Consider the following 72,089-nt stretch of genomic DNA (forward strand, 5'->3'; position numbering starts at 1 on the left):
TTGGTCGATCATTAGGATCCGACCAAACACATTAGGTGACCATAGTTGTATAGGGAATAACCTTCCGAGGTTATACCTTATGGTCACGACTTTAGGCGTTCCAAACGCGTTTCACGCGAACGACGCGTTAAAGTAGCATAAGCTACCTAAACGAGTCGTAATGGATCGTACGCACTTAGGTTAAGTTTCATTTTAGTATGAAGGCTTTGTTAAACCATATTACATGAGTCTCCATACTCGTTTGGTTTACAAACCCTCATTCTATCCAAATCCTCCGATTTTGGTCCGGTATATTAATATAACTACCTATTAGGTGCCGTTTGATATTCCGTGATCTCTAGCATTGTGTGATTATTACACAAGGACTTCTAAGCAATCTCAGGTGAGTACATAGACCCCTCTTTTACTGTTTTCCAAACTGTTTTGGGGTGAAACACATGTGCCTACTTGCTACTTTCATGCTTTCATATCATATGCTTGTTATGTTCAATAGTACATTTATAGTACATGATTTCATTACTTTCTATGCTATGTATGCCTATTGTGTGCGTACTTAGTACGTTGTTTTACATTACATTTTATGCTATGTATGCCCATTGTGTGCGTACTAAGTACATTGTTTTACATTACATACTATGCTATGTATGCCCGTTGTGTGCGTACTTAGTACATTATTTTACACTACATTTTATGCTATGTATGCCCATTGTGTGCGTACTTAGTACATTTATTCATCACATGCTCACATTTTGTTATGACATTTGGTTTGTTTAAATTATACAATGTACATTCATTAACACCGATCATGTCGCTCGTTAGTCGGTAATGGTACCATTGGACTTGACAACTCCCATTCCTGAAATCCCGGGTTTTGTTTGGATTGGAAGGAATGACCGAATTCGATAAACAATAACATATATAGACCTTTAATTTGTTTAAAGGTCTATCACCACAAGTCACAAAGGCTTGAATGTATGCATTTTCACAATACCGCATAAATGTTTGTATCAGTGTAGCATGCATTTGTTCCACAAAACATATCTTTGACCTAAACTATGTTTAACTCAATACCCTGTTTTTGTGCATTTTTACCTATGGCCTAGTTGATATATTTCACATGCCATACATAATATTTTGGATACACATTATATGATTTATAGTAAACATAAACAAATTGACATTGATATACACATTTCGTGGTTTACATTAGACATGAACATTTTGATATGGTTTACACAATAACACTTGACAATTGATTTATACATGAACAATTTACATGGTGGTTGGTTTGGGTAAATGGTTTGAGTAACGTGGCGTATGTAATACGATACAAACATGGTGGATACGCCGCTGGTACTTCCTATATATAAATGTTTGTATAATATTACCAAGCGTAGCATTATTTAAATCATTTCAGTTTAGACATATTACGTTTTACACAAATAACATATTCTTTGCCAGACATTATTTTTACAAACAACTTATCTTATACAAACTCATTTTACTAGGTTATTCATTTAACCTTACATTTTATTTATACATATCATCTGATCTTATCGTTTTTCACATGATTTACAAAACAAAACAATTTACAAGGTTCATGACTGACTGTTATTAAACGTTTTCTTTAAACTCAAGTCATGAATCCCATTTTCACCAAACCTATGTATCTCACATGCATTTTTATGCTGACGTACCTACTTTCACATGTGTTTTCAGGAGCTATCGCTTAGGATGACGATTGTGACACTAGGGCGGACCTGTGCCTTAGAGACATAAAACGAAGATAGACTTAGTTTGAATATGTTCTAAACATTTTATTTCCTGTTTTGAAACAATGTAACACTCGTGTTTAATAAATAAAATATAACTTTATATGCCATAGTTGTGAAACAATTAATTCTGTCTCAACACTCCCCGACGTTTCCGCCGCGGTTGCATGTTATACGCGGTCAGGGTGTGACAAGGGGAAGTCCAAAAGAAGGGGTCATTGAAGACCTTTGTTTATTTATTTTATTTAGTTGTAATCAAGTCCCTGTGATGTGTGTAAAATGCAACATATAAAACACATCAATTAAGGCATAAAACTAACCCTTTTTAAGTACTAATGTTGGAAAAATAGTGTTTTTGTCTTCCTTTTGTATTTTCAGGATGAAATGAGCTCAAAATCACAAAAGAAGCAAAAAGACTACTAATTCTACCATAAATACAAGAAAAGGAACAAAAGTGGATTGCCCGGACCCTCAACGGACCTCCCAAGGCAAAGGAGAAGAAACAGAGTCTGAACACGCCCCGTGTCCAGCGAACACGGGGGCGTGCCCAGGAAGCAGCAGAAAAGACAAACCAGTAGAAGCTTCCATTGCCCACCACGGGGCCGTGTCCAGCGAGCACGGGGGCGTGGTGAAAGTACAGCAGGCGCATTAATTGTAATTCGCAATTACAATTAATGAGGAGAGAGAGTGTCAGGCGGGCACGGGGCCGTGTCCAGCGGACACGGGGCCGTGTCCAGCCTTCTGTTCAGCCTATAAATAGAGGAGCTTGGCTTTATTCTCTCTCATCCCTTGGCACACCACCTCTCTCACACCTCATCCACCACCCACCACCACCATAACACCATCATCCACCACCATCATCCATTGTCCATCGTAGAGTGTGTGAGTCGTCTCGGGATCCAAGATTGATCGTAAGAGTTCTTGACAATCAAGGCCATGTTTGCCTAAGTCTCTTACATCACTTGGTGAAGACAAGTGTTTAGTATAATACTTTTTATTTTTAATCTTTTGCACTTTTTATTTGGTTTTGTATTAATGACTTTAATAACTAGTTACTTATGTTGAAGGTGATCTTTCCTTATCGTTTGTCCGTGGTGTCTTGGCATTATTTTACTGTCTATATAAAATAAAAGATTTTCACCATTCATATCTCCACGGTCTATATGGAGGTATGTTGGCTACCTGGTCGGGGGTTAAGGGAACGGTTTGGTAAGGGTCTTGCCCTTGTTCAGCGTTTAGAGGTCCTGCTTGGGACCTGGGTCAAATTTAGTAGGATCTCCTTCAATGCCCATAGGTATTGGATGGCGGGGATCCAAACTCTTTGACCCCCTCATAAGTTAACTACTATTAATACTATAACCCGGCTATTTAGGACTGTATCCTGCTGACTCAGACTACTTAGCCGAGGGTAACGTCACCGCCAAAAGCGGGGCCTACCATAATTTGCATTAATAACTTAATTCATTATCTTTCAATAATCCGACCCTTTAGGATTGTATCCTTGCTGACTCAAACTACTGGGTTGAGGGTAACGTCGCCTTCAAAAGAGGGGCCTACTACAATAACTAAGATAATCTCTTAAATAAGTGCAAAAGTGCGAAAATAATCAAAGGTTATACTAATACACGTGTCGGATCCAAGTGATTCATCTTGTCTATCTGTTTTTATTTTTATTTTTATTTTCAGCATTTAGTTAGTTTTTATTTTTCTTAGTTTAAAACATTTTCTAACTTTTTGATTTGATTAGACGTTGAGGATAAACCGGTATTAAAAGCTCTTGTGTCCTTGGACGACCTCGGTATCTTACCAACACTATACTACGTCCACGATGGGTGCACTTGCCCATATGTGTGTTTAGTGTTAGTGAATATCGTGTTTTATAAATTTAAAACTTGGCTAAAAGTGTAAAAAGGGCTTAAATATATATCTAAAAACATATATACACTGACACGCATCAAGTTTTTGGCGCCGCTGCCGGGGACACAAGGATTTTAAGAAAGCTTAAAATCGACGGCCTAATCAGTTTTTCAAAACCTTTTTTAAAACGCGCGCATTTTTCTGCATTTTAGTTTAGTTTTGCATTTACAGTAGCCTGAACACGGGGCCGTGCTCGCTGAACACGCCCCCGTGCTGCATATTTTTTAGTTAGATACCCAGATACAGAGTCTAAACACGGGGCCGTGTTCACTGAACACGCCCCCGTGCTCAACGTGACCAGTAACTTTAATTAAAATGCCCAGATACAGACCCTGAACACGGGGCCGTGTTCACTTAACACGGGGCCGTGTCCAGCTTCTGTTTCCGTCTTATTTGTGTTTTCTGGTCCCGAGACTCAGTTGTGGTCTGTTGAGTGATTCTTATGGATCAATACTCAAGAGGTTACAACTACACTTATGATGAGGATGATTATAGGGTAATTATTGCACTAGTTTTCGTAACGCACGCTCGGTTCAATATAATAACTCATATCAACCATCCAATTCATACAACCATTATGAGGAGCCCAGGTACGAGCCATCAACTTCATACACATCTTATGAAGACCAAAGGTATGAACCTCCTCCCTCATACTCATATTTTGAGGAACCAAGGTATGAGCCTTCATACTCATACTTTGAAGACTCAAGATATGAGCACCACCTTCATACTCTTATTATGAGGAACCATGGCGTGAACAACCCACCTCATATGAGTACTATGAAGAACAAAGTTTCGACCCTTATCCATCATATACTTACAATGAAGAACAATGGTGTGAACCATCTACTTCTTATGAGAATTATGAGGAGCCAAGGATCGAACAACCGGATTCAAGCTTTGAGGATCCAAATTCTTTCAATCTCACCGAAGTGACTAATAGGATATTAGAACACATTAAAACTATCGAACGTTGCATAAAAGAATCTCGCGCAAGGGAAGAGGAATCCCGCGCAAGAGAAGAGCTAAAAAATGATAATAACGTAGAGATAGTTGAAAGTGTAAAAATGGAAGAACAAGAAAGTGAAAAACCGACACATGAGTTAAACAATGAAAATGGTGAGTCCGATAATGTTAAAATTCAAGAAGAGTCTAATTTTGAAGAAATTAACCTCTTGTCACCTACTTTCGAAAATCATTGTTTAATAACCCCTCATGCCTAGTTTTTAAAAGAGTTAAACACTAATGCTAAAATCAAAGACTTAGTAAGTGTTAAGTTAACTAATGATCAAACCTCGCTAATAAAAGAAGATCCTTTTGAAATTAACATTACACCGGTTCCATGTTTCTTTCAAAATTCATTTATTAGCAATATCACCATCGATAAAGATCTTTGTGTTAACATAATGCCTAACTACATTTTTGAAAAATTAAGTGTTAGTGATTTTACTCCACTTCAAATTCCCATTTTTCTATCCGATCGAAAAGTAATGAAATCAATCGGTGTAGTTGAAGATGTTTTGGTTCAAACAAATCAATTGGTAATCCCAACAGACTTTGTCATCCATGATGACGCTCCTCTAATGTTGGGACGACCTTTTGTAAAAACACACGAAGCTTTGAAAAACCGGAGGTACAATAATCTATCTATTCAATTAGGGGCATTTAAAAAGAGTATCGATCTTGAGCGATCAATGAAATATCCAATCGGCAATGACGACCCCCTAATTGAAGATGAGCCAGAACCACCTGATAAGGTGGGTCTAGCCAAGGACCCTTATAAACGTGGCGCACCACGGAGGCATTCCGCGGATCTATCCTTAGTTTAGTTTAGTTTAATCTTTTAGTTTTTGCAGAATAAAACACACTCATGGTGGTAATGGATGAAAAAGGGAACGAGAAAAATGGAACCATGCACGAAGAACAGAGCAACCCGACAAAAATCTCCATCACAGAAGGCTTAACACGGGCCGTGCCCAACCAACACGGCCCCGTGCTGAGCCCCTGCAGAAAATCACCCAGTTCAGGTAACTGGACACGGGCCGTGTTCAGCGGACACGCCCCCGTGTCCAGGCTTCTGTTTCAATTCTATAATTTTTGTTACTGGCACTTGACCACGGGGCCGTGCCCGGTCAACACGGGGCCGTGTCCAGGATGCCAGTAACATAAATCTTTGCTTTTTAACACACTTTTATACATTCTAATCAACCAAAAACATTATTTTTGGACACATTGAGGACAATGTGTAATTTAAGTGTGGGGGGATGCTTAAACCCTTGAAATTTTGCAAAATCCTAAACACAAGCTTTACACAAAACTCTATTGGAACCGCTAATCACCCCAAATTTTTTCAAAAACTTTTCATTTTTTTTTACTTGTCTTGGTTTAATTTGGGAATAACAAGTTCTAAAAAGGTTATATTTTTATAAATTTACAACCGATAGCGTCGTGATAAAAAGAACCAAATAAGAAGATTATGAAACGGCATGACAATCTTAGTTAAAATTTGATTATATATACTTGATCACATAAAAACCCATTCCCACAAAAGTGAGTTTTGAGCCTTTATTGAGCATACAAATATACATCTTTAAACTAAATGCTCATTTTTCGTTTCTTGTGTGAATAGCCGCTTGGTTCTTACGACTCTAGAACTTGCCACGACGATACATTCCTGGTCCTTACCAACTTAAACCCGAGTAAGTAAATGATGGAGGCATTAGGACTAACCATTTTTTCTTTCAAAACCATTATTTTTCATTTTCTTTTACCTACCCAAAATCCCCCTAGATAGCCCCTTTGAGCCTAAACCTTTCATTTCATTACCCCAAAACCCTTTTTACCCACCAAAAACCTTTTTATTTATTTTTTAGTAACAAGTTCGCTTTCTCGTAAACTCACCTTTTTATGTGACGATCAAAAAAAAATGATGAAGTCAAAAACAAACAAAAGCTATAAAAGCTTGTTTGGAGAAATACTTCAAAATAAAAAGTCACTAAAAACAAGGTACTTCACGAAAACCGACGCTTGTTACGATTTTCGCCCTTTTTACTAACCACTAACCAACCACCCACCTTTAAACCCAAGCCTTCACCCAAAAAGTCCTCTTGATATTTACAAAGGTAAAAAGTTAAAAAGGAGGAGGATTGATTGCTTGGCAAGCCTATGGAAGACGTAAGTTCCGTGCCGCTCTCGAGTGATTCACTAAAATATACACCTTCGGCCGAGTGTTGAGTGATCTCCCGTGAGGTATGTGAACTTGTATATAAATGGAATTTTACAAACAACTTATCTTATACAAACTCATTTTACTAGGTTATTCATTTAACCTTACATTTTATTTATACATATCATCTGATCTTATCGTTTTTCACATGATTTACAAAACAAAACAATTTACAAGGTTCATGACTGACTGTTATTAAACGTTTTCTTTAAACTCAAGTCATGAATCCCATTTTCACCAAACCTATGTATCTCACATGCATTTTTATGCTGACGTACCTACTTTCACATGTGTTTTCAGGAGCTATCGCTTAGGATGACGATTGTGACACTAGGGCGGACCTGTGCCTTAGAGACATAAAACGAAGATAGACTTAGTTTGAATATGTTCTAAACATTTTATTTCCTGTTTTGAAACAATGTAACACTCGTGTTTAATAAATAAAATATAACTTTATATGCCATAGTTGTGAAACAATTAATTCTGTCTCAACACTCCCCGACGTTTCCGCCGCGATTGCATGTTATACGCGGTCAGGGTGTGACAAGGGGAAGTCCAAAAGAAGGGGTCATTGAAGACCTTTGTTTATTTATTTTATTTAGTTGTAATCAAGTCCCTGTGATGTGTGTAAAATGCAACATATAAAACACATCAATTAAGGCATAAAACTAACCCTTTTTAAGTACTAATGTTGGAAAAATAGTGTTTTTGTCTTCCTTTTGTATTTTCAGGATGAAATGAGCTCAAAATCACAAAAGAAGCAAAAAGACTACTAATTCTACCATAAATACAAGAAAAGGAACAAAAGTGGATTGCCCGGACCCTCAACGGCACCTCCCAAGGCAAAGGAGAAGAAACAGAGTCTGAACACGCCCCGTGTCCAGCGAACACGGGGGCGTGCCCAGGAAGCAGCAGAAAAGACAAACCAGTAGAAGCTTCCATTGCCCACCACGGGGCCGTGTCCAGCGAGCACGGGGGCATGGTGAAAGTACAGCAGGCGCATTAATTGTAATTCGCAATTACAATTAATGAGGAGAGAGAGTGTCAGGCGGGCACGGGGCCGTGTCCAGCGGACACGGGGCCGTGTCCAGCCTTCTGTTCAGCCTATAAATAGAGGAGCTTGGCTTCATTCTCTCTCATCCCTTGGCACACCACCTCTCTCACACCTCATCCACCACCCACCACCACCATAACACCATCATCCATTGTCCATCGTAGAGTGTGTGAGTCGTCTCGGGATCCAAGATTGATCGTAAGAGTTCTTGACAATCAAGGCCATGTTTGCCTAAGTCTCTTACATCACTTGGTGAAGACAAGTGTTTAGTATAATACTTTTTATTTTTAATCTTTTGCACTTTTTATTTGGTTTTGTATTAATGACTTTAATAACTAGTTACTTATGTTGAAGGTGATCTTTCCTTATCGTTTGTCCGTGGTGTCTTGGCATTATTTTACTGTCTATATAAAATAAAAGATTTTCACCATTCGTATCTCCACGGTCTATATGGAGGTATGTTGGCTACCTGGTCGGGGGTTAAGGGAACGGTTTGGTAAGGGTCTTGCCCTTGTTCAGCGTTTAGAGGTCCTGCTTGGGACCTGGGTCAAATTTAGTAGGATCTCCTTCAATGCCCATAGGTATTGGATGGCGGGGATCCAAACTCTTTGACCCCCTCATAAGTTAACTACTATTAATACTATAACCCGGCTATTTAGGACTGTATCCCTGCTGACTCAGACTACTTAGCCGAGGGTAACGTCACCGCCAAAAGCGGGGCCTACCATAATTTGCATTAATAACTTAATTCATTATCTTTCAATAATCCGACCCTTTAGGATTGTATCCTTGCTGACTCAAACTACTGGGTTGAGGGTAACGTCGCCTTCAAAAGAGGGGCCTACTACAATAACTAAGATAATCTCTTAAATAAGTGCAAAAGTGCGGAAATAATCAAAGGTTGTACTAATACACGTGTCGGATCCAAGTGATTCATCTTGTCTATCTGTTTTTATTTTTATTTTTATTTTCAGCATTTAGTTAGTTTTTATTTTTCTTAGTTTAAAACATTTTTCTAGCTTTTTGATTTGATTAGACGTTGAGGATAAACCGGTATTAAAAGCTCTTGTGTCCTTGGACGACCTCGGTATCTTACCAACACTATACTACGTCCACGATGGGTGCACTTGCCCATATGTGTGTTTAGTGTTAGTGAATATCGTGTTTTATAAATTTAAAACTTGGCTAAAAGTGTAAAAAGGGCTTAAATATATATCTAAAAACATATATACACTGACACGCATCACCCTGCGTGGACTTTTGTTTCTGTACTCAGCCCCTGCGTGGGCTTGTCTTTTTGTACTTTGCCCCTGCGTGGGCATGTCTTTTGTTAACCCCTGCGTGGGTTTGTTGTTTGTTTCGCCCCTGCGTGGGCATGTTATTTTGTAGAAGTCCCGTTCAGGGCAAAGGTTGTACTTGTTTAATTTATTAATGAGATGTTTAATTTAAATTTTCATTTTGTTTGTTATTAATTATGTGCATGAAACATAAAATAAATGAAAATAAATTTTCTCTATTAAAAGATCTACTATTATATTAAAATGGCAAATTCTAAAAAGGACAAGACCTAGCCATGTGTCACCATAAGACAAGGCCAAGATAGTAGTTCCATAATTAGATTCAGATCCATATTAACATCTCAATTTAGGACTGTTCTGCGTTAATTATTAAAAGAATCTTAAAGGTAAAACCTATTTTATATGCCGTTGCAGACATGGCCAAGATGGTAGAACCTATGCAAAAGATTCCAATTCTTGTTAACATCTGAAAGCATGTTAACATTCATGACAAACTGTGATGCGATAAAATCACATAGGTCATCTTTAAATTGGGTTATTTAAATTCCCTTAATTATATAACCATCCCTTAAGAATGAAGTACCTACGGGCTATAACTAATGTCCTTTTGGACTGAAGACAGTAGTATCTTATAACTCCCTGTCTAGAATAAGGTAATGGACTTTGATTCAAGCTTAATTACCTTGATTCCGTAAAGGTCTTGGTTTATATATATTAAATTCGTCTCTATGACTATGCCCTTTTGTGCTATTATTAAATTAAAATATAGGATTATAATAAAGGTCCTGAACATAAAAATAATTAACGAATTAACCTAAAATGGCTATTAAAACCATGGTTAATAAATCATAAAATACTGTAAAAGCTTCTAAATAAAAACCTTGCCCATTAATTTTTATATGTAGCAATTGAAGCTACATGGCTGGGTCGGATGAGGCAAACAGTCATCCGGTGGTTAACCACGAGAATGCTAGGATACAGCTGACTGGTGCAGAACTGCAAGCACTAGTTGATAATGCTGTTACAAGGGCTTTGGATAGGCAGAATAGTGAGTCTAGTGGGACTCAAGGTAGGACCCTATCTACACCGCATTCCAAGCCTAAGACCCATTCTGAAGCTCACAACAAGCCACCCTCTATCCAACCTAAACCTAAGAAAGAGGAATCAAAGAAAGATGATGATCGACATTCCTCAAACCAAAACAGTATTCCATCCAAAAAGATTGTATTTGATGACAAGCCCCGTGCTAAAGGTTGCACCTACAAGTACTTTGTTTCATGCAAGCCCCGGGATTTCACTGGGGAGAAAGGGGCTGTGGATTGCATGACTTGGTTGGATGAGATGGACACTGTGGTAGATATTAGTAGGTGTGCTGAAAGAGACATTGTGAAGTTTGTATCTCAATCTTTTAAAGGTGAGGCATTAGCTTGGTGGAGGTCCTTGATCCAAGCTACAGAGAAAATCCCATTGTACAATATGTCTTGGGAACAGTTTGTGTCACTGATCAAGGAAAACTACTGCCCTCAGCATGAGGTTGAAAAGATTGAGTCTGATTTTCTGTCATTGGTGATGAAAAACCTGGATTGCCAAGCTTACCTTACGAGATTTAATACTATGACAAGGTTGGTTCCTTATCTTGTGACCCCGGAACCCAAAAGAATAGCTCGTTTTATTGGGGGTTTAGCCCCTGAAATCAAGGCAAGTGTGAAGGCCTCTCGGCCAACGACATTCAGGTCTGTAGCTGATATATCCTTGTCCCTCACATTGGACGCGGTCCGGCAGAGATCGCTGAGGAACACGGATGCAGAGAAGAGAAAGCGTAACGATGACAATTCACGATGGTCAAACAAGAAGCACAAGGGAAACAATGACCACAAGAAGGGGTCTGAATCTAAGAAGGATGGGCATCAATTTGGAGATAAGCCCAAGTGTAAGGTTTGCAAGAAGCACCACTTTGGGAAGTGCAGATATGACTCAAAATCCCAGTCTCAGCCGAGGCCATGTGGGATTTGCAAATCAACTGAGCATAAGACCCTAGAATGCAAGAAACTGAAGGATGCAACTTGCTACAGTTGCAATGAAAAGGGCATATTAAGACAAATTGCCCAAAAGCTGCGAAGAAAGTTGAAGAAGGAAAGAAGACCAATGCCAGGGTCTTTCAGATGAACGCACAGGAGGTGATCCAGAATGATAATGTCATAACAGGTACTTTTCTTAGTAATGATATCTACGCAAGAGTATTGTTTGATTCTAGAGCAGATAAATCGTTTGTAGATAATAAGTTTTGTGAATTATTGAAAATGCCTGTTAAAACCTTAAGTGTGAAGTATGAAGTGGAATTAGCTGATGGAACCATAGAAACCGCTTCGACTGTATTAGATGGATGTGTCATATCCATTAGGAACCACTCCTTTCCTTTGTCCTTGCTTCCATTTAAGCTAGCCGGTTTCAATATAGTGATAGGCATGGATTGGTTATCGCATAACCAAGCCCAGATTGTATGCAACAGGAAACAAGTGGTGATCAAGACTCCGTCTGGTGAGCCACTTACCATTCAAGGAGATACCCAGCATGGACTGCCTGAGCATGTGTCTATGCTCAAGGCATCCAAATGCTTGAAGAAGCGTTGTGTCATTTATATGGAACAGGTGACTGTTGATGAGCAGAAACCAAAGGTTGAAGATATTCCAGTCATCTCTGAATACCCCGAAGTTTTCCCGGAAGAACTACTTGGTTTGCCACCAGATAGACAAGTAGAGTTCAGAATCGACATCATCCCAGGAGCAGCGCTGATTGCAAGAGCACCTTATAGGTTGGCACCAACGGAGATGAAGGAATTGAGGACGTAGTTAGATGATCTGCTAGCCAAAGGTTTCATTAGACCTAGCTCGTCTCCATGGGGAGCGCCAATCTTGTTTGTCAAGAAGAAAGATGGGTCGATGCGTTTATATATCGATTACCGTGAGCTTAATAAGGTCACTATCAAGAATAGGTATCCTTTGCCCAGGATCGACGATCTATTCAATCAGTTACAAGGAGCAAGCTACTTTTCCAAGATTGATCTGAGGTCAGGCTATCATCAGTTAAAGGTTAAAGATGAAGATGTGCACAAGACTGCATTTAGGACTCGTTATGGTCATTACGAGTTTCTAGTGATGCCTTTTGGGCTCACTAATGCACCTGCCGCATTCATGGATCTCATGAATTGCGTCTGCAAGCCTTATTTGGATAAATTCGTCATTGTCTTCATCGATGACATCCTCATTTACTCGAAGAACCAAGCTGACCATGAGAAGCATCTCCGTTGCATTCTGAAACTGCTTCATCAAGAAAAGCTCTATGCCAAATTTTCTAAGTGTGAATTCTGGCTTCGTGAAGTCTAATTCCTTGGACATGTTGTTAGTGAGCATGGTATCCAAGTAGATCCCGCTAAGACTGAAGCTATCATGAACTGGCAAGAGCCGAAGACGCCTACGGAGATTCGCAGTTTCCTAGGATTGGCAGGATACTACATACGCTTTATTGAAAACTTCTCAAGAATTGTAGCACCCCTGACTCTTCTCACGCGCAAGAATAGCAAGTTTAATTGGGGGCCTAAGCAGCAAGAATCCTTCGATATTTTGAAGCAGAAGTTGAGCAACGCTCTAGTGCTGACATTACCTGAAGGAATTGAAGAGTTTGTAGTATATTGTGATGCATCACACACCGGGATGGGGTGTGTGCTTATGCAAAAAGGAAAGGTCATTGCCTATGCTTCACGCCAATTAAAGGTGCATGAGAAGAATTACACCACCCATGACTTGGAGCTGGGTGTCGTTGTATTTGCACTAAAACTATGGAGGCATTATCTGTATGGAACTAAGTGTGTGATCTATTCTGATCACAAAAGCCTTCAACACTTGTTCAAACAGAAGGATTTAAATATGAGGCAGCGACGTTGGATGGAAACTTTGAATGATTACGACTACGAAATAAGATATCATCCAGGCAAGGCCAATGTAGTCGCAGATGCCTTGAGTAGAAAAGAAAGAGTGAAGCCGATAAGAATCAATGCCAAAAGCATTGAAATCAAGAACAGTTTGAATGAAAGGTTGTTAGTTGCACAGAAGGAAGCTGTGTTGGAAGCTAAATATCCTGATGAAAAGCTAGGAGTGACTGAAGAACAATTATCCTATGGCAAGGATGGAATCCTGAGATTATATGGAAGAATATGGGTTCCTGTCTATGGAGGACTACGGGATGTCATCCTTCAGGAAGCCCACAGTTCCAAATGTTCCGTTCATCCTGGAGCTGATAAGATGTACCAGGATTTGAAGGCAAACTGTTGGTGGATAGGCTTGAAAAAGTCTATAGCTGCCTATGTAGCTAAATGTTTGACGTGTGCGCAAGTCAAAGCTGAACATCAGAAGCCGTCAGGTTTGCTGCAACAGCCTGAAATTCCCACTTGGAAATGGGAAATGATGACGATGGATTTCATCACCAAGCTACCAAAGACAAAGAACGGAAATGATACTATATGGGTGATAGTAGATAGACTAACTAAGTCAGCACATTTCCTACCCATTATGGAAACTTACAGTTCTGACATGTTAGCCCAATTGTACGTTGATAAGATTGTGTCTTTGTATGGAGTACCAGTGGCTATTATCTCTGACAGAGATACCAGATACACGTCACACTTTTGGAAAACTTTCCAACAGTCTTTGGGCACGCGCTTAAACTTCAGTGCGGCTTACCATCCTCAGATGGATGGGCAGAGTGAGTGTACCATTTAAACTTTGGAAGACATGCTACTTGCATGTGTGATTGATTTAGGTGGTAGTTGGGATAAGCATCTACCTTTGGTTGAGTTCTCCTATAATAATAACTATCATACCAGCATTCAGGCTGCGCCTTTTAAGGCATTATATGGTAGAAAATGCAGAACGCTTATTTATTGGGCAGAAGTAGGAGAAGCTCAGTTATCAGGTCCTGACCTAGTCTTCGAAACGACAGACAAGATTGTCCAGATTCGTGACCACCTGAAAGCTGCCAGGGATAGGCAGAAAAGCTATGCGGATAAAAGGCGAAAACCTCTGAAGTTTGATGTTGGTGATAAAGTTCTGCTTAAGGTATCACCCTGGAAAGGGGTGATGCGATTTGGTAAGAAAGGTAAGTTAAGCCCGGGATATATAGGACCATTTGAGATCGTCAAATGTGTAGGAACAGTGGCTTATAAGTTAAACTTACCTGAAGAGCTCAGTGGTATTCACAATGTGTTCCACGTCTGCAATCTGAAGAAATGTCTAGCTGATGAATCGCTAGTCATACCACACACGGATGTGCACATAGATGAGAGCTTGAAATTTGTGGAAAAACCTTTGTCGATTGAGGATCGACAGGTTAAGAAGCTTCGGAGGAAGCATGTACCTATTGTAAAGGTCAAATGGGATGCCCGTAGAGGTCCCGAATATACGTGGGAGTTAGAGTCCACAATGAAAGAAAAATACCCTCAATTGTTTCCGTAAATCTCGAGGTCGAGATTTCTTTTAAGGGGGTGAGGATGTAACACCTCGTAAAATCATACCCAATAAAATGAAGACACGTGTCATGTAAGACAAACGTGTCAGGGACCCAGATCGAATAAAAGATGTATGGTAGGATTTAAAAAGGGTGACATGTTATTAAAATACCTCTGAACGACCCAAGTTATAAATCCCAAGATCCTTAAATCATTATGATAAACATCTGATACATTTAGCCGGTTATTCCTAAATAAATAAAATTCCATTTTTATATAGGAATTAAGTTTCAAAAATGTTACTACAACATTCAGGAATTAAATTCTTGATTAAGAAGGGTTGAACTTGAATTAGAATGCATGTCCAAGTTATTGTTGGTGCAGTTGTCTGTCGACTACATCTTAGTTCGAGTCTTAGGCTAGGGCTGATTGTATAGTGAACGAAAGTCAGAAAAACACATAAGCTAGTTAGGTTCGCTTATCTGATCATATGAGGTTCGATTATATGGACATGTCCATATAAGCGAACCCATGACTCCTATATATAGGTGTGTCATTCAAGCGGATCAGTAACAAGTTGTATGTGTGTACGGCGAAGCCCTGCCTGAAAAGGATGCAAGTGCATGCAAAGCATGCAAAGGCTGAGCAAGAGGGACCCTCAACTGAAAAGGATTGCATGAGATTCGGAGTTTACAAAGTTGCATGGTCAAAACTTGAAAGTTTGCAAAAGTTTGGATTCTGGTCATCGGTTACGGACCGTATGGCTTAAAGCTTACGGTCCGCAAGGATCGGTTACGGACCGCAACTGGTTAAGCATACGGTCCGCAAGAGTCATACCTGGGCGCATCAGAACAGGGTCGGTTACGGACCGTATCCATATAGGCTTACAGTCCGTAAGCCTGTCGCTAGCAGCAGGTTTTGGACAGCTGCCTGTTCAGCCTGTTGCACCGCCTTAGTAGTGTGGTTTTCGAAATCAGGGGCTTGATAAGTGGTATATAGAAACATAGGGACACCTGGGATGATCTTGCAACATATGTAGACTACTTTGGCATGATCTTGTGACATTTTGTTCACTATATAAGAAGAAGTTGTGACTTTCTCACTTGCTCATTTACAACTTATTTCAAGACTTCTCTAGAGCATCTCTGGACTTCAACAAGCTTCTCTTAGGTCCCTAATCATACTTAGGACTCTTGTAAGTGTCCTTAATCCTTTATAATTCAGTTTAGCTTAGTTAATTAGCTAAAAGTCAAACCGTCGTAATTAAGGTTTGACTTCGAGATTAAGCTATAATTATCCAGTTAAATCTCGAATTAAAAATACCTTTAAGTAGGTAATTATGTGGGTAATAAACCCTTAAAAGGGTATTCTCAGATTCCCACTCTAGCTATGTCAATTGTCGGGTCAAAGCTTACTTTAAAAAGTCAACAGAATGCTTATTTTCAAATTAATGCATAATTAGCAATGTAGGATTCATGCAACCTGTTTTATCATTAATATAACTTGGTAATTAATATAAGAACATGTCTAAACATGTTCAACTCGACAATTTTCAGTTTAGACTCGGTTTGGAACCGAAAGTCGCATAGTTTGACTTATGCTTTGACTTTTAGTTCTGACCCGTTTAAGCCAAGTTTAGGATTGCCTTAGAGCTTCTTTTGGACCTATTTATATGTTAGTATAACCCTCTGTGATTATACAACTTGGTTCATTAGATATCCGAATCATATGCATGTTTCCGCTAATTGCCTAAATGTTGACTATTATGTCCTTGTCACCTTAAAATGTGATTTTTGAAAAAGTAAAAGAGTAGGAACATTTGCTACTGGTTTATAAACTTGTACCCAAAATTTGACATCAGTTTGAGGTCTAGATTTAGAGTTATCCTCATTAGCATAATTAGAAGCCTTCATAGTAATTAAATGGCGTAATTAGCATATAGCCTATCTAAACCCAAATTTTAATATCAAACTTTTTACCTACTGATATAAAATAATATTTTGTGATTTTTGAAGATTTTTATTTATTTTTAGGCTGAGCATAACTTAGAGTTTTAAGCTTATTTCGGTTATTGTCGGTTTTGCCCTTTTGGGCTATAAAACGAGTTTTATAAATCCTTTTGACCTCAAACCTTTTTCTACTGATTTAATATGTTAAATAAATTATTTTGAGCCTTCTGAAATATTAAAAATATCAGCTTTCTATACAAAACCCGGAAATAGCTCCAAATCGCCTTTTTAAGCATTTTTACGACATAGTATGTATCAAAACTAGTTTATATATATAAGGTTTGATACCTACTGATATATTCAGTAAATTTTTATATTATAACAGTAAACAAAGGTTTTAAACTCAGATTTCCAGTTTTAACCTTTTAGGCTTATGTGAAATTACCAAAATGCCCCTTCGGTGCATACAATGGTTATAATTAATAAAATTCACATATATATGATACCCTACTGTTATAACCCATTAAAATGATTATATTTACTGATTTAATCAGACCTGTAACTCAGATTACAATTAAACTCTTTTATACCCTTTAAAATGACCAAAATGCCCTTATGAGGCATAGTTTGCAATTATAATCATTTTGGGCATAATAGAAGATATCTTACTGATGTCACAACATATTTAGTGCATATTAACTCAGGGAACTTGTATATGATTCATATGGTTACTCGTTACGCACTTTCGCGTTCGGATCGGCTTATGTAACTAGTTTAAATATAATAGCCGAAACGGGTCAAACCATATCATTATTGTCTCAAAATCCAGAATGTGATTAAGTTACCCATATTAAACAAGCATGAAAGCTTGTCGGGTCAAAACCACTTCTATACCGGTCTTCGCCTTCCATGCGATTGAACCGTATTCTTTCTTTAAAGCTAACCGGTCTAAGCTTAGGCTAAATTAAAGACCCGTTAGGATTCTAATAGGTTATTATAAACCTTCGTTCCAGAATAGGAGATCTAGTAAAAGATATTTGCACTTGCTTATTGTGACAATACTTGCTCAGGTAAATACTTTTAACTTATTTTCCCTATACGGGCTTGGGGTACGGTATATAAAATACCGCTTGGTCGGGCATTGAATCTTTAATCAAATGTAGGTTAAATCATTGAAATGACCCGTTAAAATTATTTTGTTTGCTTAAAGCCTTTGGGGGGTTAATGACCATGTCCCGGATATCCTTGGCATCATTTTACGAAATGGCCACGACCTAAGCATACGGGTGTAGGCGTACACCCGTTGTGCATAAATATTAAGGTATAACCGCCGGTTTTGGGTTAAACCGCTGCGGGATTATATCATGTGGTGTGTCTATTGATCTTTAACCCGGTGTAGACCCGGGCTGCTGGACGCACAAGAAACATGTAAATCTTTTACAAGTTTACATTCAAATAATTATCTCAAGTTATAAAAATCTTTTTATGCCATGTGCATTTAAATCAATTTTAAACCTTTTCAAAATGAGTCAGTTAAATTATATTTACCAGTGTAAACTGACGTATTTTCCCAATTGTACGTTGATAAGATTGTGTCTTTGTATGGAGTACCAGTGGCTATTATCTCTGACAGAGATACCAGATACACGTCACACTTTTGGAAAAGTTTCCAACAGTCTTTGGGCACGCGCTTAAACTTCAGTACGGCTTACCATCCTCAGACGGATGGGCAGAGTGAGTGTACCATTCAAACTTTGGAAGACATGCTACGTGCATGTGTGATTGATTTAGGTGGTAGTTGGGATAAGCATCTACCCTTGGTTGAGTTCTCCTATAATAATAGCTATCATACAAGCATTCAGGCTGCGCCTTTTGAGGCATTATAAGGTAGAAAATGCAGAACGTTTATTTGTTGGGCAGAAGTAGGAGAAGCTCAGTTATCAGGTCCTGACCTAGTCTTCGAAACGACAGACAAGATTATCCAGATTCGTGGCCGCCTAAAAGCTGCCAGGGATAGGCAGAAAAGCTATGCGGATAAAAGGTGAAAACCTCTGAAGTTTGAGGTTGGTGATAAAGTTCTGCTTAAGGTATCACCCTGGAAAGGGGTGATGCGATTTGGTAAGAAAGGTAAGTTAAGCCCGAGATATATAGGACCATTTGAGATCGTCGAATGTGTAGGAACAGTGGCTTATAAGTTAAACTTACCTGAAGAGCTCAGTGGTATTCACAATGTGTTCCACGTCTGCAATCTGAATAAATGTCTAGCTGATGAATCGCTAGTCATACCACACACGGATGTGCACATAGATGAGAGCTTGAAATTTGTGGAAAAACCTTTGTCGATTGAGGATCGACAGGTTAAGAAGCTTCGGAGGAAGCATGTACCTATTGTAAAGGTCAAATGGGATGCCCGTAGAGGTCCCGAATATGTGGGAGTTAGAGTCCACAATGAAAGAAAAATACCCTCAATTGTTTCCGTAAATCTCGAGGTCGATATTTCTTTTAAGGGGGTGAGGATGTAACACCTCGTAAAATCATACCCAATAAAATGAAGACACGTGTCATGTAAGACAAACGTGTCAGGGACCCGGATCGAATAAAAGATGTATGGTAGGATTTAAAAAGGGCGACATGTTATTAAAATACCTCTGAGCGACCCAAGTTATAAATCCCAAGATCCTTAAATCATTATGATAAACATCTGATACATTTAGCCGGTTATTGCTAAATAAATAAAATTCCATTTTTATATAGGAATTGGGTTTTAAAAATGTTACTACAACATTCAGGAACTAAATTCTTGATTAAGAAGGGTTGAACTTGAATTAGAATGCATGTCCAAGTTATTGTTGGTGCAGTTGTCTGTCGACTACATCTTAGTTCGAGTCTTAGGCTAGGGCTGATTGTATAGTGAACGAAAGTCAGAAAAACACATAAGCTAGTTAGGTTCGCTTATCTGTCAATGCTGTAGGTTCGCTTATGTGTCTTCATAATAGGTCCGCTTATATGGTCTTATGAGTGTAGGTTCGCTTATCTGATCATATGAGGTTCGATTATATGGACATGTCCATATAAGCGAACCCATGACTCCTATATATAGGTGTGTCATTCAAGCGGATCAGTAACAAGTTGTATGTGTGTACGGCGAAGCCCTGCCTGTTTGTCTCCAGAACTTGTATATTTGTCAGATAATCAATAAAGGAGACGTCAAGTAGTGAAATCAAGCTGAATAAAGACTAAGTCAATGAATTCCGCCTCTGATTTAGTCTAAGCACTCTTCTGATCGACTCGTCAAGTCATATAACGATCCTACATGTGGTATCAGAGCTCAGGAGGAAGAGTTCTTACTGTTTAGCTCGATTTTTGCTCAAAATTCTGATTTCTACACCTTCTTTTATCAGTTCAGGAAGTTTTACCGGTCGAAATTGATTCAAAAGTTCACAGATTGTGTGTTATTGAACATAGACAAACCCTTGAAAGTTTCAGACAAAATTATGGACTAAAAATGGATCAAAACAGCTTCGAACTTAGGTCCGCTTATTCGGACAGTGGATAGATTCGCTTATTTGGACACATTTTAGTAGATCCGCTCCAAATAGCACCTAGGTTCGCTCAAGAGATCCGCTTTTAGAGACATTTTGTGTATAGGTCCGTTCCAAATTGCACTTAGGTTCGTTCAAGTGGTTCGCTTATTGAAACAATCTGGTCCGCTCCAATAGACATCAAACAGGTTCGCTCATTGGGTTGTGGTCAGGTTCGCTCGTGAGGTTGTTTACTGGTTCGCTCATAGTGATTAATTCTGGTCCGCTCATTGGACTGAGACTGGTTCGCTCATTTGTACAATAGGTGATCCGTTTATTTGAACAATTTGTGGTTCGCTTTTCTGTAATAGTGGTGCTTCGCTTTTGTGAACAACAAATTTGTCGAGATTATTTGAACGATGACAGAAATGTTTGATGAAAAAGAGAATGAGTTTGTTGAAAGGTTAAATAGATTTGGGAGGTATCATACGAGTATGTTTGATCAAGATGATAAGCATATTTGGACTCTTCGACTTGAAAACTTTGCTTGTCAACAGAATGAGAGCTTGAAAGAGATGGAAAAAAGATTTGATTACATGATGGACAAGTTAAAATCGTTTGGAATAAAATTGACAGATACTGAAAAGACATCAAAGTTGGAAGCCGCTTTACCTGCCGAATGGCATGATATTTTAAAGGAGTTAAAACAAAAGCCTAAATTCTCGAAATTACATCCATCTGATTTTATCAGTAAACTTCAAAAACGTCATTATGAAAATCTTGATAAGAAAAAGATATTGATGAATAAAATCAAAGAGCATCTAGATGAACTGAATCTGGGAAATCTGGATAAAATCAATTTGGATGTAATTACTGAGATAAATAAAAGAATTTGTATATGTTTTGCTGCAAAACAAAACATGAAGTATGATTATAAGAGAGGATGTTATATTGATGAGAATTTAAAACCTCTTGATTTTGTTAAAATTGTTTGTGCAGGAACATACAAGGCAGAGATAAAGGAAATGTCAAAGATTGAAGAATCTGTGAAGAATGACTCTTCAAATTCTGTATCAGTGTGCTCCAAATGTGACAGCTTCAAGACTGAGAATGACAAACTCTTGAAAGATGCGGAAAGTTTGACATCGAAAGTCAAGAAGTTGGAAGACGAGAAGCAAACTGATATTAAACAGACTCTTATATTTTAGGAAATGTGTGAGAAACTGAAGGTTGAAAATGACAAACTGTTAAGTAATTTGAACAGTTTGACATTTGAAAACAAGAAGTTGAAAGAAAAAGAAAAGGTTTTTGAAGAGAAAATTAAGGATTTTGAAATTGAAAAATCAAGAAGTGAAAAAGAATTTCAAAATCAAATGAAAATTCTTGAAGATGGGAGAAATGTTTTTAGTCAAAACAACATTGAAAAACAGAAAATGATAAATTCCCATCTTCAGAAAATTATAAAATTGGAGAAAGAAGGTGAATGTGCTAAAAAGAAAATCAAAGAGTTGGAAAAAGAGCTTGAAAGCAAACAGAAATCTTCAGAAGATTTGGATTTCTGGATAAAGCTTGAGAATAAGAATTTGAAAGCTAATGAAACGAAATTTCAAGAACAGATAAAAGTTTTGGAAAATGAAAAGTCTGTTCTTGAAAATATGAAAAATGAGAATGAAAAAGCAATCAAGTCTCATCTTGAAAGAATATCTCAGCTTGAAAATGAAGCCGAGAATTCAAGAAACAAGATTGATGAACTTGAAAAGAAATTGATAGGTTTTGTGACTGCATCAGACAATGTGAATTTTCCCTGTCCAAAACCAATCAATTCTGTTCCAATAAGTGACGATGTCACAAACTTTGACAATGTCAAAGTTGAAGATTGCGATGAAAAATCTGATGATGTAAATGAAAAAATAGAAAACAAAAATTGTTTTTGAAATTGAAAGAAAAATTTCAGAAAACTGTTCTACAATCGACTGAAAAGGGAGAATGTTCTAAACAAAGACCTTTGAAGAAGAAAGTGGAACAGAAACAAAAAGATAATAAAAGTTCATCAGATCGATCATCCAATCGCAATGAAAAATTACAAAAAGTAAAAAATGAAAACTCAAAAAGTGTGGGTAATAAGTGGTGCAGGTCGGACCACAGTGCTCAAAAGCCAAATCCAGCAAACTTGAGGAAAGAATATCACCAAGCCAGACAATGCTATGATCTGAGCGTTTGGTGTGAAGGTGGTACATGGTACGATAACAGAGTGTGTTACCGATGCGGTTATCAAGGACACATTGCTGTTAACTGCCAAGGTTGGAGATTTGAGACGAGGAGATGCTTTAATTGTCAAATTAAAGGTCACATTGCCAAAGATTGCCCAAGGAGATCAAATGAAAGATTGAGGGCTAAGTCTCAGAAATTGGCAAAAATTCCAGTCAAAGTCAAGCCTCATGAACAGAAGGTTCTGAAACCTAAAGTTCAAGATCAGACAAGTCAAGAAAAGAAAGTTAAACTTTCACAGGGGCAGAAAGACAGACTGAGGAAAAAGAGGAAGAAGGCGAGAGAGTATCTCGAGAAGATCTTGTCCTCGTGTTCATCTGTTGATAAAAATAAAAGTTCTGATGAATCGACTCCTTCGAATGCCAAGTTAAGCCAGACGAATTCATCAGATACAAATCTGAGGACAAAAGAAGAAAAGAAGAAGATGAAAGGTGTCGGCGATGAATCTGGCTCATCTAAGTCAGACAAGCCACACTCAGGCAATGATTCTGGTTCGTCAAAGCCAGAAGAGCCAGTGGTTGAGGTAAAAAAGAAGAATTCAGGTTTAACAATGGATGATGCAAATTTTCCACCATTGTTGAACAAGAATTCGAAATCACCCAAGGACCGTCAGGCTTGGGTGAATCTGTTCAAATAGAAAAACCTGACTTGCCGGAGTTCCCAGGTTGGTAAGCGTGGAACATGAATCGGCATATTTCTTGAGAAATTTCACTTTGGTGATTTTTCGCCTTAAATGTGGTAAATCAGGGACATTAAGTTGTACTTGATTTTCTACAAATGTTGTTTGGGTTTTGAAACTGAAATTGTAAAATCTGTCATGTGTGTGTAGAAAACAATGTGATGAGTAACCCCGAACCTACAAATGTTTGGTAAACAAACTAATTTTTCCGGAAAAACCATTTTGGTTAAAATAAACTTAAGTGTTTTGAGATCATAATTGGGAAAATAGTTTGTTGAGAGGGGGAGTTCTGATTGTTTACGTCAAGTGGATGGCGAATCGAAGCAATTCGATATCATGTTGTCAAGCTTTGTATAGTTTGTTTCAAATTTTCTCAGAAAATCAAAATTGAAACATATTTTGATTTTAGGGGGAGAAAATTTTTTAAAAAATTAGAAAATATGAAAATGTCAAAAACATTGAAAAATTAAAAATGGGTTTTGGTGCAAATAGGGGAAATGATAGTACATCAGCTAGACTGGCACAGTACGCTAAAGATTTGTAATGTATAAATGCAATTAAGCAGTCTCGCTAAAGATGTGCCGGTAGGTTTTCACAGAATTAGTAGATCAGTTTGGGATATAAACATAAATTTCACTTGCGTCTACGTGGGGAACACCTCCAGGATATATAGGTAACCCCTGAAATCCTGTTTGAAGGGTCCCGTATTCTGAGATACTAGGTCTTTATGCTCAGTGATATCTGGGGTATTATCCCGGGACTTCTGCTGTATGGAAGTACTGATCTGGTCCCCGGATAATACTTTCTGCAAAAAGCTTTGAAATATAAGCTAGCCCTCAGCAATCTGATTAAACAATAAAATTGATAATCTTTGTTGTTGTAATAAAAGATCCTCTAAAGGGGACCCACCTAAAGTCGAAGCCGTCATCTCTCTGCGTATACGGAAGTATCGACCTGAGCTCTCACGGCCCTCGCACATTACCCCTTAACAGATATCAGCTGTGGTATACTCACCTGTAAGACTGAATACTGGGGTCTGGATACGGGAGTATATACTGAGGTGGGACACATGTAGATGTTCAAGTTCTAAAAACACTAAATCTGTATCCCGAACGAGTTGAACATTTTGTGAGAATTTAAGTGGATAAGAATATCGGCAATCTACGCGAATTGTTTAAAAGCTTAAAATGAAATAACAGCTTAACGGTGCTAGTGTTTAGTCAGCAGTTGATATGATCCTCTTGCACGAACTCACAAAAATATGTTTGTATATATTTCATTTTTGAATTTTAATTGATGTTATTGCATTTGTGTTTCATATTTGAAAAATCCAAAAAGATTTTCGGCAACTGATGTTGGAGAGCTGATATTCAAGATCTCAAAGGCTAAACAAGATGAACAGTTGGTTTGGTTAAAGTGATTTGAAATGGTTAATCAGATTTTGGAAAGTTTAATAAATTGTTAAAATGTGAAAAATTCTTGAATATTCTTAAATTATTAGTTGATTCATTAAGTTGAATCACAATTGTGTTTGTTTGTGATAGATTGTTTGAGTTGTGCAGGTTTCTGATCCTGTTGCTATGGAAAGCCAGGAGATACATCAGAACCTGAGAAGAAGTTTAAACTGATAAAGCCAGGAGTTGATTTCAATGGTGATAACGATTTCCAGACGGCGATCCCAGCATGATGATAGGGGGAGTCTGATGAAAGTTAGAGCCAGAGAAAGATCCAGGTACTATATTCCAGGAAGAGTTCCTGAAGAAGACCGATCAAGATTGAAGAGCTGTCAATGTTTGAAGACTCTCACTGAAGATTCCGTCAACATTCAAGGGGGAGTCTGTTGGTGCAGTTGTCTGTCGACCACATCTTAGTTCGAGTCTTAGGCTAGGGCTGATTGTATAGTGAACGAAAGTCAGAAAAACACATAAGCTAGTTAGGTTCGCTTATCTGTCAAAGCTGTAGGTTCGCTTATGTGTCTTCATAATAGGTCCGCTTATATGGTCTTATGAGTGTAGGTTCGCTTATCTGATCATATGAGGTTCGATTATATGGACATGTCCATATAAGCGAACCCGTGACTCCTATATATAGGTGTGTCATTCAAGCGGATCAGTAACAAGTTGTATGTGTGTACGGCGAAGCCTTGCCTGTTTGTCTCCAGAACTTGTATATTTATCAGATAATCAATAAAGGAGACGTTAAGTAGTGAAATCAAGCTGAATAAAGACTAAATCAATGAATTCCGCCTCTGATTTAGTCTAAGCACTCTTCGGATCGACTCGTCAGGTCGTATAACGATCCTACAGTTATCATGAAGATCCAAGGTGAATTTTTGTTATTTCTGACACTTTCAAAACCTCCCACAAGATCCAAAACATGTAAGTGCATGCAAAGCATGAAAAGGCTGAGCAAGAGGGACCCTCAACTGAAAAGGATTGCATGAGATTCGGAGTTTACAAAGTTGCATGGTCAAAACTTGAAAGTTTGCAAAAGTATGGATTCTGGTCATCGGTTACGGACCGTATGGCTTAAAGCTTACGGTCTGCAAGGATCGGTTACGGACCGCAACTGGTTAAGCATACGGTCCGCAAGAGTCATACCTGGGCGCATCAGACCAGGGTCGGTTACGGACCGTATCCATATAGGCTTACAGTCCGCAAGAAGGTGCTTACGGACCGCAAGGGCTTCAGCTTACGGTCCGTAAGCCTGTCGCTAGCAGCAAGTTTTGGACAGCTTCCTGTTCAGCCTGTTGCACCGCCTTAGTAGTGTGGTTTTCGAAATCAAGGGCTTGATAAGTGGTATATAGCAACATAGGGACACCTGGGATGATCTTGAAACATATGTAGACTACTTTGGCATGATCTTGTGACATTTTGTTCACTATATAAGAAGAAGTTGTGACTTTCTCACTTGCGCATTAACAACTTATTTCAAGACTTCTCTGGAGCATCTCTGGACTTCAACAAGCTTCTCTTAGGTCCCTAATCATACTTAGGACTCTTGTAAGTGTCCTTAATCCTTTATAATTCAATTTAGCTTAGTTAATTAGCTAAAAGTCAAACCGTCGTAATTAAGGTTTGACTTCGAGATTAAGCTATAATTATCCAGTTAAATCTCGAATTAAAAATACCTTTAAGTAGGTAATTATGTGGGTAATAAACCCTTAAAAGGGTATTCTCAGATTCCCACTCTAGCTATGTCAATTGTCGGGTCAAAGCTTACTTTAAAAAGTCAACAGAATGCTTATTTTCAAATTAATGCATAATTAGCAATGTAGGATTCATGCAACCTGTTTTATCATTAATATAACTTGGTAATTAATATAAGAACATGTCTAAACATGTTCAACTCGACAATTTTCAGTTTAGGCTCGGTTTGGAACCGAAAGTCGCATAGTTTGACTTATGCTTTGACTTTCAGTTCTGACCCGTTTAAGCCAAGTTTAGGATTTCCTTAGAGCTTCTTTTGGACCTATTTATATGTTAGTATAACCCTCTGTGATTATACAACTTGGTTCATTAGATATCCGAATCATATGCATGTTTCCGCTAATTGCCTAATTGTTGACTATTATGTCCTTGTCACCTTAAAATGTGATTTTTAAAAAAGTAAAAGAGTAGGAACATTTGCTACTGGTTTATAAACTTGTACCCAAAATTTGACATCAGTATGAGGTCTAGATTTAGAGTTATCCTCATTAGCGTAATTAGAAGCCTTCATAGTAATTAAATGGCGTAATTAGCATATAGCCTATCTAAACCCAAATTTTAATATCAAACTTTTTACCTACTGATATAAAGTAATATTTTGGGATTTTTGAAGATTTTTATTTATTTTTAGGCTGAGCATAACTTAGAGTTTTAAGCTTATTTCGGTTATTGCCGGTTTTGCCCTTTTGGGCTATAAAACGAGTTTTATAAATCCTTTTGACCTCAAACCTTTTTCTACTGATTTAATATATTAAATAAATTATTTTGAGCCTTCTGGAATATTAAAAATATCAGCTTTCTATACAAAACCCGGAAATAGCTCCAAATCGCCTTTTTAAGCATTTTTACGACATAGTATGTATCAAAACTAGTTTATATATATAAGGTTTGATACCTACTGATATATTCAGTAAATTTTTATATTATAACAGTAAACAAAGGTTTTAAACTCAGATTTCCAGTTTTAACCTTTTAGGCTTATGTGAAATTAACAAAATGCCCCTTCGGTGCATACAATGGTTATAATTAATAAAATTCACATATATATGATACCCTACTGTTATAACCCATTAAAATGAGTATATTTACTGATTTAATCAGACCTGTAACTCAGATTACAATTAAACTCTTTTATACCCTTTAAAATGACCAAAATGCCCTTATGAGGCATAGTTTGCAATTATAATCATTTTGGGCATAATAGAAGATATCTTACTGATGTCACAACATATTTAGTGCATATTAACTCAGGGAACTTGTATATGATTCATATGGTTACTCGTTACGCACTTTCGCGTTCGGATCGGCTTATGTAACTAGTTTACATATAATAGCCGAAACGGGTCAAACCATATCATTATTGTCTCAAAATCCAGAATGTGATTAAGTTACCCATATTAAACAAGCATGAAAGCTTGTCGGGTCAAAACCACATTCTATACCGGTCTTCGCCTTCCATGCGATTGAACCGTATTCTTTCTTTAAAGCTAACCGGTCTAAGCTTAGGCTAAATTAAAGACCCGTTAGGATTCTAATAGGTTATTATAAACCTTCGTTCCAGAATAGGAGATCCAGTAAAAGTTATTTGCACTTGCTTATTGTGACAATACTTGCTCAGGTAAATACTTTTAACTTATTTTCCCTATACGGGCTTGGGGTACGGTATATAAAATACCGCTTGGTCGGGCATTGAATCTTTAATCAAATGTAGGTTAAATCATTGAAATGACCCGTTAAAATTGTTTTGTTTGCTTAAAGCCTTTGGGGGTTAATGACCATGTCCCGGATATCCTTGGCATCATTTTACGAAATGGCCACGACCTAAGCATACGGGTGTAGGCGTACACCCGTTGTGCATAAATATTAAGGTATAACCGCCGCTTTTGGGTTAATCCGCTGCGAGATTATATCATGTGGTGTGTCTATTGATCTTTAACCCGGTGTAGACCCGGGCTGCTGGACGCATAAGAAACATGTAAATCTTTTACAAGTTTACATTCAAATAATTATCCCAAGTTATAAAAATCTTTTTTATGCCATGTGCATTTAAATCAATTTTAAACCTTTTCAAAATGAGTCTGTTAAATTGTATTTACCAGTGTAAACTGACGTATTTTCCCAAAAAGATTAAGTGCAGGTACTACGCGTAATAGGCTAGCCTCTCCTTAGCATCGCTTAGAGTCTCGCAAGCTTGGATGCAAATAAATCTGTTGAACATGTTTCCTTTTTTTTGATCCACCTGTAGATCTATTTCAACTGTTTGTGATACTGAATATTACAATAGTTATTCGGTTGAAATAAAGCTGTCTTTTTGCTTCTGCTGTGCATTTTAAATTTGTGTTGTTTGACTATGATGATATCAACTACGTCACGATACTCCCCACCGGGCCCACCGGTGACACGTGGAAAATGGGGGTGTGACATTTTAAACCTGCATTCCAGTAGATGTTCTTTGTACAGTGTTTTACACCTGCATTACAACTACATTCATGGTGTTTTACACCTGCATTCCAGTAGATGTTCTTCGTATGGTATTTTAAACCTGCATTCCAGTAGGCTTCATATCATGCGATTACCGATAAAACAAAATGACGAAGAAGATGAAGTTGATTACGTTTATAAAACAATCCAAGCTTTTTGATTTTTATTATGTTTTATCTCTTCAATTTTGGATGGAAAAGGGCGAGAATTATGGATAGTAAGCTTTTGTAGAGCACAAGGTTAGAAAAAAAGATGTTAGGGGCTCAAATGTTAAAAGATTCAGCTTTGGGCTAAAAGAGTAAAAGTGATATAACCACAGGGGCCAAAATCGTAATTTACTCTATTTTTTATATACGAAACAACATTTAAAACAAATAAATAATAAAAAATCCCAATTTTATTTTTTTCGCTTAGGATCCAGTTTATAAAATGAGTCGGGTTTCTAGGATTCGTTTTTGGCGGCTGTTATAATTGTGTGACATGGTTCACAAGACGAGCGGTGGTTTCGGTTTGAACGTCTAGTTTAGAATTGAGGTAAGCGGTGGCTTGAACAAGGGTTGTGATTTGAGTTTTGATGTCGGTTTAGGCATTCACGGCTGTAATAAAGATTTGAATGAGTTGGTTAAGTTGGTCGGAAACTTGTGAGTGAGAGATTCTCAAAACCGATTAATCGCAACGAGGTGGCATTGTGGAAGCTGGAGATGGATCGTGAATAAAAGCACCAATTAATGTAGCCTTTTCTAGTAGGAAAACACTCTAAAGAAATTAGAGAAAGAACATGGAACTTAGGGCATTTTTCTAGAAAAATTTCACTATGCAAAAACAAGAATAAAAACATGCAAGGAACTTGAGCTCAAAACCCATGTCCCTTCTATACATGCCACTGCTTCCTAGAATTACTCTACCACTAAGAACAAGTTCAACATATGCATAACTCGAAAATAACAATAAAATGAACATGCAGGGAATTGAGAATATGTTGCAAACATGGAGCATGATACTCCTTGGTCTTCAAGTATCAAATCCGGCAGGCCTCTTCGTTGTGGCTTGGGCCGAGGGTCTTATTGGGCCGGATCATGAGATGGGCCTGGCTGGCCCGTATCACTGACTGTTTAATTAATTAATTAAATTTTAAATTCAATTCAATATAAATAATATTATGCATATTTCCTTGTAATATAAAAGACATATGTAATCTTTGTATTCACCTAATAACTAAAATATATTCAATATTAACTATTATTTTAACACTATAAAATATTATGTAACCTCTTACAAAATTATAAACCGTAATTGTTATTCATCTAAAGATATAATGACCAAATTTAGGTTGTCAGCATATGATAATCGGTGATAGCGATTCATGTTACTCTTTAATCTCTTATATGATAAGATATTAATATGACATGTCACATGGGTGATACTATCATAAAGTTATGTAACATACAGACACAAAAAAATATCTATATTTAACTTAGTTTTAGTAGTGCACAACTTAACTCTTAATCGATATAGAAACTTACCAAATAATATTGCAGATTTTGTAGATTTATTTCTTCCAATTATGTAATTTTTAATAACTTTAAAACACTTACAGTAGGTAAGATTCTGTCAATAAATTTTTAATTGAATTATTGCAATGATTAAACGACAAAGTAACAAACATGTCTAGAGGAATTATTGTAATATAATTATTACTTAAATAAACAACCTAACGTCTTAAGTTAGTAAGTGATAGTTGACGTAATTGTGGTTGTCTTTAGTAATGCCTTCCCCACATAAGATGAGTTCACTTGCTAACAAAATTAAATAACATTGATTAATATGATTCAGATTAACAAATCCAATTCAATGAATTATGATTGAACTTTCAAACAATTGTTCACGTACCATATCAAATAAAATAACAGATAATAATATAAATAACTATCAATATAACTTAATATTAGAGACACTAAAAAGAAATTATTAAACTTTACATGCTTTCTAACTAATATATAAGTAATATTTCAAATATAATATAATAAGTAGTCATATAACATATTAATTAAATTTAGTCAAACAAAAAAATATATATATAAAGATGATTGAGAAACAACTACTATGGCAATTTTATGGTGACTATATGATCTAACTTAAGAAAAGAATTGACGTTGAGTCCATTAGAAAGATTTTACTTTTGTTGTAATGTTAACAGTTACAGAAAATTATAGAAACTTATCATATGATTCTACATGTGTATTCCTATCAATCATGAAAGAGTGAACGTGATCTATCAACCATGAAAGAGTGAACGTGATCTGGAACAGACCTACTATTAAAGTCTTGTAAACAAATATATAGTAGGTAGGGTTGTAAATAAATCGATCGAAACGAATAAAGTCTTGTTTGTGTTTGCTCATTTCGCATTGAAGTTGTTCACAAATGGTTTACGAACACATAATTAACCAAATGAATTTTTTTTGTTCTTGTTCGTTCATTAATTAATTGGACTTGTTCATGAATGGTAAACAAACACAAAAAGACATATATCATTTAAAAAACATACAATATTCTTAACCCTAAACAATCGGCATAATCACCTTGTTAAGCACCTGAATAATAATCATAAACATATCTATCCCAAAACAAAGGCATAAGTTAAACATAACAAACATAAAAATAATTATCACAAAATAATGTTTTAAAGATCTAAATTTGAAATGCCTGATTTTTTAACGAGATACAAGCTCCAAATGGCTAAGGATTCTAGTTTAAATGTTAGGATAATAAACTATACTTCAAAAACTGTAAAAAAAAAAAAAACGTTTACTGACTGAACATAAAACGATCATGAACGTCCGTAAACAAACATATTGTCGAGAGTTCATGAATGCAATTGAACAAGCGCGACCTTTATTTATGTTCATTTATTTAAATAATCGAACAAAATTCATCGTCCATGTTCGTTCATATATTAAACGAATGAACGTAAACGAATTTCCCATTAAACGTTCGATTCGGTTTACAACCCTACCTACTATATATGGTCTGTGGTCAACAGACCCCATAGTTTTTAAAAACAAAAATATATGTAAGTTATATTAAGGTTTCCTGACAGACCCAGAGATTTTTGAACCTTGACCCCGGAGATTTTTTAACTTGCTTAAAAACGATCAAATTATACATGTTTCATTTGAAAACAACATGAAAAGCAAAATAAAAATGTATACGAATTCGATTAAATACTTCAGTTATACTTTCTTAAATCGTTATTGAACAAAAACATATTAATTTGGCGGTCATAATCAACTCAAAAACCTCAATTAGCTCTTAGTTTTACTGGCTATAAAGACCATATATCATAATTTATATGACTCAACGCGAACTGAAAATTCGAAAGCCAAGTTTAGAGACATTTGAGCACCGATAAACCGAACCAGTAGAGAAAAATCCAAAGTCCCTCACTAACTATGAAAATAAAAGATTAGTAGATAATTATAACTATAACAAGTCTACTAATCAATCTAGGGATGAGCATTTGATATCGGGTACTGGTACCGAATTTCCGGTACCATATCATTTTCGGTACCGAATTTCCCGTACCGTCTATCTCTCAAAGTATAACAACCTAAGTAGATTGTACTGCTGAGATTAACCTAACACCTAAAAATATATTTGAAATGGGAGCACGTATGGTAGAAAAGTTAGGGAAATCATCGGAATATTTGTGAGGTTTTCGATACATGTAACTCTCTACTCTGTCTGAACAAGGCTCATATGCCTTGTATGTATTCATGAACAAGAAGCATGTAAAAAGTTCGAATTCTTTAGAATTGAATTCGTAATTATTGTTTGAATTAGCTTTGTGCTAAATTCAATACAAATGAATTCTCGAAACTGTTGGAATTTGAAGAGTTTTTCTGCTGAGCACATCAATTATACAAGCTGCACCGTAGACTTGAATCGCACCCAGTCTACAATATGGCAATAGGTCTAAAGGTGGTTTTCAAACGACTCACGACGATGCAAGTGTGCAATATGCGCCATTAAAATGCCACAAAACACTCATCACCCTCATCCTGTACCCATGCATGTGCCCATGCCCGGACGCGTCGAGTGCTTCTCACCCTACTAGTGCCTTGTTATATAGAGTGACCAATGAAAATTCTAAAGTTTACATTTAAAAAATTAATATGTAACAAAGCAAGCTTGCTTTTTTAAAAGACGGATTTTATCATTTAAAAACAAAGTGTAAACAGAATATGGTTGCTTAATTAGTGAAAATCAGATTCTATCACAATTTTAGAAAAGAGTTTGGATTTTCTTCGAGGGCTGCTAAATATACCCCATCTGTTTTGTAACAACTAGCCTATTAACATTATAGAGATAAGGAAGAGAGATTGAGGGAATGGATATTTTTATTGATATCTAGAATGGATCTTATAAGCCTTTATTTATAGGCTTAAGAGAAAGGAGTTAAGTACATGATAAGTCATAATAATAATGATGAATTCTAATGGATAGTCACACCATAAATGGATAATAATTCATAACACTCCCCCTTGACTATCCACGTGACAAAATAATATATTGTTCTTATAATACGCTTGGTGATGCTGCCTCGTTAAAAACCTTGCTAGGAAAACCCAGTGGGATAAAACCATAGCTAAGGGAAAAAGAGTGCAGCGCGTATTATTCTCCCCCTGATGATTTAAGCTCCTTGAGTTGACGCATCCCGATCCCATGAACCAGTTTCTTGAATGTAGAGGTCGGAAGTGATTTAGTAAACAAGTCTGCCAAATTATCGCTAGAACGAACTTGTTGAACAGTAATATCTCCATTTTTTTTGCAAATCATGTGTGAAAAAGAACTTTGGTAAAATGTGCTTCGTTCTATCACCTTTGATGTATCCTTCCTTAAGTTGAGCAATGCATGCTGCGTTGTCTTCATGTAAAATTGTCGGTCCCTCATCTATCGTAGAAATACCACAAGACCCACGAATGTGTTGTATTACACTTCTTAACCAAACACATTCTCGACTAGCTTCATGAATCGCCAATATTTCTGCATGGTTAGATGATGTGGCTGTGATGGTTTGCTTTACAGAACACCATGAAATAGCAGTGCCTCCACTTGTGAATAAATATCCAGTTTGAGATCGTCGAGTGTGAGGATCAGACAAATACCCTGCATCTGCAAAACCAACCAAACTTGTTGTCGATTGGTTAGTAAAATACAACCCCATGTCCTTTGTACCTTGAAGGTATCGAAATATTTGTTTTACCCCATTCCAATGCCTCTTTGTAGGGCATGAACTATATCTTGCCAATAAATTTACATAAAATGATATATCTGGTCATCTATGACTAGCAAGAAACATTAGTGCACCAATTGCACTTAAATATGGTACTTCTGGACCAAGAATTTCCTTTCCATCATTCGGCGGTCGGAATGGGTCTTTCTCGACATCAAGAGATCTTACAACCATTGGGGTACTCAATGGATGTGAATTTTCCATATAAAACCTTCTAAGTAACTTTTCTATGTAGTTTTGTTGATGTACAAGGATTCCACCCTTGAGGTGTTCAATTTGTAACCCAAGACAAAATTTTGTCTTTCCAAGGTCTTTCATTTCAAATTCTCTTTTCAAGCATTCAATCGCCTTTTGGAGCTCACTTGGCGTTCCAATTATATTCAAGTCATCAACGTATACAACAATTATAACATATTCAGATTCTGACCTTTTTATGAAGATACATGGGCATATTGAATCATTTTTGTAACCTTCTTTCAACAAATACTCACTAAGGCGATTATACCACATACGCCCAGATTGTTTTAGCCCATATAATGATTTGTTTAGTTTAATTGAAAGATGTTCTCAAGAACTAGATGTATATGAGTTTGGTAATTTGAATCCTTCAGGGAGTTTCATGTAAATATCAGTATCAAGTGAGCCATAAAGGTAGGCTGTCACAACATCCATTAGGCACAGATCAATCCCTTCTTGTATTACCAGACTAACAAGATAACGAAAAGTAGTCGCATCCATCACCGGAGAATATGTCTCCTCATAATCAATCCCAGGTCTTTGCGAAAATCCTTGTGCTACTAATCGTGCCTTGTATCGTACGATTTCATTTTTCTCATTGCGTTTTTGCACAAAGACCCACTTATATCCGACAGGCTTTACACCTTTAGGTATAGGGACTACTTGTCCAAAAACTTCTCGTTTATTGAGGGAATCTAATTTTGCCTTAATTGCGTCTTTCCAATTTGGCCAATCATTTCTTTGTTTACATTCCTCAACAGATTTTGGTTCTTGATCCTCATTATTTTCCATTACTTCTAGCGCTATGTTATATGAAAAACTATCATCGACGTCGATTTCATTTCGGTTCAATACCTTTCTAGACATGATATAATTTATTGAGATCTCTTCGTTTTCAGGTACCTGAGGTTCTTCCGGAACCATCATGTCTAGTGTCTCTTCAGGAGACTCTTTTCTTGGCATTATCATTACCTCGACTGGACCATCTCCATTATTTGCTCCTTTTTTCTTTCGAGGATTTTTATCTCTAGAATCGATTGGTCTACCACGTTTGAGACGTGCATTAGACTCATTTCCAACATGTGTTTGTCCTTCTGGGACACTTATTTTTACTGTAGCATTAGCAACTGGTATGTGTGACTTAGTCACTCTCTTTAGGTCAGTGAATGCGTCTGGTACTTGATTTGCTAATGTTTGTAAATGAATTATTCTTTGAACTTCTTGTTCACACTCTTTAGTTCGAGGATCAAGATGAGATAGTGATAATTCATTCCAAATTATATTATTATCTTTCAGCTGCTTTTCATCTCCCCCTAATGTTGGGAATGTTGTTTCAACAAAATGACAATCACCAAATCGAGCTGTAAATAAATCACATGTTGATGGCTCTAAATACTTAATGATCGATGGTGATTCATACCCAACATATATTCCTAACCTCCTTTGAGGTCCCATCTTTGTTCGTTGTGTTGGAGCGATAGGAACATATACGGCACAACCAAAAATCCTTAAATGGGAAATATCTGGTTCCTGACCAAAAACCAATTTTAATGGGGAGGAAGTGTGATAACTCGTTGGCCTGATGCGAATTAGTGTTGCTGCATGTAAAATTGCATGCCCCCAAGCAGATGCTGGTAGTTTTGATTTCATAATCATTGGTCTTGCAACCATTTGAAGTCGCTTGATAAGTGATTCAGCAAGTCCATTTTGCGTATGTACATGAGGTACTGGATGCTCTACACTTATGCCAATAGACATGTAGTAATCATTGAAGGTTTGGGATGTAAATTCCCCAGCATTATCCAACCGAATTTTCTTTATGGGATAATCAGGAAAATGTGCTCTTAACCTTATTAATTGAGCAAGTAGTCGTGCAAATGCCATATTACGACTTGATAGTAAACTCACATGTGACCATCTAGTTGATGCATCAATTAACACCATAAAGTATCTAAATGGTCAACTGGGGGGTGTATAGGTCCACATATATCCCCATGTATTCTTTCTAAAAAACTCAAGGATTTTGTCCCTACCTTAACTGGTGATGGGCGAGTGATTAACTTTCCTTGTGAGCATGCAACACATGTAATATCCTTAGCTTGAAGAATCTTCTGGTTCTTCGAAGAATGACCACATGAATTTTCTATAAATTTTCGCATCATTATTGATCCGGGATGGCCTAACCGTTCATGCCAAATGATAAAATTTTCTCGATCCATAAACTTTTGGTTTATGATTGCATTTGATTCAACTGCACCAATTTTGGTACAATACAAACCAGAGGCAAATGCGTGTAACTTCTCTAATATGTGTTTTTTTTCCCGAAATAATATTTGTGATTTGAAGGTACTCATCATGTCCTTCACATTTAGTCTCAAGATGATATCCATTTAGACGTATATCTTTAAAGCTTATCAGATTACTTTGACACAGTGGGGAAAATAAGGCATTGTTAATTTTGAGCAAAGTTCCACTTTGTAGAACTACATATGCTTCTCCAAAGCCTTCAATTAACTTTGTTTTACCAGATATAGTACCAACGCTTGCCTTTTTCATTGTTAAACTAGAGAAATAATCCCTTTTCGTTAGGATTGTATGCGTAGTAGCACTGTCTATTAGACATACATCTTCACCATTAATATGAAGTTTAGTTGAATACTCCATATGCTTCAAAACAAAATAAAGCTTCATAAATAAAAGTATAATATGGTTCAAACATAACAATTTCATAAAGTGCCCCAAAAACAAAACATAACAAAATCCCAAACAAAATGTCTTAATAAAACATCAAGGAAATAACATAATTTTAAATATAATCATTCATGCATAGGGAAAATTGCAAGCATCCAACTGGTTTGTATCAGCCAAGATATCACCAGAATCTAAATTAGCTTGCTCGATAAGGAAATCATCATAATCCAGATTAGTTGCATTAGTATGGTCCTTTTCACCACTTGGGACATCAACATTTCCATCTTCATATGTGAACACTACTACAAAATGTAGCATTAGACGGTGTCAAAGATTTGTTTTAGACGGTGTTAAAGTAATAACACCGTCTTAAAACCAATACCAATATGCTCTTTTAATTAAAATATTCAATAAAATTCAAAAGAACCCCATCTAATGCTTAAACACCGTCTTATACTAATTTTTGTAACCTTTAGACGGTGTTGTCTTTGAACACCGTCTTATAAATATTCAATAAAATTCTAAAGAACCCCGTCTATTGCTTAAACACCGTCTTATACTAATTTCTGCAACCTTTAGACGGTGTTGTCTCTGAACACCGTCTTATAATGCACTCAACAACCCACAAAACCTTCTCTCTTCATATCACCTCATCTTCCAAGATTTGCTCCACCAAAACCCTAGCTCCCTTTCACCTCTACGCAGTCGCACCCCTTCCCCTCGACGCAGCCACTCTCCTTCCAGTTCTACACAGCCTCATCCAATCGGGCAGGATTTCCTTTCGATTTGCTAGACGACGGAAGCGTTCCCTTTCGATTCCACCTATGAGACTGGTTAGTTTTTCGACCCCACCTTCGATGCGGTTTGTATGTATATATATTGTTGTTTCTAAGTGATTAAAGTGAACAAAATAATCTTTAGACTATGTTTGTTTATGGAGAATCACGTGTATAGGATAGTGGTCCCAAGTGTTTATGATTTTTAATTCCTGTATGAGTTTTTATGTTTGGTTTCGACTAGAAAATATAAACTTTGAGGTAAATAATGTGTAACTAATGTATAATGACTATAATCTATCATCATCATCTAAAGATGATGCAACAACAACAGAGGATAAGACAACATAAAATGCTAATTGTAATTTTTTTTCTTTGGTAGGATGCCCAAAGTGCAATTAATGATCTGAATGGTGAGGAATTTTAGATTGTTATCTACTTTGTTTTTTTTTTTTTTGTCTTTTTACATTTTTTTGAAGAAGTGTGTGTGGGCTTATAAAACGGATATGGTGTGGACTTTGATTTTTGTGTAAAACAACTGAGTTTATATTGTAGGAAAATGGCTCCGAAGTAGGCAAATTCGATGCAATTGGGCGGCGAATGGTGCTGTATCGGATGACAAACAGCGGTCGAATACCAAAAGTGTTGTTGAATTGACAAACGGAACTTCAGGTTAGTATTACAAATTACTAAGCAATGTTTTAGATATTTAATGATATCATATGGATACTTTTATATTTGAATATCCATTTTGACATATGCTGTATGTGCAGACGATGGTCAAGAAAAGATCAATGAAGATGCTCTGGAAAATAATCCTCAACACACAACCGTTTATGTTGGCAATCTGGCTCCTGAGGTTAGACAATAATCCATTTCATCAAGGGAAATATCACTATATAGCACTCAAGTTTCATCAGTTTTCCGCCTTGATTTGTCAAAAACATTTTGTAGCTGTGTGCTCTCGTATTTTCTTTTAATATGTTAATTTTGTTGCACAAATCATTGTTGATTAATCTTAAGAGTAAATGGGATGCATGATTCCAAACTTATTGGCCGTTCATGGCACTTTTAGGTTCATATATATAATTTTGTTGTATAGTAAATTAGGACTGTAATTAAGAATTTATAAACGTAAGTGTATTCCATATTCAATTTTGTTGCAATTGATAGAACTAAGACCCGAATAGCATAAGAGTTTTTTTTAATTAACTTTCTTTTATTTCTATTACTATGACTCACCTAACTATTCTATAACGCTAATTTTGTAGCGACCATTGGTCTTTGTTCATCATTGCCCAACACATAAGACATGTATATATTTTGGATTCAACAAAGATAAAAGGCGGAAAGAATGCTTCTAACTATCGTCTTTCATGTCTAATTCCTACCGCCTTAGGATCCGAGTTCAACTATACAATGGTTGATGTATGTGTGTTTGCTATTTCAGAGTTGTTTGCTTTTCTTTACTTTTAGATAATAATTTATTAATTTATTACCGTGTAAGCAACAAAAGGGTGGATGGGAATGCGGCTACATAGTTCTCCAACATATGTTTGACTTTGTCAATTTGTATCAAAACCAGTTTCCCGATGAAGTAAGTAAAATATACTTGTTTATCAATTTATTACTTAACTGTTTATTTTTTTAAAACTTAGAAGTTTCGGATGTATATAACATGTTAATATATACATAGCTTTATTGCCGATGTTATTACCGATTTTTCTCTTTGCTTTTAGATTTAGTCTATAATATTTGTAATAACTCTTTCTATCTACTTTTATTTTAGATGTGGCACGACACGAGAGAGGCTACGGATAATGAAATAGATGTTTTGTTGATGACGTTGATGACGAAGTTTTTTAGTGAGTTAGGTATTTCGTTAGATTGTAGTTTATTTATACAATTTAACGTAGTTTGCTATGTATTCACAAATGATTGTAATTTGACGGGTTTATTTCCGAATTGGATGTCTACGGGTTTATTTTAGATTGAAATATGTATTGTTTTGGTTTGATTTGATTTGAAAATGTTCCATTGGTGTATGTGTATAAGCTTGTGTATTTTCTGGAAAACCTTTTATATGTTTTTTTCCCAGCAAATGTATTTATGGAAAGCCTTTACTTTTCCAGCAGTTTATAAGACGGTGTTCACTAAGCTTAAGCCGGTGTTCAAACTCTGAACACCGTCTAATAAGACATGAAGTTTAAGCCGGTGTTCAAACTGAACACCGTCTAAAAAGACATGATTTTAAACCAGTGTGGTTTAAGACGGTGTTGAAAACCCCGTCTTAAAACCTATATCACCCCGTCTTAAGCTCTATTTTGTAGTAGTGGAAATTTGTCTCTATTCCTTTTTGTTTGTCTTTTATAGATTGTTGGTAAAGCTCTACTAAGTGTCTGGCTGTACGACATGTACCAGCCCAGTGGTTGTTACCACCACATCGATAGCATGCATTAGATGAGGTTCCACTTTTCTTTTTACCTCTTTCATCATTGGATTTCTTTTCATTATCATGCAACTTCTGGTGGGTTCTTCTACTTTTGAATTGAACACCATGATAATTCCCCCGACCATATGCACGTCCACGACCACGTCCATGACCACGACCATGACCACGACCACGACTACGACCATGACCACACCCACGTTGATAGCCACGACCACGTCCGTGACTTCCACTTTGGTCATTATATGTTGCCACATTCACTTCTAGGAATGGGGTTGTACCAACTGGACGAGTTTCATGGTTTTTCATTAGTAGCTCATTATTTTGCTCAGCCACAAGCAAACATGATATTAAGTCACTGTATTTGGTGAAGCCCCTTTCACGATATTGTTGTTGCAAGACAATGTTTGACGCGTGAAAGGTGGAGAATGTTTTTTCCAACATCTCCTTATCAGTAATATTTTCACCAAATAGAATCAATTGTGACATGATTCTAAACATTGCTGAGTTATACTCACTTATAGACTTAAAGTCTTGCAACCTTAAATTAATCCATTCATAACGAGCTCTTGGTAATATTACTGTTTTCTGATGGCCATACCTTTCTTTTAAATTGGTCCATAGGACGAGTGGATCTTTGATAGTGAGATATTCATTTTTCAATGACTCATGAATATGGTGGCGTAACAAAATCATTGCCTTTGCTTTATCTTGGGTACTCGTTTTATTTCCTTCTTTAATTGTATCCCCAAGGTTATTGGCATTTAGATGGATTTCAGCATCTAAAGCCCATGACAAATAATTTTTCCCAGTGATGTCTAAAGCCATAAACTCAAGCTTTGCAAGATTCGACATGATTAACTATATTAAAGAAATACACGTGGATTAATGTATGTTATTCAAATTATAAACCAATAACAATAAAATTTGTAATAACAATTACTCACTATAAATAAAACAAGATTAATAAGATAATTATGTATTTTAGGCTATTTGTATAGTTTATTGATATTGCATTACAATAAAATAAAATAAAAACTTTTATTTATACAGAATGACAAAACAAAGTTTTACCAACTTATTATACGTCTAGACAACTAAATATTTAAAACATATGACTTAACATAATTAGTGCTAAAAGCCTAACAAATATCATCATATTATAAACTAGATTATAAACTGTTATTTATCATATCCTAATTTTATCTCATCGTGATTGGTATAAAAGTACCTTGGTAATATTATTGAAGAAAATGACAACTGTATAGATTACTCCATCCATAATTGTTTCTTAAATTTTGTTTAAATTTATTATATATTTCGGTTACCAGATTATGGAACCAATTTTGCAAAGCCAGTTTTATTATTATTAACTTTCAATATCTCATATCACAATATTTATTTAAGTCAACATGTATAATCTTGATTTGATTAACTAACTTAAATATAATATAATACAATATAATTACATTATAAATTATAATGAATGTAGAACCGCTTTATAATTAAGAAAATGCTAAACGACTTATATTCTACACAACAAGACACAATCGAAATTTGATCTTATAGCAAATAATATGCTTTGTTTTACCAATAATAATAATAATAGATTTAACCATCCTATATAACTACAGTCACACACTATTGATAATTTTCAAATAGGCAAATAATTAACAGCCCTAAATAATATCATATGCACATAAGTTTGATTTAAAAGTTATATTGATTAAACATTTTATTAACATACCAAATTAAATAAACCAACTATTACTAATAAATTTACTGTTATTATGTTTAAAATTTTAATTTTAAAGCATGAATTTGATGAAACTAAAAGAAAATGCATATATTAGATTAAAGATGAATTGTAACAGAATGATTAAATCATGTAATCTAAAAAAAATAAAAGCAATATTTGTCTTGTAATTCGTTTTACTTGAATGAATAATTACCTAAATGCTAAAATAAAAATAAAACATATTTTTTTAGACCTTACGATGGATAGTAAGAACAAATTTCTAACACAACCCAAAATAGTATGAATTACAATATGGATCATGTATGATAAAATGGTGAGAAAATATTATACCTTACGATGGTGTGATCCAAAGCAATGGCGCTTGTGATAATACGATCCAACTCTAAAAACAAGTCGTGCTGATAACGTGTTTTGTAACAACTAGCCGTTATTTTTCATACCTCATTTTCATAAAATCACATTTAAACTTATCATATTTACCCCCTATGCATGTTATCATCTTTTAAAAGTATTCTTTTTGTTATAAAACAAATTCAAAAATGTTAAAAAAATATTATAAACGTTTTTTTCAAAACTTTTGTTTTTTTATGTTTATTTAAAACACATATTTTTTTAAAGTGTTCATTTCGATCAGAAGTCTTAAACTGCTTTTAACTTGTTTATAACATACTTTTTACACTAATTAAATTTGAACTTATATAAACTGTTAATTTATAGTTTGATAAAATTATTTTAGTAGCTATTGTTTATTTGTTTACTTACATAGATGGTTAGAATAATTAATATATGCTAGGGCTGTAAACATTGTTTAAAAAAAACTTTATTACTTTGTTAATAAATAAAATTTGTTAATTATTTTTTAAACACATTTAACGTACTAAAAATTATAAAAGTAAGACCTTTATGATACAAACTAGACAAGGAAAAAACATAATATAGACTTTTCTAAAAAGAGAGTTCAAAAACCTTTTTAATAAATAAAATTTGTTAATTATTTTTTAAACACATTTAACGTACTAAAAATTATAAAAGTAAAGGGAAAAAACATAATATAGACTTTTTTAAAAGATCTTTTTCAGATTTAGACTTTTCACCATTGTTTAATATTTGATGTCTTTGGTTAAACGTTGATTAGAATTTATGCGTTTATCATATCGTTTTATTTGAATTTTCATTTAAATTTATTATTTATATAATATCAGTTTGGTTGAATTTTTGTTTAAATTTATTGTTTAATCATTTCATTTTGTTTGAAAATTCGGTTATAATGGGTATTAATATTATAGATTATAGTGTTTTAACTACGTAATACATTAATATATACAAAAGTACAATAACAATTTATCTCATAGTCAAAACAGTTTTTGAGTTATTTTTAGCTTGACGTAAATTCACAGTTAATCGAGCCATAATCGATCGCTATAACCATCAAAATCGATTAACCATAACCGCCATAACTGATACGTTTTGGTTATGATTATCCATAAACCGGCATCATGGTTATGGTTATGGTTTTTGGCTAAAACCGACTCAAACCAACCCATTAAAAGTTTATTGTTCGTTTAGCAACCATATTTATATTAATTATTTTCTTCATTAAGTATGCTTAAAAAAATTCTCAATTTGCAAGTTTTTCTAATTTCCTCTAAACATGCTTATAGATAAAACAAAACCATTAACAAACGTGTTTTAAATAAAACTAGGATTACGACCCGCCGCAATGCGGCGGGGATTCTTTAGTTATAACTAAGTCAATCTAGGACCCGCATGTTATGTTAAACCTGTCAAACAGGGGAAAAATAAACGATGTAAAAACGTTCACCCAAACACGCACGTTGCGTCGTGTTAACTCGCAAAATTTAGAATGAAACGTAAAACCGTTAAACCAAAGACGCACGTTGCGATGTGTTAAGTCACAAAATTTAGAATCAGGCATAAAGCGAAAAATTTGCGGAAAATGAAAACTATAAAGGATCAAAGTTGAAAGTAAAAAAAGTTGTGAGGATAGATTGTAAAAGATAAAAAATTTTGGGTTAAAAGTAAAAAAAATAGTTTTGGGTTAAAAGTAATTTATGAATTACTTTTGGGTGAAAAGTAAAAAAAAATTATTTTTTTTGAAAAACCTACAAAGCCAACGTTACGACAACCATATGCGTAACCAATTTTTCTTTGAAAACCCCTAAAAGCACACCCCGCATTGCGGTGAGGAGTAAAATGGTGTGTCAAATAGTATTAATGTCACACAACCGTCATCTAGCACCAACACTGACTCGACCTACGATATGCGTGTTGCGACAAACCTGTCAATTATGGAAAAATAGAGGTAAAAACGTTGAACAACACATGCACGTAGCGTCGTGTTAACTCAAAAAATTTAGAACTATACGTAAAACGAAATTTGCGAAAGATGAAAAGTGCAAGTGACAAAAGTTGCGAAGTTAAATTGCAAATAATGAAAAGTTTAGGGTTAAAGTTAAAAAACAAATTATGTAGGTTAAAATTGGAAAAGATAAAAACCTTTTGGTTAAAAGTAAAAGATCAACTTTTTTTTTGAAAAACTTACAAAGCACAATGTACAAGTGCTTATACACAAAAAACTTGCAAACTTATATATGGAATAATATAACAAAGTATTATACGGAAAATATGATGTATTAATCTTGTACACGTCACAACTAGGGTTTTTGTCTTTATTATTACTATTTATTATTTATATTCATTATTATTTTTTGCAATTTGTTCATTGTTATGTTGCTAGTTGTTATACCTGCTTATGTTTAGTTCATTATATTAAAACTTTGTTTATGAATTAAGTGGTTAGGGTTTAAACCCACTATTAAATACAGTTTTTAATTAAATGGTTTAGAATTATGAAGTGTGTGTTTGGTTTGGATCAAGCGTATTGGGGTGTGGAACCCTCACTTCTCGCCGATTCATATGGAGCACACCGTCCACCTAACATATGAATGAAGCATTTTGGCTGGTCTTCGTACTTTGATTCACGCCTCCTTTCTCACTTATATACCATTCACCTCATTTCTTCACAACGATCCCAAGTATGCCTTACAATAGCATCAATAGGGAAATTTGTGACGAAAATGGATATCAATGCCTGGTTGAGATCTTTTTAGCAAGTAATACTAAATAATCTAGACATCGTTTACCATGATAAATACATTTGCGTCCTAAAACTCTATGAAGTGCCTCTAGTTTTGTGAGGGCTTCATAATATATTAGTTTTTGTTGTGTTAATGTTAAAAGCTATCTGATTTTAAAAATAGAGTTTTAGCCCAACTATAAAAAGACTTTTAATTAGGGTCTGTTTAGTATGAGGTAATACAATGAATTATACAAAATAATAGTCAAATGAATTAAATTGACAAAGAAATGAAATACATCATTATTATTCCATTATGATGTTTAATTACCTATATGTGAATAAAAAAGGGTGCTACTTTCTACACCCCCTATTTACTTTTTTCACTCCCCTCCTCTCACATACTTACAGGTGGGGCCTGCGTGAGACCGACAGTTTTCCTCTCACAAGGGGGGGTATAATCAGGAAAGAGGGGGGGGTGCGTATAGAATGAGCCATAAAAAATCATTACTTTACACTTTGGTAGGCAAAAAAAGACAAAGTAATGGAAACAATGGAATAAAAACAACAAAAATATAATTGCCTCAATAATAATATAGGGGGCTGCTAGAATGAGAACCACTCCGAGTTGTAAGAACCGCGAGAACTACACCCCACGGAGCGCCGTTCGCCATGATTTTTTTTTTACAAGTAGATGTGTGTATTATAAATACAGCCGTAAAAAATCATGGCGAACGGCGCTCCGTGGGGTGTAGTTTTTTACACCACAAGTTTGGTGTTTTTTAATTTTTTTTCTTTTTTCTTTTTTTTTCACCAAACATGTGGTGTAAAAAACTACACCCCACGGAGCGCCGTTCGCCATGATTTTTTACGGCTGTGTTTATAATATACACATCTACTTGTAAAAAAAAATCATGGCGAACAGCGCTCCATGGGGTGTAGTTCTCGCGGTTCTTACAACTCGGGGTGGTTCTCATTCTAGCGGCTCCCTAATAATATAAAATTGTAACAATAATATATAATATAATAATAATAATAATAATAATTGTAGTTTTCTTTCCATTACTTGAAGGAATGAAAAGAAAACACCCATTTACCAAATAATGAATTTTTTTTTTAAATAAGAAAATAGAAAAAATCGTATTCCATATGCAATGATCTATTCTATTACCACATGATAACCAAAAATATTTCTTTTCACTCCGTTCATATGATCAAATCCATTCCACCTCCAATTCCTTCACACCGAACACCATCTAAGTGTTTAAAAAACAACTGGGATTTGGATCATATAATAATAAACTAGGTGTAGTACCTGTGTAACCACACGGGTAGGTTTAGTAATGATCGAAATCAAATACTAAAAAACAGATTATAATATATCATTTAAATTTTGGTCTTTATTTCTATATCTTTATAAAGTAATGTTGAAGACAGTATGTGTGACCACACGGGCAGTTTTAATAACCATTGAAATATATTATAATACATCATTTAAATTGTTTGTATTTAGTTCATGTTTGATATAGAAATTAGCTAACCAACTCAAAATTTTTTGTCTAAACTGAAAGCATGACCTAATTTTATATTGTCTAATAATTAAAGCCTGACCTAATTCAAATAACCAAATGTTATTAAACAGTTCAATAAAGCCCCTTATATTTGATTCAATTAAGCTTACTAATGGATTAGATTTTGTAGGCCCGTTAAAACCCTTCTATTAAATATGGATTAGATTTGTTAAAGACATGTATGAAATGTCCTTAATATTCTTATTCCTTAATATCCCTTAATATTTCTTAATACCCTTATCCCTTAATACCCGTAACAAAGGCAGATTTACATCATATTATAATATATCATTTAAATTTTGGTCTTTAGTTCTATTTATACTATATTAGACCATGTTTTATAGATAAGTATTATTTTAGTTTAATCTTTTCTAATTAATTTATATATAATCCTACTACTAAATATTATTTAGTTTAATTTCTTATGGATAATTATTTCTTAGTTTAATCTCCTTGTCATCATCACACTTCTCCAAAAATGCAACTTGACTGTTATAAGTTGTATGAAATGACTAACATCATCACCGATAATTATCATCATCACACTTCTCCAAAATCTCCAAATATCTCTCTCAACTCTCAACAGTCAACACAGATCTTCATCATCTTCATCCAGCTTCATCATTGTTTTGGTCAAAAATTACCTAAGCAATTAAGTGATCAAATTAGTTAGGTGAGGTAGTGTGCTAAAATTATATGTGAAAAATGTATTGGCCAAATTAGATATGAAAACAGTTTCAGGATACAGCCCGGGATATAGAGTTGTATCAATGATCAAACAATGAGCAAAAAAGTAAAGGTTGACACGTGATGTACGAGGAAAGCCCTTGATCAATCTAGATCGCCGGCATAAAACCTCGGGAGCTGACAATTGCAGCTGCCTTGTTCTTCTTATTGCTTCAAATATCAAGATACAGTGCAGGATGTGGTGCGGATCGACTATGTGTTACAATGTAATTTGAATACAAGTGTTTGAGTGTGGTGTTTGCGGTGAGCTAGAGAGTAAAAGTGTTCGAGAGTGTAAGTGTAAAATTGCGTGCCTTAAACTGATCCGCCCCCATCTATTTATAGTAAAGATAATGTAACAAACTATCCTAAACTTCCGGGATCCAGCGAATATTCCCACTCGAACATTGAGGACCAAGTCTTTCGGGTTCAACGGCTTCCTTATAACAAATACGCCCGAGTCTTGAGGAGAAGAAGTCCTGATGACCGTTAGTAACTTACAGCCATTAACCTGCACGTGTTTAATTCACTCAACCTTAGGATATCGCCTAGGATGTTAACAATATCCCCGTCCAGTATCCTGATCACAAATAAACAATTAAAAGCGGGATATTTGTCAGGATATGTATACTCAGAAAATGACCCATAACAATTGTCCCCAAATATATTGGTTGGTATACCAATCCAACGGATATATTTCAAAAGTCTTATCCCATAACTCAAGGCATTTAAAACGAAGCGACGGTCGAGATCACATCGTAACTTCCAACGGGCTTTTTGCTCAATGGAGATCCATAATGCCCCTATATCTTCTCTCTTCTTGTTTGAAAAGCAGATATCTTCAACAGAGCTTTCAGGTAATTCTTCATTTCTTATTTACTTTCTATCAATTTTCCTTGCCTTCTTCGTAATGGATGCCGAAACCTTCACCCAACAGAATCTCCTCAAAAATCCCGAAAAGGAGGTCTGTGCCTTTGACAACGCAGACATTGCGGCTTTGAGAGCTTCCGGCGCTTTCCCTGATAACACGGTCTTTAGACCGTTCGATCGGTCAATTCGATCGGATGTTTCTTCCGCTGAATGGGTTTGCTTTCCAGCATATCCTTTTTCGCTAGGTCTTCGATACCCTTTTCCTGAATTCATGATGCAATTCTTTCGAACCACCGGCATCTCTTTTGCTCAAACCATGCCCATGGTTTGGAGCCAAATCAAAAACCTTCATTGCCCGACCTCTGCATCGAGGATTTGCCTATTGCTTATCGCCTCCGATCTCACGGTTCTAGCCGGTTCTTGCTTTTCTCGACCTCTAGCAAACCCCTTATTCTTAAAGCCACTAAAAACGAAGACGGATGGCAACGCAAGTTTTTCTTTGTCAAACGAGACTCCATTGCTGAGGGTGCCAATCTTCCGGTGGAGTGGTTAACCACCGGTAGGGTTATAAATATTCTCATGGACCGTTTGGTCTTTATCTTCTACTAATATCCTTCTTTTTTATCCCTATGCAGTGAATTTCAAGGAAGTAGCTCCCCCTACCGCCGAATCAGAAGAAAGAGTCAACACTGTTTATCGATTACCTGCAATAGACAGGACCTTCACCACACACGTCCCGAGTTCCAGTCAATACTCGTCATCTGAAATGTCTGGTAAGGATTACTTTTAAAATAATTAGCTAACACAGTATAATAATAAAATGAAGAGTAATAATGATGTAAAACTTTTCCCTTTATGCAGCACCGGCCAAGATCCCTGAAGTCTTTGACCTCGACGAGTTGGACAGTTATTCTGATCAGGTTCAGGTCAAGAAGGAACCTAGTCCCAAGGCCACAGCCTCATCCAAACCCAGCAGCTCCAAAGCCATCATTATTCCCAAACCTTCACCGGCTACCAAGCCCCGGAGTTCAAGTTCCCGCAAAAGGAAGGAGCCTGATTCCCCTGTCATTTCTGACACCTTTCCTTATGAGAAGCACGAGTTCATTGAAGCTAGCGGGTTTATGACTTCCTTTCTTAACCAGGTTAGTATTCCCATACTATATCCTGCGGCTTACATCATTTACAAAGATTTATTAGTACATGGCCTCTTACCTTCGCAGGGTCTTGAGCGTCTGGTTCACCTATGTCAAGAATCCTGCAGGCTTAACAAGACGCTTGAATCCAAGCTAAAGGAAGCAGAAATCACAATCTCTGATCAAGGCATGATTGCAGCTGCCAAATCCCGTCATTATGAGGAGAAATTCAAAGCTATGACATAAGAACACCAGACTGCTCTCAACAGAGCTACTCTTCAAGCCCAGGCCGATCTTGAAGCTGTCCATATGCAACATGAACAGGATATGGTCAGCTACCGGGAAAGCCTTAAGAGTTCCGTCGTCATTCTCTTCTCCAAGCCAGGTTGAAGATGGCCCATGAAGCCAAAGCATTAGGTTTTGAATGCCCTTCTTGGGACGTCGGTGCTTGGGAGACCAAGCTAAAGAACCTTGGCGACACTTCTTCTAAACCAGCTATCGTTGAATCTTCCAAGGCAGTTGAAAAAGCAACCCATACTGAGAAGGATGCTGAGGAGGATCCCAAGACGGATGCTGCTGAAATCATTATGGACGAAGAAGATACTGCCCCCTAAAGTTTATTTCCTTTAAATTGTTTGAACTATTTTATGAACAATTTTCATTTTTGTATCGAAACAATTTGATAGCCGAAGGTGGATGGGTCCTGGGTTTCAGGATGAAACCTTCGGTTATCAACTAGTATTGATTGTTTTAAGAATAATTTCATCTTTCATTTTTCTTGCTATTATCTTCCGTCTGTCTTAGTATAAATCTTAGCTTTGCAAAAATTTTGTATTGTTATCGTATGGAAATATCCTGATCAATATGCTTAGCAATATATTATAAAAACTGTTATTAGATAATTCCTTCAACTTTGTAGAAAGCTTTTTAAAGAGTGAAAAACAGTCCACTTTCCAAAACCTGTTTTGGTATTAGTTTCAAATATTTTGAGAAGTATTTTGAAAATATATTTTGAGAATATATCCCGAGAATTGATCCTAATCAGGATGTTTAACCTTTTACCCAACCTAGTATTATCAAAAACTCAAACGACGTTTACAAAGGAAAGATCATACCAGGAATAGGATATAACCCTATTATCAAACCTCAATTCCTTTGCAACTTTTCCAATGAAGATGTCCCCTGTGTCAGATACTTAGTGCATTAGTTCCGAGCCTTACTCTTTGAGCTTTACATCATTGCTTTAGTGGGAATGTCCCCTGTGTACAATGTCTTCAAACACTTAAAAATCTTCTGGATATCAGTTCCCATTGTATAGACAATTTTTCATGTTACAGGGGTAAAACCCAAGAATGTACTGGAGATAAATTCCTTGTATCCTGGGGAAAATCCCAAATTTTCATGCGCTACAGGCGGGAGTGTATAAACTCCAAGACTTAGAAAAGTGAAAACCTTTAAACCTTAGAGAGTATGAAAATACCCTTTCGTGAGAGAGGGTGATCAATCCTCATATACCTTTAGGATTCAGGATATAGCCAACAGTAACGAAATTGTCAGCCACTTTTACATGGACTGGTCCCGCCACCTTGAACTATCCCTGAATAACTTGCGCTCCAGGCGGAGTGTTTAAACCCAATTCGGAAGAAAGGTGAATACCTTTAAACCTGGGAAGGGATCAGGATCCCTTGTACGTGAGAGAGGGGGCCAATCCTCTAATCTTCTGAAGTATCCCGAGTGGGCATCCTGGAGTTATATCCCGAAGCATATACTGCAAAACATCCTTACACTAAGGTGGGTGTTAGCTTGGCTAACACCCCTCCAATGCTTAAGTTAGTATTGGGTTTCAAAGAATAAATTAAACCAAACATATTTAAAATAGATAGAATTCATACCATCCTGAGTTAGAAATTAAATTCTAAACTCACTTGAAATAAAGCTTAAGGTGTATAGCATTCCAAGATCTCGGTAGCATGTCCCCTTTCATATTCTTGAGTCTATATGCTCCTTTCTCTGCTTCTGATTCAACTTCATATGGTCCTTCCCATTTTGGAGCTAGCTTGCCATTGGCAGGATTAGTGGTATTCTGAAAAGCCTTTCTTAACACCCAATCTCCAACCTTAAATCTTCTGGTCCTGATATTCTTGTTATATGCTCTGGATATTCTTTGTTGATATGCTGCCATCCTTAGCCTTGCTGCATCTCTCTTTTCATCTATAGTATCCAAATCTTGACTCAAGGCTTCAGGATTCTGTTTAGGATCACTTAGGGTAGATCTTGCACTAGGTATTGTCATTTCCGTTGGAATCATTGCTTCTGCTCCAAATACCAAGGAAAATGGGGTTTGGCCTGTTGCGTTCTTTACCGTTGTCCTATCAGCCCACAAAACAAAGGGTAATTCTTCTGCCCATCTTCCTTTTTTGGTTCCAAGCCTCTTCTTTAAGTTATTGACAATTATCTTGTTTGAGGATTCTGCTTTTCCATTCGCTTGAGGATGTACTGGAGTAGATGTTATCATTTTGATTCCCCAACTCTTGCAAAAGTCAGTAGTCCTTTTGCTTATAAATTGAGAACCATTGTCACAGATTATCTCGGCTGGTACTCCAAATCTGGTCAGGATATTTCTCTTTATGAAGGATACTACTTCTTGATTCCTAACTTGAACAAATGCCTCGGCTTCAACCCATTTGGAGAAATAATCTGTCATTGCCAACATAAAAACCTTCCCTCCTGGAGCCTTTGGAAGCTTTCCCACTATATCCATACCCCACTTCATAAATGGCCAAGGGGAAACAATAGGATATAATGGTTCAGCAGGCTGTTGCAATATGTTACTATGTCTTTGACATGCGTCACATCTTCGAGCATATTCTGCGGCATCTTTTCTCATTGTTGGCCAATAATATCCTGTCCTTAACATTTTTGAGAATAACGACCTGCCCCCAGTATGGTTACCACAATCCCCTTCATGTATATCCTGAAGTACTTCTTTGGCTTCAGGATCCTCCAAGCACCTCAAATACGGTCCTGCAAGAGATTTCTTGTATAAAACATTATTTATAATAGTGAATCATGATACCTTCATCCTAAATGCCTTAGGATTTTCATTTCCGGGGATGTGTCCTTCTTTGAGATATCTCACAATTGGAGCCGTCCAAGATTTAGGATCCTCTTCCGGGTACTCTGCTCCAGGATCCTGAATAGCCGCTACTTCTTTACCCCGAGGATTCGTTGCAGGATACAAGACATGTATTATTGGTATTTGGGTTCCTTCTGGTATCCTGATCGATGATCCCAGATTTGCTAAGGCATCTGCTTCGGCGTTATCCTCTCTTGGTACCTGTTCAAGTGTAAAAACATCGAAATACTCTGCTAACTTTTTGAGAATATCGAGGTATTCGATTAATTTCTCACCCTTAACTGCATAGGATCCATTAAAATGGTTAGTAATTAACAAGGAGTCAACATATACTCGCAAATTCTTGATACTCATACTCTTAGCCAATTCTAATCCTGCAATTAAAGCTTCATATTCTGCCTCATTATTAGTAGCAGGAAATTCACACCTAATGACCTGGGGTAATATGTCCCCCTGTGGCGATTTAGTAGTATACCTAAACCTACACCTCTTATATTGGATGCACCATCAGTATATAATGTCCAGGATCCTGAAGATTCTCCTAACTGTTGAACCTCTAGGTCTACCTCATCCTGAATATCACTACTGAAATCAGCCACAAAGTCAGCTAAAGCCTGAGACTTTATGGCATTTCTAGGTTCATATACTAAATCATAAGCACTCAACTTTACTGACCACTTGGCCATCCTGCCTGACATCTCTGGTTTCCTAAGCACATTTTTGACAGGATAATTCGTTTTAACACGGATCCTATGTGTTTCAAAATAATGTCTAAGCTTTGTCGATGCCATGACTAGAGCTAATATCAATTTTTCTAAATGAGAATACCTAGTTTCAGCATCTAACAAACTTTTACTAACATAATATACAGGATATTGCTGACCTTCATGGTCTTTTATAAGAACGGCACTTACAGCATTCCTTGATACAGCGAGGTATAGGTGTTAGGGCTGGATTTTTTACAATGCATGATCCTCACATGTGATCCTAACCAGTGATCCATGTTTCTTTGGCAGATAGTGATCCTCAGCAGACTTCCAGGATCAGGATCACGGACCATCATAGGATCCTCATGCTAACAGTTGCTTTCGTTGAATTTAATGTTGTTTTGCAGGAATGAATAGCAGGATCCGCTCTTAGCATCACAATTAAAGGACACGTCTTCACAACTATGGCATGTGCTTAATCAGAGATGGACGTTGTGAAGGATATGGAAACATGGCATGATTTAAGGGCGATAATTTAGGCTAGATTTACTTTTATTTCTAAAGGGGTAATGAGCTGATTATTAGTCTTTTTACCTAAAATAGGTCACCTACACTTGTATATATACCACTCTTCCTCATTCGGAAGAACACACAACACAATTCTCACACGCTTAGACACTCGAAACTATAGTGATCCTTGTACTCAGCTCATTATCATCCAAAGTTGTAACTATTTTTCTTATATTGAAGTTTGGTGATCGGTAGTTGCCATCACCCGAGGTTTTTTATGCCGGAGATCATACATTGATCAAGGGCTTTTTCCTCGTACAAATCATTGTGTCTTTGCATATTTCATATTGAAGTGATCCTATACTTTTTCTACAAACCAAGCATCATACCCCGTTTACATAAAGTTTGGTTGCATTATCCTTGTGTGATTTTTGACCAAAACAGTTTGGCGCCCACCGTGGGGCAATTGGTGCTTCATTCATAAGAAAACATTCTGTTCGAAATCATTTCAAAGAATTACATGGCTTCATCATTGAAAAACATGTCCATGGCGATGTCTGCAGTCACCTCGTCTCCGAACACTCTGCCTCCTCCACCGGCAGGATCCCAGAAGAATGCTGAGAAGAGACAAACTCCTACTAACTCTAAACCTCCATCTTCTTCTGCTATGAATTCTTATATTCCCAGTACTAGTGATGTATTTACTTTGATTTTGCAGATGAAGGATCGTATGCAGCGGCAGGATGAAACTAATGAAAGGATCCTCAGGGAAATTGGAGATCTCAAAAGACAAAAGAAAACGGCAGAGGATCATTCCCCACTGATACCCAAATCCTTGAGCTTTGATACTCCAGTGATTACTTCTCAGCCATCGGGAATTCCAGACGTGCAAATTATGGGAGAGTCAAGAGGATTGCTCCTCGGATCGACAGCAATGACTCAGGCATCAGGCTCACACTTTCAGCCGGCAGGATCCTATCCCCAGCATATGGGATCCTTCATGAATTCGGGAGCCTATCCGGGAGCACAGCAGTTTCAAGGATCCTACTTTATTCCAGGATCATCCCAGGGTTAAGGATCCTCCTTCGTTCCAGGATCATCCCAGGTTCAAGGATCCTCCTTCGTTCCAGGATCGTCCCAGATACCAGGATCCTTACAAATACCAGGATCCTTCCCGATGCCAGGATCCCTAAAAAGTTTGCAAACAGGAAGTCTAGATGTCCATCAAGGGGACTTCATTCCAATGCAGACCATTGCTTCCACTGGTCCCTCCGTTATCCCAGAATCCCAGCAATATGGATTCACTAACTTGAACTCAATGGGAGGTAACACTTTAAATAATCATCTTACTACTAACCATGGATTCATGCAGGATACAGGTGTCAATCATGTTATGGCCAGGGAATTGCAGAAACTAGAAGATATGATCTCAAGTGTTCCAGGGGTAGTCAAGCCTATCCCAGAGATTGTAGATGGAAGCCACAAGGTATCTCGCTTTGCACCACCAATTTGTGATGCAGAGGTACCCAAAAGGTTCCATATCCCTACTATGAAGCTGTATGATGGTACAACGGATCCAGAGGAGCACATAGCACAATACAGGGAGAGGATGGAGATCAATCCTATCCCAAAAAAGTTGAAGGAAGCATGCCTATGTAAAGGATTTGGATCCACTCTTACTGGATCAGCTCTTAAATGGCTGCTAAGTCTTCCCCCTTACTCTATTACTTCATTTGCTAATTTAGTTAATTTATTCAATAACCAATTCTCTTGTAGTAGAAAATTTGAAAGATTAACCAGTGATTTATATAGGGTAACTCAAGGACATAATGAATCATTAAGGGATTATATAACTAAATTTAGTAAAGAATCCTTGGACATTCCCAACTTGGATATGGCTACGGCTGTTGAAGCCTTCAAAATGGGACTGCTTAAGGATTCACTATTCTATGATGATCTTGTTATGACACCATGCAGGAATCTAGATGAAGTAAGAACTCGAGCACTCAGGTTCATCCGGCTAGAGGATGACAAGAGGATCCAGGAGAGACAAGTAGGATCCTCAAAACAGGAGAAGCAAGGATCCTCCTTCAAGAACAACAAATTCAAATCCTACCATAGAAATGAGAACCAGAATGTGCATGTTGTTGACCATGAAGAGGATGATGAGGATTATCCTCCAATCTCGGAATATTGTTTTTCCGTTGATAATCATGAACTAATCCTTGCAATGCAGAATCTAGGTGAAAAAGCTAGGTGGCCCAGGAAGAATGATAAACCGTCCGGGACTAAAGACAAGTCAAAATGGTGTGCATACCATGAGGATTTCGGGCATCTAACTGAAGAATGCATAGCTTTAAGAAAAGAGATTGGATATCTGTTAAGCAAGGGGCACCTAAAAGAATTATTGGGAAGAAAAAAGCAAAGGACTCAGGATCCTGAAAGGATCCCTGAGAAGGCTCCAGCACCTCCGGCAAATGCACAAGTGATCAACTTTATTTCCGGAGGATCAGACATCTGTGGTACATCCTTCTCGGCGGCCAAACGGCATGCAAAGGAGTAAAAAATGGATAATGGAGAAAGGCCTATTAGAACATCAAGTGTCTCAGAGGGGAAGATAATAACGTTTGATGAAGATGATCGCATCAATATTCAGGATCCTCATCATGATAGTTTAGTTATTACTCTCTTTATCTCTAACCATTTTGTCCGCAGGATCCTTATCGATGGAGGAAGCTCAGTGAACATTATCCAGCTTGATGTTCTGAAGAAAATGGGTATCCCAGAATCAGACATCACATCAAGATCCTCCGTGCTTGTAGGATTCAGTGGAGAAACGAAGAAAACTCTGGGGGACATCAAACTCCCAATCTACGTAGAAGGATTACATAATTATCAGAAATTTTGTGTTATTGACTGTTTGTCTTGTTGCAATGTTATCCTTGGCAGGCCCTGGATACATGATATGAAAGCAGTCCCATCCACCTACCATCAATGTGTGAAGCTCCCTAGCCCATGGGGAATAATCAAGATCGACAGTGATCAGCAGGAGGCTAAGGATTGTTATACCTCATCCATGAAGCCAACCTCGAAGCCAAGGGAGCAATAGCAATTACAGTATCCTCCGAGGAATGTCTTGGAGGCAAGGGAACAAGATGTGGACGAAATCCTCTTGGATCCTAGTGATCCTGAATCAAAAATCTATATCGGATCAGGGACCCTTGGCAAGATGAAAGAAGACCTAATATCCTTCCTCAAAAGAAGAAAATCTACCTTTGCTTGGAAACATGAAGATATGACAGGTATATCTAAGGATATTATTACTCACAAACTTGGCATTGACAGGTCTATCAAACCAATCCATCAAAAAAGGAGGAAGTTTGCACCAGAAAGGAATGCCATTATCCAAGAAGAAGTAGAGAGACTACTTCGAGCAGGTATGATCAGAGAGGTAAAGTATCCAAAATGGTTAGCCAATGTGGTCGTTGTCCAAAAGAAAAACGGAAAGTGGAGGGTATGTGTCGATTTCACTGATCTGAATAAGGCATGTCCCAAGGATCCTTTCCCATTACCCCACATTGACTCCATGGTGGATGCAACAGCGGGGCATGAACTGTTAACCTTTATGGATGCATCATCTGGATTCCAACAAATTCAGATGGAACCATCTGACCAAGAGGATACAGCCTTTATGACCCCAACAGGTTTGTATTGTTATATTGCCATGCCTTTTGGATTAAGAAATGCAGGTGCAACATATCAAAGGCTGGTGAATATGATGTTCAAAGATCAAATTGGACAAACTATGGAAGTATACATAGATGATATGGTAGTCAAATCAAAGAAAGCTGAGGATCACCTAAGGGATTTGGAGGAAGCATTTGATATCCTTGATAATTATAACATGAATCTTAATCCTTCAAAGTGCCACTTTGGTGTTAAGGCAGGTAAATTCCTAGGATATATGGTAACTCAGAGGGGCATTGAGGCAAGTCCGGAGCAAATTAAAGCACTAGTAAATGTTTTGGTCAAAAATCACACAAGGATAATGTAACCAAACTTTATGTAAACGGGGTATGATGCTTGGTTAATTATAAAAGTAAAGGATCACTTTTGTGAGAAATATGCAAAGACACAATGATTTATACGAGGAAAAAGCCTTTGATCAATGTATGATCTCCGGCATAAAAAACCTCGGGTGATGGCAACTACCGATCACCAACCTCAATATAAGAAAAATATAGTTACAACTTCGGATGATAATGAGCTGAGTACAAGGATCACTATAGTTTCGAGTGTCTAAGCGTGTGAGAATTGTGTTGTGTGTTGTCGTGTGTTCTTCCAAATGAGGAAGAGTGGTATTTATACAAGTGTAGGTGACCTATTTTAGGTAAAAAGACTAATAATCAGCTCATTACCCCTTTAGAAATAAAAGACAATCTAGCCTAAATTGCTGCCCATAAATCAAGCTAAGTTTCCATATCCTTTGCAACGTCTATCTTCGATTAAGCTCATGCTATAATTGTGAAGACGCGTCCCTTGATTATGATGCTAAGAGCGTATCCTGCTAGATGTTCCTGCAAAATAACATTGTTTTAAACAAAGGTAAGTGTTAGCATGAGGATCCTTTGATGGTCCATGATCCTGATCCTGAAGTCCTGCTGAGGATCACTGCCTGCCAAAGAAACAAGGATCACTGGTTAGGATCACGTATAAGGATCACGTATAATAAAAATCCAGCCCTAACAATTGCCCCCAAAATATAAGGAGTTTATTGTAAATTAATGAGTTATATTTTGCTCTGATCTTATCTTCAACGGACTACTCGGATAACTAGCCGTTATAAGCGGACTAGCCGTTGTGATCATTACGTCAATGAAGTGACATCCCTGCAAATCATGATTATAAATAGGAGATATGGTTGGGATCACTCTGCATTTAAATTCGATATAACTTCCCTTTATAATTTCTACCGAAGATCGATCAGGTATTCTCTTTTCTTTTTCATTCTTCCTTCTCTTACTCTGTTTTTCTGCTCCCTGTTTTTATTTTGCTGTGAGGATGTTGCTCCGAAACTCTCCCCATAAGGATCACGAGAAGAGCAGTCCCCTGAAAAGCCAAGGGATCATTAAGGACTCTCCTACGGAGAGATGTTGCTTTACCGATGCTCATGTTGACAGGATCCGTCACTGTTTTCCGGCGGATACCGTCTTCAAGTCTTTTACTCCCACCGCTCTGAGTGATTTCGTTTCCGACGCCTGGGTGGCCTTTCCTGCAACTCCGTTTACCATAGGATATTCATACCCTTTTCCAGCCTTCACCCAGTCCTTCTTTTCTCTGACCGGTATGTCCTATATCCAGGCCATGCCGATGATCTGGAGGGTTCTGTGTACCCTTGAGAGGATCATCGAGCAGGAGGGGATTGACTTAGGGATGCCGGAGCTGGCCGAGTTATATGATCTTACCACATTTGGTTCCTGTCGATACTTGTTGAAACGGAAAGCTGGAGAGGATCACCCTGTTTTTAAGGTCACAAAAAATGATACCAACTGGAAGCGACGATTCTTCTTTGTTAGGAGAGATACCATCCCTAACGGGGAGGATCTGCCCAAGGAGTGGGCTACTCATGGTAGGATAGAGGATCCTCGAAGGATCACCATCAGACTTGTCTCTTATGATGAGGATCACTAATGTCTTTTTTGTCTTTTGTGTTTTTTCAGCTATATCCGTTACTCATCTCAAGTTAACTCCTGCTGCAAGAGAGAGAGTTTTAGCTTTCAAGAAGCTTGATCCTGAGACCAGAAGTTTTCAAGTCGCCATCCAAGATTCACAAGAAGTATCCTCCGCATCTGCCACAATGTCAAGTAAGTATCCTTACCAAAAAGTAAGTTCTATGCAAAAGTATTAAATTAGTTAGGAGACTTATCTTGTTTTGATTGTGTAGGTGCTGGGAAATCTGCTAAGTCCGCCAAGTCTGCCTCCTTGTTTGGGGTTGATGATCTTGCCAATGTCAAGTCTTCGAAGAAGAAGACTCCTGCTGCGAGTCCCTCTGCTTCAGCCCCTAAATTACCCATTAGGGGTAAGGGAAAGAAGAGGAAGACTTCTGAGGATCTCCAAGGATTTCCCCTGATTCGTCAGCAGTTTCTTGATTCTGTCAACGAGGTTAGGATCACTGCCCCTGTTGGTTATCCTGATGGTTTTTTAGGATCACCTGTGTCTGACGTCATATCTTGTTGTTTTTGTAGAAACTTACTGAAATAGAGACTTATGTTAACCACGTTGAAGATCAGGATCGCCAAATTGCCGACCTCCAACAGATGGGTGTGCTGAAGGATCTCAAGATAGCCGATCTTGAGAAGGAGTTCTGGGCTACCAGGGATGAAGCTGTCAAAGCATTGATCAAGTTTGACTACGAGAAGCATGATATCACCCAGGATGCTAAGGTCTCTGCTGCGATAACCATGTATAAGATCCAGCTGCAAATGGCTGCAGAGGCTCAGGATCCTTCCTTTGACAAAGGTACATGGGACGTGGAAGGTTGGAAGGCAAGGCTGGCAGAGTTGGAGGATGATGATGATGCTGAGGATATCCCTATGCTTGAAGGTGGAGATGCTGGTAAGGATCAGGGTGAAGCAAGTGGAGCTGGTGGTGATGGTGCAGAGAAGGTTTGAGCTGCAAGATTGGGCAATGATGGAAACTTCTTAGACATAGCCGGAGCCCAATTTTTAAATTTTGGTAGTAGTTTTTGTGGTTGATGGTCTGTAATCTTTGAACAATAGTTTTTAGGGTTAAGGATCCTGGATCCTTTGGACAACAGGTAGGATTACAAAAGGTGGAGGGATCCTCTGTTTGGGGGATGAAGCCTTTGTGATCCTGTCGCTTTTACTTTCCTGCACCTGCTAAGACCGCAAAGACAATGGACACCCTTTGCCAACCCATGTGGACGGGCCACGTTTTGCTGGTAGAAATGTGGGTTGGCAATTTTGACAACTTTTGAAGGGTTAATCCTTTCGTTAATAAATAAAATCTTAAACTTTTGTCGCTTATCTTGTGTTATTATCCTTTTTATTTTCAATTGTTTTGGGCACATGTTTGTTTGAGTAAGAAAAGTTGAGCAAATTATGTTTAAGAAGTTTAGGATATGATCCTGGATCAAATATCCTATAATCGAAAATTTTCAAGGTAGTTTATTTTAAGGATCATAGGTTCAGTTGTCAAGGTCTAAAGGGTATTCAAATGAATAATGAAATTGAAAATAGTTAAGGATCATACCTGAGGATCCAAGTTAGGATCCTAACCTTTAATCGGGATAACCATAAGTAAAACTTTAATGGATAATAAGGATTAAGGATCCTTAAATGTTTAACTTCGAGAACCTGAAAAATGGAATATAACTTGGGACTAAGCCAATATAAAAGATAAGTTAGTAACTGGGGACAAGCCCATAGGATCACTGAGGATGATCCCAAAGGATCACTGGGGACAAGCCCAAAGGATAACTGGGGACAAGCCCAAAGGATCGTATGTAAACTGGAGTATGGCCCTTACTGGCGACTATCCAAACTTAGTGACATGAAAATGTCAAAACCTTAGCTAACGTGAAAACGTTAGAAACCTTATGAACGGATGTATGGTACGTCTACCATTATACGTAGGATCCTGGGTATAGCCAGTACGATGAGGTTGTCAGCCCCGGAAGTGGGTACTGGTCCCAAAGACGTGAACTATATCAGGATCATCGTGCGCTGCTGGCGGAAACTGGGGATAATCCCAAGGATAACTGGGGTTAGACCCAAGGATCTGCGTTGCTTTTGAAGATCTTTGACGATTTGCTGTAGATACCTGAACTATCATAACTCAAATGGTTCGTGAGAAGAGGATGAAGGATACAGGATCCTTATCCTTTGGTAAAAAGTAAGGAAGTGTAAATGTTTTAAGACAAGGACATTACCAGATTAAGGATTACTGACATCACCGGGATCCTTTGAGGATAATTCAATATAAGGATCACATGCTTTGAAGGATCACGTTCACATAAAGTATCTCTTTAAGTGAACAGCATTCCAGGCTCTTGGTAACAAGTTTCCTTCCATGGTTAGCAATCTGTATGCCCCCTTTCCTGCTTCAGCTTCAATTAAGTAAGGGCCTTCCCACTTTGGTGCTAACTTCCCGTCAGCAGGATTAATAGTGTTTTGGAATGTTTTTCTCAACACCATATATCCGACTTGGAACTTCCTTATCCTAACATTTTTGTTGTAAGCACCAGCCATTCTTTGTTGGTAGCTTGCCATCCTTATCCTAGCCAGATCCCTGATTTCCTCAATAGTATCCAAATCCTGAGCCAGGATTGTAGCATTTTCTTCAGGATCACGAGTACTTGTTCTAGCAGTTGGGATCACCATCTCTGTTGGGATCACTGCTTCTGCCCCAAATACCAAAGAAAAAGGTGTTTGACCAGTGGCATTCTTGGGAGTTGTTCTATCAGCCCATAGCACATAAGGTAACTCCTCTGCCCATTTTCCCTTCTTGGATCCTAGTTTCTTCTTCAGATTGTTGATGATGATCTTGTTGGATGATTCTGCTTGGCCATTGGCCTGTGGATGAACTGGTGTTGATGTTATCATCTTGATTCCCCAACTGTCACAAAAGTTAGTAGTTCTGCTTCCAATGAATTGGGAACCATTATCACATACAATTTCAGAGGGAATGCCAAATCTAGTTATAATGTTTCTTTTGATAAAGGATATAACTTCTTTTTCTCTGACTTGAGCAAAAGCTTCAGCTTCTATCCACTTAGAGAAGTAGTCAGTCATGGCAAGCATAAATACTTTTCCACCAGGTGCTTTAGGGAGCTTGCCAACTATATCCATTCCCCATCTCATGAATGGCCAAGAGGATGGTATAGGGTGTAGCAATTCAGCTGGTTGATGAAGGATATTGCTGTGTCTTTGGCAAGGATCACATTTCCTAGCATATTCTACAGCATCCCTTTTCATGGTTGGCCAGTAGTATCCTTTTCTAAGGATCCTTGAGAATAATGCCCTGCCCCCAGTGTGGTTTCCACAATCTCCTTCATTGAAGTTGTTAGGGCTGGATTTTTATTATAGGTGATCCTTACACATGATCCTAACCAGTGATCCTTATTTCTTTGGCAGACAGTGATCCTCGGCAGGACTCCAGGATCAGGATCATGGGACATTATGGTGATCCTCATACTAACGGCCACTTCCGCTTAATACAATATTGTTTTGCAGGACCATCTAGCAGGATATGCTCTAGACATCATGATCCAGGGACGCGTCTTCACAAATATGGCAAGAGCTTAATTGAAGAAGGACGTTGCACAGGATATGGAAACATGGCTTGATTCATGGGCAACAATTTAGGCTAGATTGTCTTTATTTCTAAAGGGGTAATGAGCTGATAATTAGTCCTTTTACCTAAAATAAGTCACCTACACTTGTATAAATACCCCTCTTCCTCATTCGGAAGAAGACACACGACATACGACACAACTCTCAAACACTTAGACACTCAGTGATCCTTGTACTCAGCTCATTACTATCCGAAGTTGTAACTACATTTTTATTAATGAAGTTGGTGATCGGTAGTTGCCATCACCCGAGGTTTTTTATGCCGGAGATCATCCATTGATCAAGGGCTTTTTCCTCGTATAAATCATTGTGTCTTTGCATCTTTATCACAGAAGTGATCCTTTACTTTCATAATTAACCAAGCATCATACCCCGTTTACATAAAGTTTGGTTACATTATCCTTGTGTGATTTTTGACCAAAACAGTTTGGCGCCCACCGTGGGGCCATTGGTGCTTCATTCATAAGAAAATCTTTTGTTCGAAATCATTTCAAAAAGTTACATGGCTTCATCATTGAAGAACACGTCCACGGCGATGTCTGCGGTCACCTCATCACAGATCACCTTGCCTCCTCCACCGGCAGGATCTCAGAAAAATACTGAGAAGAGATCAACTCCCACTTTCTCTAAACCTCTATCTTCTTCTGCTATGAATTCTTCTATTCCCAGTACTAGTGATGTATTTGCTTTAATTTTGCAGATGAAGGATCGTATGCAGCGGCAAGATGAAACTAACGAGAGGATCCTCAGGGAAATTGGAGATCTCAAAAGACAAAAGAAAGCGGCAGAGGATCATTCACCACTGATGCCCAAATCCTTGAGCTTTGATACTCCAATGATCACTTCCCAGCCATCAGGGATCCCGGACGTGCAAATCATAGGGGAGTCAAGAGGATCACATCTCAACTCGGCAGCAATGACTCAGACATCAGACTCACATTTTCAGCCTGTAGGATCCTATCCTCAATACATGGGATCCTTCATGAATCCGGGAGCCTATCCGGGGGCACAACAGTTTCGAGGATCCTACTTTGTTCCAGGATCATTCCAGGGCCAAGGATCCTCCTTTGTTCCAGGATCATTCCAGGGCCAAGGATCCTCCTTTGTTCCAGGATCATCCCAGGTTCACGGATCCTCCTTCGTTCCAGGATCATCCCAGATACCAGGATCCTTACAGATGCCAGGATCCCTAAAAAGTTTGCAAACAGGAAGTCTAGATGTCCATCAAGGGGATTTCATTCCAATGCAGACCATTGCTTCCACTGGTCCCTCCATTGTTCCAGAATCCCAGCAATTCGGATTCCCTAACTTGAACCCAATGGGAGGTAACACTTTAAATAATTATCCTACCACTAACCATGGATTCATGCAGGATACAGGTACCAATCATGCTATGGCCAGGGAATTACAGAAACTAAAGGACATGATCTCAAGTGTTCCAGGGGTAGTCAAGCCTATCCCAGAGATTGCAGATGGGAGCCACAAGGTATCTCGCTTTGCACCACCAATTTGTGATGCAGAGGTACCCAAAAGGTTCCATATCCCTACCATGAAGTTGTATGATGGCACAACGGATCCAGAGGAGCATATAGCACAATACAGGGAGAGGATGGAGATCAATCCTATCCCAGAAAAATTGAAGGAAGCATGCCTATGTAAAGGATTTGGATCCACTCTTACTGGATCAGCTCTTAAGTGGCTGCTAAGTCTTCCCCCTTACTCTATTACTTCATTTGCCAATTTAGTTAATTTATTCAATAACCAATTCTCTTGTAGTAGAAAATTTGAAAAATTAACTAGTGATTTGTACAGGATAACTCAAAATAATAATGAATCATTAAGGGATTATATAACTAAATTTAGTAAAGAATCCTTGGACATCCCTAACTTGGATATGGCTACGGCTGTTGAAGCCTTCAAAATGGGACTGCTTAAGGATTCATTATTCTATGATGATCTTGTTATGACACCATGCAGGAATTTAGATGAAGTAAGAACTCGAGCACTCAGGTTTATCCGGCTAGAGGATGACAAGAGGATCCAGGAAAGACAAGTAGGATCCTCAAAACAAGATAAGCAAGGATCCTCCTTCAAAAGCAACAAGTTCAAATCCTACCACAGAAACGAGAACAAGAATGTGCATGCTGTTGACCAAGAAGAGGATGATGAAGAATATCCTCCAATCTCAGAATATTGTTTTTCCGTTGATAATCATGAACTAATCCTTGCAATGCAGAATCTAGGTGAAAAGGCTAGGTGGCCCAGGAAGAATGATAAACCATCCGGGACTAAAGACAAGTCCAAATGGTGTGCATACCATGAGGATTTCGGGCATCTAACTGAAGATTGCATAGCCTTAAGAAAAGAAATTGGATACCTGCTAAGCAAGGGGCATCTAAAAGAATTGTTGGGGAGAAAAAAGCAAAGGACCCAGGATCCTGAAAGGATCCCTGAAAAGGCTCCAGCACCTCCGGCAAACGCACAAGTGATTAACTTTATATCCGGAGGATCAGACATTTGTGGTACATCCTTTTCAGCGGCCAAAAGACATGCAAAAGAATAAAAAATGGATAATGGAGAAAGGCCTATTAGAACCTCAAGTGTCTCAGAAGGAAAGATGATAACATTTGATGAGGATGATCGCATTAACATTCAGGATCCTCACCATGATAGTTTAGTTATCACTCTCTTTATCTCTAACCACTTTGTCCGCAGGATCCTTATTGACGGAGGGAGCTCAGTGAACATTATCCAGCTTGATGTCTTGAAGAAGATGGGAATCCCAGAATCAGACATCACACCAAGATCCTCCGTGCTTGTAGGATTCAGTGGGGAAACGAAGAAAACTCTGGGGGACATCAAACTCCCAATCTACGTCGAAGGATTACATAATTACCAAAAATTTTGTGTTATTGACTGTTTATCTTGTTGCAACGTTATTCTTGGCAGGCCTTGGATACATGACATGAAAGCAGTTCCATCTACCTACCATCAATGTGTGAAGCTCCCTAGCCCATGGGGAATAATCAAGATCGATAGTGACCAGCAGGAGGCTAAGGATTGTTATACCTCATCTATGAAGCCAACCTCGAAGCCAAGGGAGCAATAGCAATTACAGTATCCTCCAAGGAATGTCTTGGAGGCAAGGGAACAAGATGTAGATGAAATCCTCTTGGATCCTAGTGATCCTGAATCAAAAATCTATATCGGATCAGGGATCCTTGGCAAGATGAAAGAAGACATGATATCCTTCCTCAAAAGAAGAAAATCTACCTTTGCTTGGAAACATGAAGATATGACAGGTATATCTAAGGATATTATTACTCACAAACTTGGCATTGACAGGTCTATCAAACCAATCCATCAAAAAAGGAGGAAGTTTGCACCAGAAAGGAATGCCATTATCCAAGAAGAAGTAGAGAGACTACTTCGAGCAGGTATGATCAGAGAGGTAAAGTATCCAAAATGGTTAGCCAATGTGGTTGTTGTCCAAAAGAAAAACGGAAAGTGGAGGGTATGTGTCGATTTCACTGATTTGAATAAGGCATGTCCCAAGGATCCTTTCCCATTACCCCACATTGACTCCATGGTGGATGCAACGGCGGGGCATGAACTGCTGACCTTTATGGATGCATCATCTGGATTCCAACAAATTCAGATGGAACCATCTGACCAAGAGGATACAGCCTTTATGACCCCAACCGGTTTATATTGTTATATTGCCATGCCTTTTGGACTAAGAAATGCAGGTGCAACATATCAAAGGCTGGTAAATATGATGTTCAAAGATCAAATTGGAAAAACTATGGAGGTGTACATAGATGATATGGTGGTCAAGTCAAAGAAAGCTGAGGATCACCTAAGGGACTTGGAAGAAGCATTCGATATCCTGGATAATTACAACATGAAGCTTAATCCTTCAAAATGCCATTTTGGTGTTAAGGCAGGAAAGTTCTTAGGATACATGGTAACCCAGAGGGGCATTGAAGCAAGCCCGGAACAAATCAAAGCATTGATAAATATTAAATCTCCTGCCAATGCCAAGGATGTTCAAAGACTGACAGGCAGGATAGCAGCCTTAAACAGGTTCATATCGAAATCCTCAGAAAAATGCAAAGAATTCTACGATATCCTAAGGAAGAATAAGAAGTTTGAGTGGACTGAGAAACATGAGAACGCTTTACAAGCCCTTAAAGAATATATGTCCTCAGCACCAGCATTAGCAAAACCGGAAAAAGGAGATGTGTTATCCTTATACCTGGCGGTATCCTCAACCGCCGTAAGTGCTGTCCTTGTCAAGGATCACGAAGGTACACAATATCCTATCTACTATGTAAGTAAAAGTCTACTTGATGCCGAATCCAGGTACTCACACCTCGAAAAACTTATCCTTGCATTAATCATGGCATCGACTAAGTTAAGACATTATTTTGAAACCCATACTATTGTCGTTAGAACTAATTTTCCAATTAAGAATGTCCTCAGGAAACCAGATATGTCAGGGAGAATGGCTAAGTGGGCAGTAAAGCTTAGTGCCCATGATATAAGATACGAACCAAGAACAGCTATTAAATCTCAAGCACTAGCTGACTTTGTGGCTGATTTCAGTAGTGATCTACAAATAGAAGCGGAATTGGAGGTTCAGCAGCTGGATGAGACCAAGGATCCTTGGATACTACATACTGACGGATCCTCAAATATCAAAGGCACAGGGCTAGGGATCCTACTAAAATCGCCACAGGGGGACATAATACCCCACTCCATAGCCTGTGAGTTCCAAGCAACTAACAATGAGGCTGAATATGAAGCCTTAATTGCTGGCTTACAGATTGCTAAGGATATGGGGGTAAGATATCTCGAAGTATATGTAGATTCATTATTGATCACCAATCACTTTAATGGATCCTATGTTGTTAAAGGAGAAAAAACTAACCAAATATTTAGAGATAGTCAAAGAATTGGCACTCTCTTTTGTTTCTTTTAGCTTAACACAGGTACCAAGGGAGGATAACACGGAAGCTGATGCATTGGCCAACCTAGGATCATCCTTAAAAATTCCAGAAGATATAAGTATCCCTATCATCCATATCCTGGCTCCTGCTATTGAAAATCAAGTAGCCATGGAAATAGAAGAGGATACTGCAGTAATCCCTAGTGAAGAAGCTCAATCTTTTTCAGGATCATGGATCCCACCAATCATGAAATACTTGCAAAACGGAGAGATCCCAATGGGAGAAAATCCTAGAGCTTTCAGGATCAAGGTATCTCAATTTACAATCTTAAATAATATGCTATATAAACGATCCCTTGCAGGACCATATTTAAGATGTATTGAGGATCCTGAAATTGAAGAAGTGTGGAGAGACTTCCATGAAGGAGATTGTGGAAACCACACTGGGGGCAGGGCATTATTCTCAAGGATCCTTAGAACAGAATACTACTGGCCAACCATGAAAAGGGATGCTGTAGAGTATGCTAAGAGATGTGATCCTTGCCAAAGACATAGCAATATCCTTCACCAACCAGCTGAATTACTACACCCCATACCATCCTCTTGGCCATTCATGAGATGGGGAATGGATATAGTTGGCAAGCTCCCTAAAGCACCTGGTGGAAAAGTATTTATGCTTGCCATGACTGACTATTTTTCCAAGTGGATAGAAGCTGAAGCCTTCGCTCAAGTCAGAGAAAAGGAAGTCATATCCTTCATTAAAAGAAACATTATAACTAGATTTGGCATTCCCTCTGAAATTGTATGTGATAATGGCTCCCAATTCATTGGAAGCAGAACCACTAACTTTTGTGACAGTTGGGGAATCAAGATGATAACATCAACACCAGTTCATCCACAAGCCAATGGTCAAGCAGAATCATCCAACAAGATCATCATCAACAATCTGAAGAAGAAGCTAGGATCCAAGAAAGGAAAATGGGCAGAAGAATTACCTTATGTGCTATGGGCTGATAGGACAACTCCCAAGAATGCCACTGGTCAAACACCTTTCTCTTTAGTATTTGGGGCAGAAGCAGTGATCCCAACAGAAATGGTGATCCCAACTGCTAGAACAAGTGCTCGTGATCCTGAAGAAAATGCTACAATCCTAGCTCAGGATTTGGATACTATTGAGGAAAACAGGGATCTAGCTAGGATAAGGATGGCTAGCTACCAACAAAGAATGGCTGGTGCCTACAACAAAAATGTCAGAATAAGGAAGATCCAAGTCGGAGACATGGTGTTGAGAAAAGCATTTCAAAATACTATCAATCCTGCTGACGGGAAGTTAGCACCAAAATGGGAAGGCCCCTACTTGATTGAAGCTGAAGCAGGAAAGGGGGCATACAGGTTGCTAACCATGGAAGGAAACTTGTTACCAAGAGCCTGGAATGCTGTTCACTTAAAGAGATATTTCATGTGAACATGATCCTTCAATGTGATCCTTACATTGAAGTATCCTTGAAGGATCCCGGAGATATCAGTGATCCTTACTCTGGTAATATGCTTATCCTGAAACTATTGCATTTTCTTACTTTTTACCTAAGGATAAGGATCATGTATCCTTCATCCTCTACTCACAAACCATTTGAGTCATGATAAGTTCAGGTATCTTCAGCATATCGTCAAAGACCTTCAAAAGCACCGCAGATCCTTGGGTCTAACCCCAGTTATTCTTGGGATTATCCCCAGTTTCCGCCAGCAGCGCACGATGATCCTGGTATAGTTCACGTCTTTGGGACCAGTACCCACTTTCGGGGCTGACAACCTCATCGTACTGGCTATACTTAGGATCCTACGTATAATGGTAGACGTACCATACATCCGTTCCTAAGGTTTCTAACGTTTTCACGTTAGCTAAGGTTTTGACATTTTCATGTCACTAAGTTTGGATAGTTGCCAGAAAGGGCCATACTCCAGTTTACATACGATCCTTTGGGCTTGTCCCCAGTTATCCTTTGGGCTTGTCCCCAGATTCCTATGGGCTTGTCCCCAGTGATCCTCTGGGATCATTCTCAGTTATCCTTTGGGCATGTCCCCAGTTACTAATTTATCTTTTACATTGGCTTAGTCCCAAGTTATATCTCACTTTTCAGGTTTTGGAAGTCTAAACATATAAGGATCCTTAATCCTTATTAACTATCAAAGTCTTATCTATGATTGTCTTGATTGAAGGTTAGGATCCTAACGTGGATCCTCAGGTATGATCCTTGACTATTTATACTCTTTATCCTAACCAACCCTTATACTTTGACAACCAAACCTATGATCCTTGAACTAAAACACTTTGAATATTTTCAATATCAGGATATTTGATCTAGGATCATATCCTAAATTTATTAAATATATTTTCAACTCTTGCAAACATATTACAAAGACAACTAAGAAACAAGAAGATAAGGATAACAACACGAGATAAGCCAGAAAAGTTAAGTTATATTATTAACAAAAGGATCATTAACCCTTTCAAAAAGTTGTCAAAATTGCCAACCCACATTTCTACCAGCAAAACGTGGCCCGTCCACATGGGTTGGCAAAGGGTATCCATTGTCTATGCGGTCTTAGCATTTTGCAGGAAAATTAAAGCGGCAGGATCACAAAGGCTTCATCCCCCAAACAGAGGATCCCTCCACCTTTTGCAATCCTACCCATTGTTCAAAGGATCCAGGATCCTTAACCCTAAAAACTATTGTTCGAAGATTACAGACCATAATTGTTTCAAACACCACAAACTACTATCAAAATTTAAAAAATTGGGCTCCGGCTATGTCTAGAAGTTTCCATCATTGCCCAATCTCGCAGCTCAAACCTTCGCTGCACCATCACCACCAGCTCCACTCGCCTCCCCCTGATCCTTACCGGCGTCTCCACCTTCAAGCATAGGGATATCCTCAACATCATCGTCATCCTCCAGCTCTGCTAGCCTTGCCTTCCAGCCTTCAATGTCCCATGTGCTCCTATCAAAGGAAGGATCCTGAGCCTCCGTGGCCATCTGCAGTTGTATCTTGTACATAGCTATCGCGGCAGAGACTTTAGCATCCTGAGTAATGTCATGCTTCTCATAATCGAACTTGATCAATGCTTTGACAGCCTCATCCTTAACGGCCCGGATCTTCTTCTCAAGATCAGTGATCTTGAGATCCTTCAGCACACCCATTTGATGAAGGTCGGCAATCTGGCGATCCTGATCTTCAACGTGGCCAACATAAGATTCTATTTCAGTAAGTTTCTGCAAAAACAACAGGATATAACGTCAGACACGGGTGATCCTCAAAAACCATCAGGATAACCAACAGGGGCAGTGATCCTGACCTCGTTGACAGAATCAAGAAATTGCTGACGGAGGAGGGGGAATCCTTGAAGATCCTCAGAAACTTTCCTCTTCTTTCCCTTACCCCTAATGGGTAATTTAGGGGCTGAAGCAGAAGGACTAGCAACCGAAGTCTTCTTCTTCGAAGACGTGACCTTGGCAAGATCATCAATCCCAAACAAGGAGGCAGATTTGGCAGACTTAGCAGATTTTCCAGCACCTACGCAATTCAGAAACAAGATAAGTTCCCTTGTTAAATTAAATACTCTTACATAAAGCTTACTTTCTATGAGGATACTTACTTGACATCGTGGCAGATGCAGAGGATATCTCTTGAGAATCTTGAAAAGTGACTTGGAAGCTTCTAACTTCAGGATCAAGCTTTTTAAAAGCTAGGACTCTCTCTTTTGCAGCAGGGCTTAACTTCAGATGAGTAATGGATATAGCTGCACAAAAAAATAAAAAGAGATATTAGTGATCTTCATCAAATGAGACAGGACTGATAGTGATCCTTCGAGGATCCTCTACCCTACCATGAGTAGCCCACTCCTTGGGCAGATCATTCCCATTAGGGAGGGAA

At 37.6% G+C, this 72,089-nt stretch overlaps 3 protein-coding genes across 3 annotated transcripts; 1 reads left to right on the forward strand and 2 right to left on the reverse strand.

Annotated features, from left to right (window-relative positions):
• Positions 1 to 33,548: 33,548 nt before the first annotated feature.
• Positions 33,549 to 34,101, reverse strand: LOC110931339 (secreted RxLR effector protein 161-like). Its single transcript, XM_022174736.1, has 2 exons — positions 33,756 to 34,101; positions 33,549 to 33,649 (listed from the first exon to the last, which is right to left on the reverse strand). Exons 1-2 carry the CDS (start codon positions 34,099 to 34,101, stop codon positions 33,549 to 33,551), a joined length of 447 nt encoding a protein of 148 aa, XP_022030428.1.
• Positions 34,102 to 37,401: 3,300 nt separating this feature from the next.
• LOC110928818 lies at positions 37,402 to 39,896 on the forward strand. The gene is made up of 6 exons (XM_022171857.2): positions 37,402 to 37,931; positions 38,257 to 38,287; positions 38,430 to 38,546; positions 38,648 to 38,733; positions 39,391 to 39,471; positions 39,664 to 39,896. The coding sequence occupies exons 1-6, from the start codon at positions 37,707 to 37,709 to the stop codon at positions 39,862 to 39,864; spliced, it is 741 nt and encodes a 246-aa protein (XP_022027549.1). The 5' UTR covers positions 37,402 to 37,706; the 3' UTR covers positions 39,865 to 39,896.
• Positions 39,897 to 40,176: 280 nt separating this feature from the next.
• LOC110931340 lies at positions 40,177 to 41,178 on the reverse strand. Its single transcript, XM_022174737.1, has one exon. The coding sequence runs from the start codon at positions 41,176 to 41,178 to the stop codon at positions 40,177 to 40,179; it is 1,002 nt and encodes a 333-aa protein (XP_022030429.1).
• Positions 41,179 to 72,089: the final 30,911 nt, after the last annotated feature.

This window comes from Helianthus annuus, chromosome 3 (genome assembly GCF_002127325.2).
Source record: "Helianthus annuus cultivar XRQ/B chromosome 3, HanXRQr2.0-SUNRISE, whole genome shotgun sequence".
NCBI classification, from domain to species: Eukaryota; Viridiplantae; Streptophyta; class Magnoliopsida; order Asterales; family Asteraceae; genus Helianthus; species Helianthus annuus.

Bases quoted from the DNA above. Each gene is read 5' to 3' on its own strand.
- LOC110928818 (XM_022171857.2), top strand. From the start codon at position 37,707: ATGCACTCAACAACCCACAAAACCTTCTCTCTTCATATCACCTCATCT. The intron at 37,932-38,256 runs GTTAGTTTTTCG...TTTCTTTGGTAG, and splicing joins CGATTCCACCTATGAGACTG to GATGCCCAAAGTGCAATTAA. The intron at 38,547-38,647 runs GTTAGTATTACA...CTGTATGTGCAG, and splicing joins ATTGACAAACGGAACTTCAG to ACGATGGTCAAGAAAAGATC.
- LOC110931339 (XM_022174736.1), bottom strand. From the start codon at position 34,101: ATGGGGTTGTATTTTACTAACCAATCGACAACAAGTTTGGTTGGTTTT. The intron at 33,650-33,755 runs GTGATAGAACGA...ATAATTTGGCAG, and splicing joins TAAGGAAGGATACATCAAAG to ACTTGTTTACTAAATCACTT.
- LOC110931340 (XM_022174737.1), bottom strand. From the start codon at position 41,178: ATGTCGAATCTTGCAAAGCTTGAGTTTATGGCTTTAGACATCACTGGG.